Source organism: Aplidium turbinatum, chromosome 10, assembly GCF_918807975.1.
Source record: "Aplidium turbinatum chromosome 10, kaAplTurb1.1, whole genome shotgun sequence".
NCBI lineage: Eukaryota > Metazoa > Chordata > Ascidiacea > Aplousobranchia > Polyclinidae > Aplidium > Aplidium turbinatum.
Window position 1 is genome coordinate 20,392,674 of NC_137481.1, and position 72,089 is coordinate 20,464,762.

General features: G+C 38.6%; 3 protein-coding genes and 1 long non-coding RNA gene across 5 annotated transcripts in view; 3 read left to right on the forward strand and 1 right to left on the reverse strand.

Annotated features, from left to right (window-relative positions):
* The first annotated feature begins 3,487 nt into the window (after window positions 1-3,487).
* LOC145778421 (uncharacterized) lies at window positions 3,488-24,047 on the forward strand. Of its 2 annotated transcripts, XM_082589900.1 has the most exons (19): window positions 3,488-3,603; window positions 3,940-4,102; window positions 4,362-4,442; window positions 5,019-5,137; window positions 5,791-5,928; window positions 6,446-6,612; window positions 6,808-7,019; window positions 7,575-7,668; window positions 8,160-8,334; window positions 8,566-9,180; window positions 9,602-10,141; window positions 12,895-12,977; window positions 13,793-13,877; window positions 14,104-14,206; window positions 14,672-15,101; window positions 16,296-16,541; window positions 17,091-17,246; window positions 18,621-18,768; window positions 19,925-24,047. In XM_082589900.1, the coding sequence occupies exons 1-19, from the start codon at window positions 3,558-3,560 to the stop codon at window positions 20,065-20,067; spliced, it is 3,744 nt and encodes a 1,247-aa protein (XP_082446026.1). In that variant the 5' UTR covers window positions 3,488-3,557; the 3' UTR covers window positions 20,068-24,047. The 2 variants fall into 2 exon arrangements, with proteins under 2 accessions (XP_082446026.1, XP_082446027.1); XM_082589901.1 differs by lacking the exon at window positions 9,602-10,141.
* Window positions 24,048-24,513: 466 nt separating this feature from the next.
* LOC145777999 (uncharacterized) lies at window positions 24,514-35,563 on the reverse strand. Its single transcript, XM_082589380.1, has 9 exons — window positions 35,413-35,563; window positions 35,011-35,096; window positions 33,565-33,663; window positions 32,895-33,015; window positions 32,124-32,306; window positions 30,611-30,713; window positions 27,892-28,040; window positions 26,002-26,174; window positions 24,514-25,474 (listed from the first exon to the last, which is right to left on the reverse strand). The coding sequence occupies exons 1-9, from the start codon at window positions 35,474-35,476 to the stop codon at window positions 25,220-25,222; spliced, it is 1,233 nt and encodes a 410-aa protein (XP_082445506.1). The 5' UTR covers window positions 35,477-35,563; the 3' UTR covers window positions 24,514-25,219.
* On the forward strand, window positions 31,487-32,996 carry LOC145778002 (uncharacterized). The gene is made up of 3 exons (XR_014290402.1): window positions 31,487-31,705; window positions 32,020-32,314; window positions 32,897-32,996. It is a non-coding gene; the product is annotated as an uncharacterized LOC145778002 (long non-coding RNA).
* Window positions 35,564-66,133: 30,570 nt separating the features above from the next.
* The window catches only part of LOC145778001 (ribose-5-phosphate isomerase-like), a 7,504-nt gene continuing 1,548 nt past the window's right edge, over window positions 66,134-72,089 (forward strand). The window contains exons 1-5 of the mRNA XM_082589382.1: window positions 66,134-66,274; window positions 66,918-66,978; window positions 67,911-68,091; window positions 68,350-68,418; window positions 70,841-70,982. Coding sequence (XP_082445508.1) covers window positions 66,194-66,274; window positions 66,918-66,978; window positions 67,911-68,091; window positions 68,350-68,418; window positions 70,841-70,982 — 534 coding nt within the window. The 5' untranslated portion in view covers window positions 66,134-66,193. The remainder of the gene's footprint in view (window positions 66,275-66,917; window positions 66,979-67,910; window positions 68,092-68,349; window positions 68,419-70,840; window positions 70,983-72,089) is intronic.

Below are 72,089 nucleotides of genomic sequence, written 5' to 3' on the forward strand. Positions count from 1 at the left end.
AGTTTTGCGTCTTCAAGTATTCCAGTGACGACGCGACAACCTCATCCTCCGATACAGCATCTGATGATTCCGATTTATATATGATATCCGACTAGTTCTTTATCCATTTTATCCAACAGACTTTGTGTTGCTCGCACGCAGTATCCCAATTGTGCCGAAATTATGTTAGGATAAACATAAATCGAGCCAATCTTCTCGCAGGGAGCTATTAATTTGTTACCGGTACCTGTTTGAGCAATTAACGTTATTTTATGATGGTTCAACGTCGCTAGATGTCGAAAAACAAACGTAAATTTCTTATTGGGCATTGTTGTTACCCAGGCAGCATAATTCGTTATTTTTGCATTGATTTTGCGTCTGTAGACGTTGAATCGATGTAGAAATGATGGTTTTGCTGTCTGGGTGCGCAATATAACCCGCCGGAAAAATTGTAAATCGATTTGTGCTGACTCGAACGTTGAATCAACCCAAAATTAACTTACTTTTCCCCTGAGCTATTTTACGTGAATTAACGTAACAGCGTGCGTATTGCGTTGCTTGCTTTATCGCTACTTTAAGTATTATTACATCACAACAAATCAAACGATGCGGTCGTGATAGACTACTCTAGTATACTTTTCCCTTGTCGTTTCACATGTTTTGGTACAATTGTTTCGTAATAAACGTTCAGAGCAATTGCCGACGCAGTTTCAACTTTTGCCGTTTAGCCTCGGCAAAGTTCTTGCCAAGTAAAAATATGCTATAAAATATAATATTTTCGAAGACTGCGTGAGTGTTCACAGCACCTAAAATAGTCCGAGGTGAGGTCTTGGTGCGATGTTTCTGCTGATTAAACTCCGGCTGCGAGTAAATAACACAGGAAGAAATTTTGAACAAGTTTTGTTCTAATTAAGTGCTCATTTTGCGGCGGCATTTTTATTGCCGTAGCAGAATGGCCATTATGACGTTTACGGCGGCATTTACCACGGCAATTGCCGAGTGCCGCCGCTAATTTCGAGGACTGCAGTATTATATATAGTTCATATTTTTAAATACACTACCAGATATACACCAAATCTTTTATGATAATGTTCAAAATGTCAGACTACTAAATTTAGCACTGTTATGTTAGCTAATGACCAATCTGTTGTCAGCTCATTAGGCTACTTTTTTGAGTGAGGTATATGTATTTTTTGTGTGCAACAATATGTTATATTTTATTACTGAATAGATCATGGTCATACCAAGCATTTGTAACTTTCTTAACTGCAATGCACATTTAAGAAACTATTTTATTTGAATGTTCAACTGTTTTTTTTTTATTTCATTCGACTACCCAGTACCGTAGTTCTTGTTGTTTAATAAAGTGCACAGTGATGCGACAAGCAACCACCTACTGAATACAAATACTTTTCATGCAAATTAGTTATGACATTTAATGACAATGCTGAAATGCTGGGTCCCACATTTGAGGTTTTGGCAACTTTTGAAGCCCATAACATGGAAACATTATATCCAGTGAAACCGGCTACAGCTGAAGTTTGTTGAAGCTCAGATTTGTAACAATTAATGATTATTTACTGACGTTTAATCCGAGTAAGGTCTGCTATTCTTAATTCTGAACGTACACAATTCTGTAAAAACACAGGACTGAATGTGCAAAGCATCTTTAATTGTGTGAAGTCGCTTTTCTGTCAGTCACAGGTTAATAGGAAGGTGTTCTGTTTCACATGACAATGACTTGCCAAAACCAACATAAATTCAATTGATATCCTATTACTGCATCATTGTCTCCATGAATTGATGTTGTTTTTGCAGAACAGGTTTTCTTATGTTTTATTGTTGTAATGCAGCATGAACAAGTTACACAGAACACGGTGTTCATGAACTTGATGCTCATATCAAGTATAAAAAAAAATGAAGTATCTTCTGCCAGTTAACCTTATTCAGGAGTCAGTTAACCTTATTCAAACTGAAGATGATCTAGCTTCTAGCTGGTCGAAATCGATTTTTAGCTATATATGATTGAACTGACTCGTGTGAAAATACATTTCTTTGCATTCATATCAAGTACGGTATTCTTACATTTTATTTCTTGTATTTTTTTAAACTTTTTTCATATTGATAAAAGTTCGAGACTAATTGAATTATTGCATTGAAATCGCTTTTCACGTTTCTTTTTAGTTTGTTAAAAAATTGAAAAAAAGGGTATTTTGTCATATCGAGAAAAGTAACATTGCGCCTTTGCATCTGTGGTGACTCAAGTTTGTATGAAGCATAAACTATAAAGAGATACGTGAGGTATCAGTGTGTGTCGTGTGTAGGTAGAAGAATGCTGTAGTTCTTTCACGTCACCACCACCACCTTCTTTTGTCTTGCTTAGCTTGTAAAAGGTGGCAATCCCCATACGTTGAATTGTTGTTGCGGTGACACGTTTTTTTGGTGGCTTCATTACCATGTGCCGGCGCCGCTATGATTGATTTGAATTGCTACTTCTGGGTTTGTTTGCTAGTTATGTTTGAAGTTGTTATTGGAAGAAGGTGGGATTGGAACTGTGGCGTGTGTATGTTCCCTCTTTATAATTGACATTGTTTAATTTCGAAGGCGCTTTTGTCCAACTCACGACAAAGCTAGTTGCTAAAAGATAATAATGGAGTAGTTTCTCCCTTTTTGTTTTGAAGTTTGAGCACTCACAAAAGACCCTATGGTCGACTTAGGTCTACTTCCACAGTTAAGGCTTTCAAGACTTCTTTTTGTAAGATTGTGTTTTCGTATTGTCTGCTACAATAAAGTCATTTTTACTCGCTCACTTTACTTTTTTTTTTGTACGTTAAGAGCTGATTTTTCAACACACCTATGTATTGTCAATAGCAGCGACAATGAAAGCGAACTTCCATGCCTGTGGGAATGATTATTACTGGCTTGATGTTTGGGAACGACGCCTGAAAAGAATAGGTTTACATCGTAGATAATTAGGATGTTTAATAAAAGAAGTATATTGACATAATATTGAAGTAGTAAAAATGCATTGTCATGCTCATTTTATTACCAAGTCACAAACACAACATAATTGTGATATGACTCCCGATCCAATGTGTGATGTGGCTTAGACACTCACACGTTGAAACATCCTCACTAACTACCCCCTTGATCCTTCATGTGACGGCAACGACTTAAGAAACATTGCAAACAATGCCTTTATCTGGCTCCGACACTGGCATGACAAGCTATGAATGAATTGTAATATTAGATTTGCAACCAGAACTTTTATCGACCTCTTTACCGGTTTCCAAAAGTACACTTAGTTGTAAATTCGGTCCATGTGATCTTTGACTCGTTTCGTGTTAGAGCTTTCTTATTTCTCTTTAGATTTTTTGACCTTTTTTGTTAACGAATCGGACTGAAAGCTACTGTTCTTATTTCTTCAGTTGAAAATTAATGAGTTATGCGTAAAATTCGAACTTCGTTCTCACACAGAATTGCTGCTTAGCTTGTTTTAAACAAGACATTTGTTTTTGGTATTTTATTTTTAATTTCAACTGCTTCGTAATGTCAACATCGACGTAACATCTGCTGGAATGGAGAAAAAGGGGAAATCATCTGCCGCACCATATACTGAGGATGGTCAGTAGTTTTTCTAATATAATTTTACTACTTTCATTTTAAGGTCTCAATAATCTGAATTTTTTAGCAAATATGTAAACAGGTTGTATGGTATATATCCTCTATTAACCTGGCATTTCAATATACGTTTCAACAACACGTACAGTCGTACACCAAGCTTTATTTTTATTGTTTCCTTGTAGCGAAAACGGTATAATTGTCGTCGTCTACAGTTGCATTATGCTCAACTGCTGATCAATTTATAAGGAAAATTAGTGGAAATAGGGTACATTAATACCAATGCTCTGTCAAGTTCTAAGTATTGTTGAAAATTTTTCAACTGATCTTGCTTATCAGGTGTCCCGGAAGCGAAGTACACCCGCTTTGGAGAGCGTATCCGCCAAGCTATACCCGGACCCATGCAGTGCTCGGTGGGATGCGGCGGCAAAAATTGCAAATGGGAGAACCCGGCTAAATGGAGCGATGCTGATCAGGCTATCAAAGGAGTATTTTCTTCTTGGTATGTGATATAATATTTTAAATTTGCACATTGAGTGCTTTGCAAATAGCGAACATCGCAGTATTGGTGTTAGTACAAAAGCTATTACAAAAGATTGTGTAATTAAATTGTAAAAACTGCACGTAAACCAAGTTCCACCCTATATCCACTACCGGTTGGAAGTTACTCAATGTCTCACCGAACAATCACATTTTTACTATAATACACCCAATCATTTCTATATGGAGCATCCAACGAAATGATTGTTTTTTGTTTCTAGGGTACTAGAAGATGTTGTCGCCATGTCTCGTCCTTCCACTAAAATCATAAAGCAATACCAAATGATAGAGCAATTTAAAACGTGAGTCAAGCTTCGGTGGTTGTGTCACACTTTCAAAAATAAAATTCTTTTGCTTTATTTGTGGTGAATGCTACAGTGCCAAATGCATGGTGGTGTGTCATGGGGTTGTGTCACAATGTGGTCTACATTAGACAATACTTTTGCTTCGGCCGTGTGCTATTCTTCAGTACACAGTACGTTCAGGTCTTCTGATTACACATAATGGTTTACGCTGCAGGAAAATAAGTTTTCACTTTACAATGAAAAATTTATTAATCCGTCCTGCACAAATTTCAATCCACCATCATGGATTTGTTGTTTTGTGGTTGCCACTGCATTTCCAAGGAAATATGTTATTCGCTCCGTAGCATTCGAAAATAACTTTTTTAGTAGAAATGATGTTGGTGAAAAAGTGATTTAGTCATTTGAAGCGCGTGTTTGCCCTTTTCTTTCCAAGACGAAGTTTTATGGATCTATAATACTGTGCTTTTAATGACAGAAGATGTCACAATAAACTTCCAAGTTCACCAAATACACCGATGATTTTTATGCAAAAAAAATGTGAATCTTTTCATTCAATCAACGATTTTTACGTAGACACAACATTCGGTCCATTATCAATTTGCAAAGACCTGGTGAACACGCAAGCTGCGGTCCGCCATTGGACAAAGAAAGCTTATTTACGTACAAACCACAAGAGTTCATGGATAATGACAGTATGTAGAAACACTTGAGAGGGTTTCTAAGAATTTCTTTTCACTCGCTTGTAATAGTTTCATAATACACGCCTTAATCTTAACTTAGTATTTATATTGAAATTGCTATTTGTAACTTAGTTGTTCTAGCCAGTAAAATTTCTCTTTTTACATCGTTTTAACGACTTGCGACATCACAACGTTGTAAAAAGAGCAATTTTTCTGACAAGGGTGGTAAACAATGGATGCTTTTGTAATTCTCTATTCAATGAAAACAGCAAATTCATACTTTAAAGGCTTTAAACGTAATTTTGTAACTGAAAGAAGTGACGTAAGGTTAGGATTTGTACACCCACGAGCTTAAGAGTGGATGTTAGAAAATAGCTTTCGGTTCGACGTTTATTTTGCAGCTCATATAAGTTTAAGCGTTGAAATTGTGCAAAGAACAAACACAGGGGCTGTTTTAATTCTCCCAATGATTTCAAACCATGTCAACAAGCTGTGCTAAAAATGCGTTTTGCTCATAAAGAACTTTCAATCAATGCAATCATATCGAAACTCAATTTCAGTCCCATAACTTGTTACTTTTCATTACTTCTTTCACGTCGTGGTGGTTACTTGATCATTTTCTTCCATATCAGCTTTTTCATATTTGAAATCTTGTCACTTTTCAGTCTTTTTCTACAACTTTGGATGGAAGGATTATGGCGTGACGTCATTACACACGATACTTGACATGGTGAAGGTAATGAGTTTCGCTTTGGAAGAAGGAAGAGTGGCCGTGCATTGTCACGCTGGCTTGGGAAGGACAGGTGGGCGTTGTAGTGTGAAACCAACCACACATTCTCACTTTGAAGTTTATTTTGCTGAAACACAGCTAGGTTGCAAACTCTAAAATCAAACTGAAATGAACAACAGAGTAAAAGCAGCAAAGGAACGCAAGACAAACTTAAAGCAATTTGGCAACAAAACATTCAGCAAATACAAATGTTACTTAAAGCAACATCATGTCAGGTGTTTCATTGTTTTATTTTCCAATGTAATAAGTTGCTTTGCTTGACTGGGCTGTGTGTGTTTGCAATGTAACAAAGCTTAAACTTTTTAACTATATGTTGTCATTTCAATATTTTTTTTGCGTCGAAAGTCAGCATTTTAATGTAGTCCAGTAATTAGTTTTTGAAAAAATATATTTTCCTTCATGGTGTTTCGAAATCTTCAAGCGTAGTACATCACGAAATATGTTCTTAACCTAATTTCATAATCACAATCGATTGTTCAGTTTGAATAAGTAGCCGACGCTTGAGCTTTAATTTTTCGATGTTTTTGTAGGCGTCCTGATAGCTTGTTACCTGGTATATTCGGAACGTATGGACCCGGGCTCTGCTATCTTGCGAGTGAGAAAGAACCGCGGAAACTCGATTCAAACTCGTGGCCAGATCGCTTGCATCACAGAGTTCTATCAGTTTCTCCGCCCACTTCGAATTGTATTTCCTCAAGTACGATTTTTGTTCTGTATCGATTTTTGTTACAACTTGGCCACTGATTTCAAAGAATCGTAAACGCTTTTGTTAAAATATTAATGATCGGTTTTATTAAGAAAAAAATTCACCCTAAATGGGATTTTAAGTGTCGATTTGAGCCATTTCGTCTCTAAATAATTTTAATATTCGTCCATTAAACGTCATACTCAGGTTGTACCACATTCCAAACGTCTCACTCTGAAGCAGTTTTTAATTCGACAACGTCATATCTTACACGGTTTCGAATCTCGTGAGTTACGTCACACACCGAAGCTTGTACACGTCATTTGTCGTCGTCTATCTCAAATAGCGCAAAGTGACGTCATTATGACGAACCCAAGTCAAACACAAGAGGATGTTACAGTGGAACTGGCCTTAAAAAGGTAACTATAGGTCATTGCTGATTAAAGTGACTTTTAAATTAAGTTGTCTAAAAAAGATCATTAGAGGTCAATGGTCCAGTTAATTTTTGGAAATATGAATGATTAGCCACTAGCCAGTTTGTATGCGTAAAGGTTAATTGACTATCTGATAGCAACAATGGCAAATACAGTTTCAGAATTGTTAAAATAAAAACTTTTTTAAGCTTTCGGTTGTGAAAGACATAGTTTTAGTTGCATCTCTGAGCTGCGCGTTTATGTTCCAATTGAAACATTTGAGTTCTCTTATGCTTAAAAACTGTGTACTTTTGACTTATTATCAAAAGACAGAAGATCTGCTAGTAATACAGCATCAGTCTATTGCTCTATTCTTTTCAATAACTTGCTTTCAAGAACAACTAATCTGTTATTATCCATAATTAGCTAGCTACCAAAATCCTTCCGTTTTCATTGATTCAACGTCTACAGACTGTTCGTAATCAATCAACCAATGTAGCAAACTGATGAATTCAGAATAATACCGAGGTGTTGTCAACATTTTTTTTATATATTTCCTAGATCCAATACAGTTGCTGACATCAAAGAATCCCTCCCGGGTGCGTTTGTAAACGAAACCAAAGTCGAAACAACACACCAATGCGAGGCCGTACTGGTAGGTAGCTGTTAGCTCAAATTGGTACGGTATCTCTTTACATTCACACTTTTGTAACAACTGAATTAAACGAAGATGATAGTTATAGTTGAGTCGAATATATTTGCTTCTGGTTGGCCGATAAGAACCCATTTCCTTGACATTAATTTGAAATGGTAGGAAATGGAATCCCCGCGACACTTGTAGATCTTTATAATGCAATATATTTCATTACTCCAACCTTTAACTCGTGTAATACGAAATGTTGCTGATATAAACTTTTTTTTTTCATCATTGTAAGACATGAAACCCCCTTGACACTTCTCGATCTTTATAGTGCAGTATATTTTTTTATTCCAACCTTTAGCTTTAGCTCTCGTAATGCGAAATAAAAAGACCGAGAATGTCGGATCTTTTTTCATGCAAGAGGCAATCAGTGCTTAGAATCAAGTATGACAATGAAAGAAGAAGAACGCGAAATGTTTCTGATATAAAGATTTTGTTGTTGTCAGGAATTTTTAAGCAATTCTCCCACTGACGTGGAAGCGGTACTGTCACCAAGGGTGTTGCGCAAAGGCAGCGCCCGATCGGTTAGCTCCACCGACAATTATATCCGGCCCCAGTCGGCTGGCGATATACCGATAGAGCAAACCAACGGTGTATTTGTTCCGGTGTCTTCAGTTGCAGGTTTGTAATGCGTGTCAACCTGTTCTTAGCAAGTCTACAAAAGACATAGCGACGACGTACGTAAACAAATTTAAAGCAAATTTTTCTTTGTGTTCATTTTGAAAAATTACAAGGAAATTTTTGTTACGGTACATCAAATGTTTATTGTCAAGTTGGTTGGTTGTTGCGACTATTTTTCTGTTCCCTTCTCACATAACAAAATTTAACGCCTGGATATTTTCAACTCTTCAGACAGCAAACCTTCAACAGAAGAGAAAGTGAGTTGTGACGCCGCAAACACGTCAGCAAACAACAGTCTGATTATTTCAAATCAAAGTGAAGAGGAGAATCTTAAAAATTCTCACCCTTTAAAAGATTTGAACCATTCGTTCTCCTCCTCAAGTAATCTTCATGAAAGAGTGTCCGATGAAGAAGAGGAAGCTTGCAGGCGTGATGAGCAACTCGAGAGAGACGTGAACGAAATCTTAGGTTGCAACAACAACAACAATCACTCTATGATTGATGCGTCAACAAAGGGAATAACTGAACAGCATGCGCAGTCTGATTTGTCAGAAGATTCTATGAAGGTTACTTCAGTTTCGCAAAAAAGCGAGTATTTCGACGATGAAGCAGAAAGCATCCCAAAGGAAACTCCCAAAGTTACTCCTGCTGATGCAGACACTGAATCTACATCCCAGCCCTCCGCAACAATGCGAAAAATGAGGCACTCAGCCGGCCGATCCGAGACCATGCTACCCACCGGATTACCCACTAAAAACCCACGAAATAGTGCTAAAGCCAGACCATCGTCTTCTACAATACCTCCGGTTTCAACCCAACCCAATGAAGACGATGATACAGACACAGGTAAAAAAAACTTAAAAGTTCAAAGTAACTTCTTCTGTTGAATCTGCTGGAAATGTGCATGATGTATTTGCAGGCAATCGGTTTGCAGCTGTAATCCTCTCATGTTAATTTAACGCTTCTTAGCGTTTGCAGCGACCTTTATTTTGCTATAATTTTGCTCGAAGACCTACCACAGTTGATGTCTTGCGTGATGTGCCGCGAATGCTAGTTTTTGTTAGTCGGCCTGCCACTTTTAGTGTCTATTTAAAACCACTTTGCATGGGCTCTTGTCGATATCAGCTCTAATTCCTCTTAATTTGTTTTATATGTATTGCTAATTAGTTTTGTTCTAATAGCTCGAACTGTTTTAGTGTGAGCATGTTCTCACTGTAGATGTAGCTTGATTGTATATTGTACAATTCTTATTTTCTGCATGGCACAGAGAGTTTGAATTCTCCCAAAAACGATGACACGGTTTTCCCAATAAGTAATACATCCCCATCAGAAGATGATAATTGCATTGGAATTCTTCAAACTGACTGTTTCACAACACCCAACAAAGTAACGGAAACGGAAGCCGGATTCGTTGACATTAATCCCCCCGTCTCTATCGTCGACACCGATCGGGTGACCAAATCCAACATCGAGTCGTCATCGGACAATTCTGCAAGAATCAAGTCGTTGAAGACCCGGCCAATGTATACTTTGGATTACGATCCTGCCTGGCGAATCGAAGAGACTATCAGCGCAGACGAATGCTCCAATCACGTTGACGAACCATCATCCGAACCAGACCAATCCATCGAACCCAAAGTTATTGATTTGCTTTCAACCTCAACCTCAGCCGACAACACCTATCAAGCCGATAGTATTTCCTTGGAGAACACCCTGACAACTTTCACCGACACCAATCTTGTGCTGTCATCGATTGATGTCGAAGACGAATGTAAAGAACAAGCAAGTTTTGATGTAGGACGCCCAGGTAAGCTGACAAGCGATTAACTTCATTTCCCAATTGACTAGGCTATTCTTTTAATTTTAGCTTCATTGCTACAAGTGATGACCGGTTTTTCCAAATCACGAAATTGTTTCCGCTCAAAAGACAAATCAATAGATTTTAAGCTTGACAGTGGCATTGCAATGCTTCCTCCGTTTTACTACGCAATATTCGGGTCTGCTACTATTCGGTGAGTCCGATTCGGTGAGTTCCTAACCTCTAACCCCTAACCCCAAACCCCTAACCCTAAAACGGCAATGATAATTAGGCTACGGTACCCAATAATTAAAAAAAAAACTTGAAAAAATCCCCCGTTAAGGGATCGGACTCACCGAAACGGGCCATTCCGCAATATTCACTATTCACTTCCCAGACGATCACAAAAAACTGATACATTTTAAAGACAAGGGCTACTCTCACAATTACAGAACTGCTCAACCCGCTTTATAAAACCATTTCATGAATACCGCTGCGTCGTACTTTATATGGCGTTATGAATGCCCTCTGATTTTACCAGATAAGTTGTTTAATCCACCGCTTGAAATTAATTTGTGTTTGTCTTGCTGCATTTATACATTACATACTTTTTTTTTTCCAACCTAGTTTTAATATCTTCACAGTTGCATGCTACTTGTGTTGTTGATCTGCATGGCGCTAGACCTGCTGTCTCTCTGCGTTCTATTTTTGCATAGACAATTAGCTATAATCAGTTTCAATGAATATAGTTATATAATATATATAGTCTTTTGATAAAGACATTGTTATTCTTGTAGACCTTGTTTTGTGTTTTAACGAACAAATCTTCCAACCACCTTTGACAAGATTTGTTTGAGAGTTGAGCTTGGCTCTGGTATGTGATCTTGTAATGTGCTTGGGCTTGGCAACGGAGCCATAAATGGAAATCGGAAATCATAGCCTTGTGTTTCCAAAACGTTTTGAGAACGTGCCTGGCCTTTACTTGTAGGATTGTTCCTGCACCAGACTGAAAGGTAGAATAGGTTTCAATGTTTCTATCACAATCTGAGATGCACCTCCAGAATAACGTAACGTATCTCATTTGACGGTCATGAGATAACATATTTATGGTTACGGTCAACATGATTTTAATATTGTTAAAGGCAGCGAAAAGGTAACATGTATAGCACAAAAATTAATAAACTGTACATTGTACAAGTGTGATCAACTTTATCGTCTCTCAACTCGGGTACAACGTGTCGTAAGGATGTTCCAAAAAGGCCGTGCAAATGTGTTTTTATTAAACAAACTTTAAATAAACCTAAAAACCACCTCAAATACACGCTTCGAAACAACTTACTCAAAAAGGATGAAGATTTGATTACGAAATATTATGCATCTCGAACAATAAACAACGTTTTTGAATAACAATTCCCAGCCGTTCTGGATATCACGATTCATAATTTCAACACGAAACAAACGGTAGTTCTGCATTGAAAAGGTCGAGAACCACTTCAAAATTTCTGGACAAAGTTTTTGTATTTGGTTTTATAGTAGTGATATTTCAATCCAAAACCACCGGTCTGCTAGGTCAGTGAGTGGCGATAACGTCTACTTGGCACTCGAATAGACGTTGCTTCGACACCTGTGTAGGCCCTTGTAGGGCACGTAGGTGCATCTTGACAAGACACTGAATGACATGTTTGAGGTCGGACACACAGATCAGCTTCCTTGCTTTCTCAATCTTTCCCTACCACACTTACACCTCGCTACGATTAAAACAAAGAAAAAGTCATTGATTAACTTTAAAAGTATAGCGTCCAACAGCTGCTTTTCAAAGTTAAAAATCAATAGATCGATTGTTGAAATGAATTAGAGCAGATAGTCAAAAAATTAAGGCTTTGCAATGAACCTGATTGCATTGGGATTGTGTAAAAACGGCCGTTAAGATTCTTTGAAACTAAATCAGAAAGTAGTTCTCAGGTCTTCTGATTCTACAGAGCAGACTTAACACCAAAACAAGGAATCTTTTACAATCTCCGTCTTGCAGGCTTTTTGCGTTCGCTGTTCAGTGTAATACAGATCAACCCAAACGAACATATGACATATCACCATTGAAAGCAACTCATAGATGGATCAACGGCTTCAACGCTTCTTCAAATATCTTATGACGCCATTTTCTAGTTTTTTTTTTACTGCCATGTGACGCCAAGTATGAGCGACTGATATACTGACGCCATATGTTGCCAACCTATGTACTGCAAAATGACTGTTCTGCCATCTTCCAAATGTGTCATAGGATATTTGAACAGCCTTAAAGTGGCTGCCTAGTGGTCATGTTCAACTTTTAGATGTCTGTTTGTTTACAGCTGTTTTTTGTTCACTGAAAAAATAAGTCCATTCTTGCCACTTTTATTCATGAATAGTTCTACAGACACATCAGACATATTCAAACTTATTAAAACGCCGAAGAATTTTTTGTGTTTCAAGAAGAGCAAAATGGAAACTAGAAATGATTTGGTTGTATTGTTGGCGATGAAAAAGTTCTCGTATGCGCTAAGCCTACGTCACTTATAGTAGAGTATATAGGTGGTTATTTGTTTGCCTACTTTTGCCTTTCGCAATTGCACGCTCACCTCATCCATCATTCCTTGGGTGAAGGTGAACAAATTTTTTCAACATCCCTGGTTAACCGGGTGTCGAACCAGGTTCGTATGGTCAAAAAGCTAAGCGCTTTAGTACATGATTGGCGTGAGTTCGTAACTATTTGATTTATCAAACAGCAACCGATGATGACGATTTGGATGAGATTATCAACATTTGTGACGACGGGCAATCGTCACCGGATAACGATTCGGAATCGGAGGTAAAACTTTGTAATACATAAGTTACTAAAGGCAAAAATATGTTTTTATTACGAGTGCTGTCCGAGATGGTTTACTGGCAATGCAATACCAATCTGCGTTAGTGGTAGATTAGAAGCTTCACGTGCATTCTAGCTAACAAAATCCATTTTCAATCGAGTTTTGTATTTAAATTCAGAAACAAACAGTCGAACCACCCCTTCTTGAGGCCACATAACCTGGCCTTTTAAACGCGAATACATGAAGTGGTAATGGCTGTGGTCTTGCATCATAACGTGCAAGAGTAGCTTGAACAATTTTAAAAGAAACTGTCTTCACGGTGGCTTGCCTCACAACAAGGTCACTTTCGGTCTAAAGTTGCTCGCAAAGTTACACGAGGGTTGTGTAGCTGGCTATTGTTGCTTCACATTTCTTAAACAACTTTTGTTGCGTATTATTGAAATCTCGCTGGTCCTTGCCATTATCGTATCAACTACCCAACTAACAAAACTCGTTTTTTTACATTGGTTTAACTTTGAAATCAATGTGAAGTGGGTTTACCAGCTAAGTAGTTGTTTACCATCTTGTTAATTTTTAGGGTTTTTGTCCAATGTGTATGATTGCAGAATTGAACTGTTTGCTGAAGTGATCCTATTGAAAACGTTAAATCAATGTGACAAGTATCAATTGAGGTGTTAGTTTACCACTGGTGTTAAATAAATTATATGTAGCGTCACTGTCAACTGGCAATACATTTATAAACACGATAAACCGTTTTAAAGATCCCGTGATTTATTTGAATATTTATTCAACAATTATCTTGTTGTGACTGTACCAGGACATCGATACCGATCGGGCCGATAGCAGTGGTGGGAAGCTGTCGCATTCCATAGCATCTCGCGTCAGTTGGTCTCACATGAAAAGTAGGTCACTGCACTGTTATTAATAAGATTTTTTGTTATTGTAACAACATGTGAAATGAATTTCATAGAATCAGCAACTAGGCAGTTTTCTAGATTTTATTTTAAAACTTTAAAGTGAGTAGGCTACACAGATTTGCTGATGCAAAAATTATGAAGAAAAATTGTAGATTAAATAATTGGGACAACTTTCTCTTTAAAAGTTATACTAGTGTTTTTCTTTACAAAGTTAACGTTGAAGAGGAGCAGAAAACCGAAGAGGAACAGAGGCTTCTTTCTGCATCATCAAAGACGTCGAAACACAGTGGTCGACGAACACCATTGATGTACAGGTAGCCCACTATGGTGATCTTATGACTTTGTACTTTTCCGTATTGGTTATGCATTATTAAAGCTGAATGCGATTTTGGCCGAATCTTAATCGATTTAATTTTTTCATTTTTGGTTTTGGCAAGGAGATCATCCAAATCGACTTTCACAAAATTAAATTTGCTTCCATGATATACTGCGGATGTCACGAAACTATAACACAGAACGCTTTACTTGAGCTAACACTTGATTTAGTGATTTTTTGTTTCATTTTGAACCAGCTTTCCTGGCACGATGCGTAGCAGCTGCTGCTAACAGTGGTGAACATAATCTTTTAATGAATTAGATGATGTGTTTTCGTGCATACTTTATTTTGTGACGCGTTATATTGCTAAAATGAAATTGGTGGAGAAATGCAAATTACGTTTTTGCTATGTCATTGCGAAAATGAACTAGCAAAGCAACTGAAATACGCTCTTTTCTTGCAGAGCTGAAAAAAACATGACTTTGATTGACGGGGAAAGTACACTCCGGAAGAGCAACGGCCGATCTGTGGAAAACAGCAGCAGTAGTTCTGATGAGGACTTAGCCGAGGATGCAAGGCTGGAATATTCGTTTGACAGAATCGACGAGAAGAAAGGGGTGGATGAGCATCCGGACTCGGCTAGAGAAACCCAAACTCCTGGCGGTCTAATGAACCTCAAGCCTCCAGTGATCACTCGGATTAACGCCACGAAGAGTTTAAACGACTTAACAGCCGCGAGTCATAATGATGCTATGACATCGTTTAGCCGATGCAGCAGCTCGGGGGATATGAGGCACCCCAGCCCCCATGCCCAACCCGATAGAACAAACCCGACGAACGTAGGCCTGGCCATCGCTTACAAGTTGATCGACGATGAGTGGCTTTGGGAAAAAGTAAGCCTTTAACCGCAAACTGACTTTGTCTACGAATAGTTGTATTCAGCATTTGTCGTCACGATTTTGTGATCACGGAATGTTTTTTTAACTGGATTATTTTTGCAAAAACTGACGTTATAGACGAACTACCGCAAACTATTTCCAAAACTGTCTTTTGATTAAAGAAAGAGGTGTTGAAGAAAGAGATTGTTTGCAATGATGACCTCGGAATCATATTCTTTTGCAAGCTCTGATACGCTTGTAGCCTTACCGCTGTTGAATCAGCCAACAATTTCATATTTTTTCCAAAGAGGGAAATGTCTTCGTTTGTTTGGCATTTTGCTTCAGAGATCTCTTTCGACAACTGTACTGTGTAGCACTGCGGCTTCTAGTTTATACAGTACTGCACGTACAACTGTTGCTTTGAGTTGTTAGGTCAGCTGTAAAGCTGCTTTTTACACGTGATAGTTTTTAACGCGGAAAAAAGTTAATTCAGTTAATTAAAGTCCCTGCTGCGAACGACGTAGCAAAATAAAGGGAAGACATTCTGCAAGCAGCAGCGCTAACTGGATTAAAAGACTGACCGTTCGTGGTGAAGGTGATGGCTTAAAGTGACGTTATAAACGAACACAAGACGTCTGGGGACCAATAAAGGGTGCTGTTACATGCGAATTGACGTTATAGGCGATGCTGTTGTAGCCGAACTACAATGTACGTAAAAGATAGGAATTCTGCCGGGACCGAGCGAAATGTGACGCAATAGGCGAATTGACGTTATAAACGAAGCCGTTATAGGCGAATTCTACTGTAATTGTTTTTACGGCAGTAGAAATCATAATCAACGAAGAATTTTCAGCAGCATCTGCCTCTCTGCAAAAAATTTGCTACTCTTGTACGTACCAGGTTGACTGAATGCATTATTTTATCAATAAAGAAATGCGGCAAAACATAGAATTCATGTTAACGTTTTAGCCATCAAAGGAAAGCGATTTCTTCAACTGGTTGTTGACAATCCGTATAACGTAGGCTATTTATCGTTCAGATGTATCAGTTGTCAGAACCCTATCAACAACACTGTTTATCAAAACTGTGCCCGCTTTGACATATTTAATGAATTTTTAATGCTTTAAACAGCACCTCCATTCCATGAGTATTTTTATGTTTGACAGATTGTGAAACTTTGCTTTAACCGGATTAAACTTGTTTGTACAGGTTTATTCGTTGCAAGTCGAAGTCAACAACCATAAAGACGCGTGGACATCGGTTGCCGAAGTCACGGATGCCTACCTACTTGCCTCTCTCATGTGGTCATGGGTGGAACATTTGGCCGAACCAATCCTCACACCCAAGTTCTGCGACCAATTACTTTCCGTGATAAACAGGCCAGGAGACACAGCTTCGACTAATCCTGGTCACGTGGTTGCCAATTTTGAAAAGGCTTTAAGTAGCTTAGACCCGGTGAGCTTCTTTATCTATTTTCGCAATGTTTCAGATCGCAGAATCCGTTCTTTTTACATTGAAATAAGGTCTACAGACGTTGTATCAATGCAAACTGAACGGATTTTTCTTGCCGGCTGCTTCCTGGCCGAACTGTGAACCTTACAAGTGTGGGCCGTTCAAACACATGGAGCCACTTGACTAACTACAAGTACAGTTCGTTTTCATTAATGCAACGTTAATAAACGACGTAGCGATGTTTGCGTGCTTGATCTCATAAGTGAAGTGGTTTATTTACTTTCTTTGTTGTCAATTTATTTTTGTACCACTGTTGATGACTTGATGTAACTATTGGTGCGCATCTTTCAGCTCTCAAGAGATTATTTAGAACGTCCAGTTACTTGTACGCTTAACTGAAAGCATAAATTTTAAATACTGTTGAGAAATTATATAAATAGAATGAAAACTTTAAAATCTCACACGAACATGAAAAATGTCTTCTGGTCTAATGAGGACAAACAAAACGTTTATGACGTCAATGTTCTATTGCGCTACTTTTGTTTTGGTTAGGGCGTATCCACAACAACGCAATGTCTCCTTTCTTGTGTCCTATCCTTCCCTGCATTACCACGAAGAATCACCGAATCCATGGTACACCGCACGGTGGCAGCACTTACGCAAACTTTTGTATCCGCATCCGGGACTTCTGCTGTGAACTCTGACCTGGTAAGTTTGCAAATGACCAATTCAACATATGTTGGGGATTGAACAGCGTTTTTGAAGGATTGTTGTAACTTTCAAAAGAACGAGGAGTCTTTAAACATTTATACTTTAACTGCAACGGTCTAAATGACCGTTCTCTAACATTTGTTAATTCGCACTAAAACAAAATCTTGAAACAATGTGATTCACAATATTTTCGGTTGTCCCAGTTTACAAAAATTCTCATTTTTATATCGTTTCATTTCATTATTATTTTGTTTTGACGTCTAAGTCAGTTAAACATAGCAAGTACTGAATACTGAAAAGTTTGGGTGTTCATCAGGACAATTATCGTTTCTAGCACTAGTTGCAACGTTCATCTGATGAAATTGAAAGTAAAAGCAACAACAAACAGGATGGTTTATTGCTTCACTGACGTTAAAACAAGGAACAAATTTATCGTCACATTTAGTCCTTTTCACTTTTCCATAGCACAGTTTGATGTTTTTAAAATGACGTGTTAAATCTTTTATGATGTTTTGTTAGAATAATGAAACAGTTTTCTGCTTTCCACATGTTTTCATTTATATGCGGCTTCCTATTAATTATTGTTATATGCCGATAACATCAAACTGCACAACGGGGAACTGCGCCTGATGTCACCGCGTATCCACCACAACAACAGCTTCACATTATCGCAGTGGTTTTTGACGTTGCAGCGACCACAGCAAGCTAAATAGCAAAATTCGTCATTTTTGCGTTGATTTAACGTCTGTAGACGCTGAATCAATGTAAAAATGACGCACTTTGCTATTCGGGCAGCTTGTTTGTTTTTGCCTGTAACGATTTAGTTTGAACAATGAACTCAAGAAAAGCTCTCGAGTTACCGTCTCTTTCAGTCAGCAACAGCCGAGGTAGACTCGTAAACTGTCATCCAAGCTAATGTTTGATCAGGTTACGTTTTCATCCAGACAGCAAATCAAGCATTTTGTACATTTAATCAACGTCTGGAGACGTTGATTCAACTGTAAAAAAACGACTGGTTATGCTGTCTGGGCAATGATACCTACAAAGTTCCAAACATAATAAGCCTACGTTAAAATTTGCAGCTGAGCCTTTAAAATTGGCTGACACCGTTAAAGGCGACATCGTCACGACTATCGGCCGACACCCGACCACATGAATCTTTTTTTCCGGTTTTGTGATTATTTAATTCACCCTGGTGTAAGACTTAATAATTTAATCGTTTTTCATTCCTGAATTTGACATTTCAGCGTATGATGTAGCATCTTCATTTAAAGCCACAGACAAGTCTTCAAACGGCCGATGTTGCTCAATAACTCGTGTGGTTTCAACTTGCGATTTTTTAATGTTTCAAAATGCATCGAACAATTCCAGGAACAAGGTTTTCAAAATTACGCCAACGCCAAGTATGAGATGAACGGTCGCCACAGGTTCATCGAAGAAACCAAAGAAGATCCTCCACCGGCTCCGAAGCAAGTCTCTCGAACCTCCTCCACTGATTCGGAGAACAGTCAAGTTGAAGGTTTGTATATTTTGTAAGTGTTTGATTTTCGAGCGGTCACCCAAAGTTGTTGGTTTTTGGTCGCTTGTGAAAAAGCAAGTGCTACTTCTAGGCTTTTTCGTTTTTTGACATCTATCTTGCTATGTTATCCAGTCGCTATATCTTCAGTCTAACTGGCGAAATACGTTTTTGCAATAGAATGTCCCCATTCAAAGCAGGGTTAAAATATTTGCAGAGCACCGTTCTTCAAGTTTAATTTCTGATATTAAGCGTGTTTTCCATTCTGTCAAACTGCTTCCAAATCGCATTTGGAATGATAAAAATAACAGCAATATAAAAATTGTGAAACACGCTGTCTATCGCTGTCAATTCTTGCTACAAATCGGCTGCCGAGAAAGCAATATAAAAATAATAGCAAAATTTAAAAATTAATCGAAAATTTTTTTCAAGCCCTGGTTGCCTGAAGAGCATGTCACCACGCATGTGTTGCAGATTCGTTTCTATTTGAAGTCAATCTTCTCTGTATTGTAAGAATGGGTGTGTCCATCGCAAACAATGTGGGGCCACTTTTATTTCTTTTCCAAACACTACTTTATTTAGTTTTATAATTGCAGCTTTGTCAGCGGTTGTCATAACGCAAATGTGCTATTGAAAGCACACAACAAGAGTTGCCAATTATGGCTTATTCACGGTTGTATAACTGCCGGTGTCAGGATAGCTTTCGTCGTGTCGACGTAAGAATGATGTTATTCAACTAGGGTGGTTCATGTTTCAATTCGACTGACATTTCCTGCATTGTGGATCTTTCAACCTTTACGTAATTCGGAAGCTTGCCATTTCAAATAATTTTTTTATCACATTGACTCTACACAGAGTTAATTTTAGATGAATAGTTGTACTGAATAGCTGGCGGTTAGCCGGTTACGCGTGTGCCGTATTTCGACCTAGTCTTTTTGTTCGTTACGTTTTCTATCGTGAAATTTTGGAATCTAATTTTTTGACTGATTGTTTCTGGAGATGATGAGTTCCATTCTTGTTGTTTACAACTCTTCCGCAAAGTGCAGGCTAAATCATTGGCGGATCTAGCAAGTAGCCTTGGGGGGATTTCAACAAAACTCTTTTACGTAAACTTTTAAGTTACTCATGTGTGAACGTGTGCTGTTCGTTTTTGTTTCAGGTGCGACTGATTCCAACAGACGTCAAGTCGATCAAGACGAGTTGTTACGTCTCTCGGCAGGAAGTGTTCATTCTACCGCCTCTTCTGGCAGCAGCAACACCGGAAGTGTCATCATAGCGGCTCCAAGAATCGTCGTCAACTAACTACAGCTGCCAAGTTATTTTGCTAGCAAGGTGTTTTCGCATAACCTCTGTACAAGTTGCCGTGACCCGGTCAGGAAAAGTTGCCATTTTTACATTGTTTTAACGTCGCCAGACGGTGAAACTATACAAATTTGGATACTTCTTTACTGGATAGCTATCGCCTCAAACACACAGTTTCTTGAGGAAATGTTTTGCACTCTTTTTATGAAGTTTCATTTCCACAAGCAACAGTTCACTTTTCGAAACATTCATGGCAAATGCAGATCTTTAATGTCACAACAACGTTCACTTTATGACAAACGCTTCCACAGTCACCAGGTCAGAGAGTTCAGAGTGGTTTCCTGGTGACCGATCGATATTCATCTCATAATCGCCCTGTCTTCTCTTTTCTAAGCAACCTTGATATAGCCGCCTTTCAATCTCTTCCACTATTTGAACTTGGTCGCGGCTTGTTCGAGTGACCCACACAGCAAAATCCGTCATTTTTACGTCTGCAGACGTTGAATCTATGTAAAAATGACGGATTTTTCTGTCTGGAGATGTGAAATTGACTCGACAAGACGGTGTTGCCGGTTTGCTTCGCCTTTTCAATATCTTCCCGTTATGTTAGTTCTTTTTAGAAAAGTATTTTGTTGTGACGACCGTAGTTACACCCCAACATTTTATGTAAACTTGTTGATGACACATCAACCTTAAACAACGTTACTGCTGCGTCATAGAACATAATGTGCATGAGATTTGTTCGCTATTTTTCATCTAGACTTTTTATCCACTTTTTTCAAGTTCTTAATTGTTTATAAAATACGATGCCAAACCTTCGTTATCAGCAAAAATTCAATGCCGTATCAACGTTTATTTTACGTAATTTTACGCAAAATTGTCGTTGTTTTAACGATTTATTTGGTCCCATTCGACGCTTCCATACGGTCTTCCCTTAAAACAGCAGCCTCTTGTCGTTTGCATCGTTTCTGTAATCACTTGAGCGTTCTAGTTTCTTACGTTTATTTCATTCTTGCTCTGATATTTTCCCAGACAGCAAAATCCGTCAATTCTGCATTAATTCACCGTCTGCTGACGTTAAATCAATGGTAAAATGACGGATTTTGCAGTCTGGGTCGAGCAATGGCATCCTTGTCTCTTGCACGTTTCACATCCAATCTGAATTAATGTTTTATCAGTTGTGACTACATTGTGATTGCGACTTTTCATAAACGTCAAAATGTAGTCATAACTGTTATTTCACCACAGCGACACTAAAAAAAGTTTCAGGGCGCAAGAATTTTATACACCTTTTTGTATATTAAGAACAAGAAATAGTGTGTCGGATTGATTGAATCTTTATCTTCGTACTGGGAAAGCTTCTTGCAGAACTTAGTCCTGGCAGTTTCGCATTCTTGCAGAGGCTTTGAATCACTGACACAGGCTTAAGAGCAAAATGGTTGTAACGCCTCGTCAATCTACAGTATTAAAAAAATGTAAATATTAAACTCATCGGCACTGAAGATGAAGACAGTTTAGTTTCCGAAATGTTTGCTGAGTATGAGTTTAGTATCAACATTTTGGACTTTTTTATTAGACAATGTGAGAAACATTTCTTTTTTTCATCGTTTTGACGTTAAACAGACGACATGTCTTGCTTTTCAAACTTCGATTTGTTGCGGTCCTTTTCAACCAGCTTGCTTGTTTGATATCTATGCAACTTGACTACCACAGCAAGCTGCCCAGACAGCAAAATTTGTCATTTTACTTTGATTTGACGTCTGCAGACGTTAAACCGATGTGAAAATGACGAATTTTCCTGTCTTGGTTGCATAGGTAAAGTTACTTAACGATGAAAATATCTTGATATTTTTGAACGGTCTTACTGAATATCGTTCTGGACTTTTTCTCTTGTTCCATTATTTTAGTTTTCTACTCGTCGGGCACTGTTATCCACCCTTATTATGGGATGAGGTGTCTGGCGCTCAAAGATTATCATTTTAAGCTCTTGTTTTGCATCCTCAGGCTGCAAAATGCTTCATTTTTACATTGATCCAACGTCTGCAGACGTTGAAACAATGTAAAACCACTTATTTGCTGTGTGAATCTATGCCCTAGTGCCCAGCAAGCATCATGTTGTTTTTTTCATCGTTTCAACGTTACTAAATGTTGTTAAAACATCACAATTGCTAGCTGGGCTGTTGTAGAGCGGGGTATACCAGAACAGGCGCCATGTTCATCTCCGTATGAGTTACTTTAACTTCAAAGGATGACCTGTTTCACTTTAAATTTAATGTATTTATGTCCGAATCCTCTATCACCAAGTTTTCCAAGTAAAAAAACAATTTTTTTCAACTGACCATCAACAAAGGTGTGATTTGTTATTTTCATTTATTCAACGTTGTCACATGATGAAACAACCATAAAAAACAACAAACTTCTTTAACTTGTGATTGTCATCGTTTTTTTAGCAAAAGCGCTCAAAGAAAACATCGTTTTTTTTCATTCATATGTTCATTTGTTGTAACCTACACTTTTAACTCATTTCCCAGCCCCAAATCAGCTACCTTACACGTTGATTCAACGTCTGGAAACGTTGACTGATTTGTGGCTGGGTTCATGTCTGCACTTTTTGTATCGCAAGGAGCTGTATTTTGCACGGTTGCATCATATGTCGGTAATAGTTGCTCCCTAGACAGCAAATCAACCGTTTTTTACATTGATTCAACGTCTTCACACGTTGAATCCATGTAAAAAACGGTTGATTTGTTGTCTGGGCAGTTGAGATACGGTACCAGTATTTTTCTTCACTCCATCTGTGAACCTGCGTTTCTTTTGAAGATTGACATTTTGGTAGGTTTATGATGTTTTTCTTTGTTCTGTAAACGTCGATTTTCTTCATATCAACTTCAGATTGCTGACGGTATGGTCACGATTAGTTTATAAAACTTTGCAATTTTATGATGTTTTTTTTTACGTGTGCGGTAGTTGCTGATGTGATTGAAAGTGAAGGAGGTTGATCAATTGTGCAGTTTCAAATATCACATGAAAACTGAAAATACACTGTTTGCCCATTGCGGTAAATTACAAACCATCTACTAAATGTTCTTTTTGAATCGCTGATAAATGGTCTCGCAACCTGACTGGACATTGGACAATCATACCATTAGCCTTTATACGGCGTATGACCGTCGGTGACCAGTTTTATTTGAATGTACTCTACGATGTACTACTTGAATGTACTACTTTGAATGTACTACTACTACGATATTTGAATGTACTGTACTCTACACTGGTGACGACCTCCAATTGAGTCTTTGCTGCATGACCAATTTGGCCTGACAGGGTCTTCAATAGAAAAATAACCCAGCCATTTTAAATGACTTTTTATTTTTGTATTTTCAAGCTGTATGATTTATGACACTTTATGAGATGAAGAGTTATGTTTTGAAACTACCAATTCCACTTTTTGTGATTGCGTTTATGTCGAAAAGACTAAGTTGTTATGTCTGGATCTTTTGTACTTTTTCACCGTTTAAAAACCATCATTTCGCATGAGGTAGGCTACGCTACATTCGCTTGCTTGAATTCAAAGTTTTAACGTATTATTTCACCAATCCTTTATCATTATAGCCTACAGTAGCAAATTGTTTACTGCATCTTAGTGTGTATTTGCTTATGGTCTTAAATATAAGATTCCACTTAATAACTTAGGAAGATGTTGCCACCAAGCATACAAAATTGGTGTTGTTTTACACACGAAGATCTCAATTAAGGTGACTATGACTCAACATATTAATTTTTTGAATCAACGTAACAAAGAACAATATTATTGTACCAGCTGGATAAGATTGGGATCCAACCGGATTAAACTGGATCTCAACCTGAAATTTTGGTTTTAAAGTTGAACTGTTAGTTGTAGAATTACGATAGGAGCAAAATGATTTGAACGCTGTTGTCAGTCTTGAGTAAAAAGTACAGTGATCAAAATGCATCCAACTAAATGCATATTCAGAAAACCTTCCGCAAAGCTTTCCAGTTCAATGTGTATTGTGTAGCACTGAAGATCGCGACAATTTAGTTTCGAAACATTTGCTCTCCATAATTTTCTGCTTTGGGATCTTCATTTTACTCAGAAGGCAACAAATAACTGGCTAACGCTCCGAAAGTCATGTTTGGAGATTAAGCGCTTTGTTCTGCCCTCTTTAGGGCCAATAAACCTATATTTAGGGATGTACGAAACTCCGCTTTTTTGCCTGTCGTAACGGGAAGGGGCCATTCTTAATTTGACTAAATTTTTGCGCAGTTTCAAAACCACTTTGTCAGCACGATGTAGCCTGCGAAAGATGTAAAATGTTATAAATCAACTGATAGTGTGATGCATGAACATTCTGATGACCGGACGACTTGAAAGGTTTCGCACCCCTTCCTTTACAAGCTCAACAGGTTAGCCTACACTCGTGTGAGTACAAAATCAAGTTTTAACTTCTGCAAATGTCGAATCTATGTAGAACGGAAAATCTTTTCTAGCTGGTTTGCCGTCTTTCTGAAATAAGCCGAGGCAGTGTTGTTTGCGATGCTGACGTTCAAGCAGAGTGAAATTGGAGGGAGGAAAGCTGCACCAGAGAAAAATGCTTAGGCTATGGCCTGCTAAACTGGACAACGACATTTGCTTAAGCAAAGTAATTTTATTATTCAGCATCATAGCCAACAAAGGATAAAGCTTTAATTTTCAGAGATGTCAAAACTTTTGTTGTTGGTCTTGTAGGCTACAGTAGCAGGGAATCTATCTCGACCAATTCCTTGCTCATCTTAGAAATGCCGTTCTTTTTACATTAATTAAACGTGTGACGTTGAATCTACGGAAAAAAGACAGATTTTGCTGGGTGAAAATGATGTGGCTTGTGTGAAAAAATAAGTGACCGTACTAAGGTGCTGTATCAGGCTACATACCTGTATTTAGAAGTAAGTTCAACGCTACTAAAATGTAATTTATCACATTATCAATATTATAAGCCCATGGGGTAGAAAAAACTTTGTTATAGATTGCTTTGTGGCCAGAGGAATAGCCGGTTTAGTCCAGTAACAAATCACTGTGTGGCAAGCTGTAGTTTGTTCAGTCACAGGATACAGTTGCGATGCATTTCCTTTTAAACTAAACAAATTGGGAGGATCAAGGCAAGGGTGCCGGAGTAGGTTCATCAGTAAATATGTTTCCAAATACAACTTCCGTTGGTGTTGTAGTTACACCGAATGGTGAAGGAATATTGTCGCATGGATTTCTGCAAAGGTGGAAAATCAAATCTTCAATGAAGATCATGTCGGAAGGATCCTCTTCAAAAAAGAGTCTCTCCTGGCTTCCAGCTATCTCCAATAATTGACGTCTGTAATCTGGGTCCGTGTTGAGGTTCGACCCGATGGCATACGTCTGCATGATAAAGAACACAATGTCTTCCTTCAGGCTAGCCTATTTATTTGAACATACAGTTTCGGGAGAAACTGAACGTATCCTGACGTATCACTGACTCAGATTATTTTTTAAATTATTTTGTTACGTTGCGGTTGCATTTTATCTTATTTAGGATAAACCAAAGTTGGTTTCTCGGCAGTCGAGTGTAGCAAAAATTGACAACGATAGACACGTGTTTCGCCCATAAGGCTGGGCTCGTCAGTATCGCACCACTAACTCTTGCCACAAAGTTCTCAACCGCTGCTTTTGTCAGTCAATTAAATCCTCAATTGAAACTAAAGTTAGGTTACTTTCAATGCAGCATTAGGACAAGCTTGATTTACTAAGCCAATGTCAAAGGCATTTTCTACATTGTTAGACGTGCAAAAAAACTGGTTATTCCACTTTTTCTAAATTGGTCGCTATTTTGAAACGTTGCTCCCATTCTTTAACTATTAATTCTTCGTGTAATTATTTATTACATGTAATTTGTAAAAAAAACTCACCACAAATCCTCGTTCTCGTAAAGTATTTGATATTTCGAGAACGTCGTCTGATGACGTATTATCTGCCTGAAGGATGATCACATTTCGCACATTCAGACGATCCCCCCTTTGTGGTATGAAATAATTTTCCAACACGTACTCAAGTGCAGCACCAGCTTGTACAGGATCCTCATCTGCAAGTGAATTTTCAACGTCAATCGTGCTGTAAAGAGTTTAAGAAAATATTTATCTTCAAAAAAGTAATTTTGAGACATTTTTTTGTTTACCTTCAGTATTCTAAACCGAGAGTCTCTACCTTAAATTGCTTTGAGGGCCAAATTAATGTTTGTAACTTAACCCAAGGATCGCAATAAACAATAAAAAGTCAACAAAACAAAATAACACAGTAAGACCGCATTAAAAGAAAAAGGTTAGAAAAATAGCAACGAAGTTTAAAAGTTTTTAATTGTTTTTGTAAGAAATTTCGTTTTCTGTGTTATTTTTAATGTTAAATGACAACGTTAAAATGAGCAAAGGCGTGCATTTGACAAGCAAGCAGCAGGCTTCGGTCAACAAACAACACAACTGTTTTTAACAAATCTCTCATCACATAATTTCTAAGCCTCTGGGCATTACAACACGTGTTCCTTGATCTGTTAAACGTCTTGTAAACCGTAGGATAGCCTACTCATATAAGTGCGTTTTTCCAATAACATCAGTGATTGTTAGTTGGTATTGTAGTCTAATTATAATTTCTTGAAATTCTACCTTTACTTTATATGCAACAAATAATAAGTAAGCATGCATAAACGTTATGGCAGTCCACTTTTTGCACAAATAGATTGAATACATTCTGGCTGCATAAAATACTTGAAAATCTTGTTTTAACGTCTAGCAAGCCCAACTTCAGATTTATACAGCTTAGGCAATGTCTAGAAATTCATACGATACGAATTCTTATCAATTTTAATGCTGAATTAAAGCCATTACATGAAACGTCGGATTACTTCCCATTCCAATGCAAGAATTTTGCAGCATTTAGCGGGGTTTTCGCACAAAGTTATTTTTTAGATCAACGCCAGTTTACAGCCTGTAAACAATTAAGTTTCTTTCGATCGTCTAGACCAGGGCTACTCCACTGGCGGACCGCGGTCCGAATCCGGACCTTCTGAGTGTTGATGGTGGACCTTGAGCTTTTGGAAGAATAACCTCATTGCCACGTTTCAGGGCTTCTTTAAACATATTTCTACTGGGAAGAAGCATTTTTCACTATGATTATCCTAGTTTCTGGGGGGCTTCGACTTCCAGACTCCCCAACACTTTCTCAGAAATTCAATTAGAGTTACATTTTAGCTAAAAAAGTGATTTGGTACAGATAGTTTAACTTTCGTAGTTGCCTGGGAAATAATTTAATTATTTACCTGACCGCTAAAAATATTCAACTTGCCAAACTGGACCTTAGTTAACATTAGTTGAGTAACCCTGTTCTAGGGTCTAGGCTATTTTAATAACCTTCATATTTATTTTATTCAATTTCATTTAATCGGCCGACACATGCAATATGTTGACTTCTTTTTTCCTGAAGAATTTCTCGTTTATAAAATCCACCATTGTTCTCACCTGCTCTTCTATCAAAACTGATCAAAGGCCAAGCAAACCAATGAAGACAACCACAAACTTTTTATGCGAAGAATTTAATCTCTTACAGAACACAGGCCAAAAAAACTACGAGAAGTTGCTGAACATCGCTAATTATGGAGACTTTTTATTGAAGCTGTTTTGCACCCAACCGGTGTAAAATAATAAATAAATTATTATCATCATCGTAACTATTATCATCATTGTAATTATTATCATCATTGTAATTATTATCATAATTGTAATTATTATCATCATTGTAATTATTATAACCTGCAGTGTAGGGAAGAGTTGAAACTTTTTCCAAAAATCCGTCTAAATTTTCCATGAACTCAGGGAGGTATATGGCAAGATCACTGTGCACTTTGCTGCCGTAAGATAGCACTCCCACGCGCGAGCTGTCGTTACTCAAAGTAAACTGCCTGAAAATTTAAACCCCAACTTGTTGAAAATTTTACTGACAGATTCTTCAATTACAAATTTACAAGTCTACAAAAGAGGTTTCTGTTTACACTTTTTTAAATGTGGGATTGAAAAGTATTTTTACTGAGCAGGCCAAGGCCAGTTGAAAAGCTATATTGGGCCCAGTACCAATGACATTAACCTGTTAACAGGCTCCCAAAACAAAACACCACGAAACAATGCACAATAAAAAATACATAAACAACATTTTTTTAATCTTCCGGCCCACCGCAAAGGTCTCGGGCTCCTAGTTTTATTCTTATTTTAGCCTGGATTCAAATGTATCTCTTGGACTCCCTTGCCAATGCTACTACCGAGGCCTATGCTTACTGCCGCTTTACTAGGCCAGGGGTCACCAAACTACGGCCCGCGAACTGATTTCATCCGGCTAGCCACGTGCTGCAGAAATAACAGCTGCACTACAACTGTTAAGGAAAAAAGTTACCAAACTTTTTGTAAAGGACTGACGTTGCTGTTTATCATTAGGCCACCACAAATGGGGACAGCCTAGGCCAAATTTGGTAAGATATAGTGTTTTTTCAAGAGCACGATGCCCTGTAGTGTATCATAGCAGGGGATAACTTTTCCAGCAATCTTTTGATTTTCATCACAACTTTGCTATTCCATCGCTGACTTTGTTATTTATTGTGCTCAATTCAAGTCAATGGAGATTCTAAATAGTTGTAGCCTATACCTTTTCGCAATTTGCAGCCGGCCCGCAGCTGTTAATCTCGCAGCAATCCGGCCCTCAGAGCAGGCCCGTAGCCAGCCGGGGGCCAGGGGGGGCCTCGCCCCCCCTGAAAAAAATTTCGCCCCCCCCTGGCAGAATTCCAACATTCTCGAGCAACAGCTACAATTATAATGATTTTGCCCATCTTTCCCGTTGCAGAGCTCCAACCTAGGCCCAATTAACTACAATTATTGTTTTGTTTAGTTAACAGCTAAGATGATTAAACAATTTCGCCCCCTCCCCTTCTACCCTCTCCTTTGGCAACCTCAACATGTTCAATTCAACCAAGGCCAACACGTGTTAGGTTGGTAGAAAAATTGTCAGAAACTGTACAAAATAAAAATGTTTTGGGAAAGAATGATAATCTAACAAAGAGGGAATGGTTTTCCAGCAGGCCTACAAACCGGTACAAATTAGGCTATTTGATATCAGCTGTCGCTATCTCGGTAACATACCTAATTCTAAGGGTCAGTGATAAACCAAATTTGTGCAGTGATAAATCGTAAAATGTGCAGTGGTAAAGCAAGTGGTTTTTGAAGACAACGCATACAAAATAGGCCATGTGTGATTGTGTAATATGGACCATCTTGAGTCTGATGCAAATAAATAAATAAATAAAAATAAACCCGTAATCTTTTAAGCAGTGTTTATTTTTTCTCTTCAATCCAATCAGTGTAAATAAATTTTGTGTCTAGTTTTCTGATCTGTGAAGTGTTCAACCTTGGAGCAGATATTGCTACATTTGGATCTAGCACTGCCGTTTGTGAGTGTGGATTCTCAGTGTTAACAAGGGTTGACGCTCCCACTAGACGGAGCATGTTACAACCAAGACAGGTAAACTTGGTGCTTATGGCCTTTGAACATTCTGTATCGAAATCTATCGATTTAGACTTGTTTGTGAGACGGTTTGCATCCAAACATCCACGACTGCAATTGCAATAGACTAGCTCACGGGAATGTAATCATATATATAAAAATTCTCGGCACTAGCTTCTTCGAGCCAGTTAAAGTTTTTGCTCATAACAAGTACCGCTATTTATACAACAAGTCAACAATTGCTGTGTTATGTTGGTCATTGTCAGTGGCGTAGCCAAGGGGGGGGGGGGGGGTTGCGGGTTGCAACCCCCCCTTTGGCACGCGTGTGATGTCACGATATTGAGAATGATGCTTTTAGTCTCTTTATGTTTCTAAAACAAAGTTTGCCTAATTTTAAACGAAACTGCAAAGAGCGAGTTTTGCCATTACCAAACATTCAAATATCTCAGCCAGGAATTAGCAACAAGAAAACATAAAGACTTGTAGCTTTATTTCCGAAAAATGCCGAAGAAAACATGATCTTATCCTTTTGCTATGCCACCGGACAGCACCATTTTATAGGAATATTCATACCCACATTTTTGTTGAAAATGCTCTCAGAATGCACCAAATTCAAAGTAATTTTTCAAAATTTTCTGGGGGAGGCCCCCCAGACCCCCCGCCGTTGGGTGTCGCCATAAACGAAACACGCCGCCAACCCCCCCCCCCTTTCAATATTTCTGGCTACGCTACTGATCATTGTAATATGGTTGCCGTGATTTAAGTAGCGGATAAATAAGAGACCAGTGTTGGTCTTAACACTTATCTGATATATTGCAATTTTTGTGGATACCGGTATTTAAGAGGTTAAAATGCCAAAATCATTTAAATTTTTTCGGCCCCCCCTAACAAAAAGTTGGCCCCCCCTTGCTCTGCGGTCTGGCTACGGCCCTGCCTCAGAGAAAAAAGTTTAGTGACCCTTGGACTAGGCCAAAAGTAACTTACCCCACGATGGAAATCAGCTTGTTCTGGAATTCTTCCCATGCTTCAATATTGTTTGCTTGCCGCATAAATAAGATGTCGTTGTAAAGAAAATCTGGGCAAGATCCTACGAGAAATGATAGTTTTATTGAAACTGACATTTTGCAGATTAGTTTGCTACCGTATGATTGAAAGCTTGCATTTGCATGTTCAAATAATACACCCAGATAGATTTAATTGGAAGATTTGAAATGCCAACACTCAATAAAATAGAAATTTATACTGTATAAGTTTAAGGCAACTGAAGTTTCTTTACGGCATCTCCATTTTAAGTGCAACCATAATAGCTTAACAGACTATAGGCCCATGACTGATTTCTCAAAACCTATTTTGAAGATCTGTAAACTTTATAATCAGCGTAGTAGGTTAGGCAACGGTAAAATTTACAGCACTAGTAAAATTTTCTTAGTAGGTCTATAATTTCCACAATAAAAACTAAGCTGGTTTTTGACAAAAATTTTAAAGCGCATACTATATGTAGACCTACCATACGTCCCGGTTTGGCCGGGACAGTCCCGGCTTAAACGTCTGTCCCGGTGTCCCGTCCCGGTTAGCAAAATGTCTCGGAATTTTACTTTAGTGAAATTTTAAAATTAACTCCAACCTGATGCAAAATTATGAAATAATTCCGTCCCAAAAGGCTTAACTTTGCTTTAACTCGAGGCTTATTTTAATATCCTAATTTTTTTAGCTTATTAGGTTGAGTAAAATATCGCCCATAACTTGAGAAATCCTTTAGTTAGGGAATAATGAGTGACGTTTATTGCGTCATTATTCTATTGACTTCAATGAAACGATGGTTTCTGAATGCATCCCCCTATAAATATTTGATTTGTGAGTTAGTGTTAGTGTTATTTCTTTGTTCTCAGTGTTTGTTCTTGTATTTTACTTTAAATAAAGTAATAAAAAATTTTATTCAATCTAAGTAGAATACTATATTATGCAATATTAAAGCTTATAAATATAAACATGGAATAAAAATTTGCCAAGCTCAGGCTTTCGTCCAGTTATTTCATTCATAGTTTGAAGTTTATCCCGGATTATGCCCAAGAAATTATGGTAAGTCTAAGTCCATATTTGTTTGTTTTTGTTTTGTTTATCTTTATCCTGCGTTGCGGGAAAGCGGACTTGAGCGCTATGCATCGATCACACCTGACCCACGCTGCAGCCGACTGCTTGACCCACGCTGATCACAGCCTGGGTCAAGCAGTGCTGATCACGCTGATCACACCCATCGATCACAGCCTGACCCACGCTGCTGCTGCAATGTCTGTTTCCGGTTGTCTACTTTACTTATGATTTAAATTTGGTACTACCCATTACTCGAAATCGATCACTGGGTAGAGGCAATTATCGTAAAGTTTCTTGCCCAGAGAAACAACAGCAAGTGCGGGTGGCTGGAGTCGAACATGCAGGCTCTCAACTGCGAGCCCAACGCGCTAACCACTCGGCCACGGCTGCCGAGTGGTTAGCTTACTTGCACAACAAGGAAGAGGGGTGGACCATTCGCCATATTGAAGGCATTCACTTCGTTGATTCTCGAAAGGAAAAAGAAAGTATCCTGGAGTAGTACAGCGGTAGTCGCAAAGAGAGCTGGTCTCATTGTTTTTCGTGCAATCAACTTCGCCATTCAAAAGAGTCTCCCGAGGTGGACAATCGACTGAAACGGTAACACTGCAGATTTTCTCACTTGTAATTTCAATAGCCTAAACTTCAAATAAAATAGCTTGTGCCATCACCAGCTAACAGAAATAACACCTTTCTCAAAAGCTTTGAAAACGTTCACCCCGTTAGCTCAGTGGTTACGCGCCCGGCTCAAGATCACGCGGCGCTTGTTCGACTCTCGGGGTGTGCGGCTGTGCGCTTAAGCAACGCATGTCAGGACTACTCTCCATTCATCGGCACTTAGTGAATGGAATAATTCCCAAGCAACAACACTTCAACCATCGGAAGTTTCACTCTGTCAATCTCGGTGACCGGCCCTGCGTCAAGAGCCTCTACAAGTATGCGAAACTACTAGGAATAACCAACCAAGGCTTTGTCAGTCCGAGGATAAAGATTTAAAAACCTAACCAAACGTCGGGCAATATCTAGCTCGCTTTGTTCCACACAGGCAGGTAACCTGTAGTTGGTGATATTTCTAAAAATCATTGGACTTAAGTGATAGTTGTATTGAATTTAGCCTTACTTAGGTGAAAGTCTTTAGTTGTGATTAGACTTGTTTGCTTTGAGTTACAAAAATACTTACAGCTCATTCCACCGCAAGCATTTGAATTCAAATTGCAATCATCTCCATTACAGCAGCAAGTACAGGCTGAACTTTCTTGATCAGTGTTGCATTCTGTGATCCCATTCACATCTGGTATGACCTGCAACAAAATATGAATGAGTAATAAAAAATAGAATACGCAGAGAGAGAATGGTTAATGTTACTGACAGAAGTGGCTTAAGTTTGCTCCAGCATATCCCGCAGACCTAAATGCGAAAACGTTTTAAAAGTGTATATCTGGTGATTTTACTTCATTTCCAATATTTTTGTGCTTTTGTGCAATATTACTTGCAAGATCATCAAACTGAGACAATAAAAGCAAAGGCGATGAAAGCAGTAGCCTAATGCCTAGGCAGGGAAACAGACGCCTTTCTCACATTAGTTCAACTTCCATGAAAAAATCTGGCGCTGAAATCTAGGCTTTTTGCAAACTGACCCAATGACTCGAAAATTAGAAGCAACCTTTGCAATATTAAACTAAAGGACAATATTTAACTTGAAAATATTTAATCCACGTGCAGAAACTCCACAGTCCTTATGCAAAAGAGATGGTGATTATGTGATGTTAATTTCTTAGTTTGTCCAGATAAATTTCTTTTGTGTTATGTACTTACAATATAATTAAATATTAGATTATTCTTGAACAAACCTGAGCCCTGGCTTGAATTAGACAAGCTCCTGTTTGCTTGCAGCTCTTTGTAACCGCAAACTTTGGACCGCAGCGACGAACGAGAGTCTGACAGGCTTCCTACAAATACATGAATTTTTAGTAACGATTCAAGATTAAATATAAAACAGAAATGGCAAAGACAGATGAGTTATATTACACGGGTCACCAAACTATAATGGCTCACAAGCCACATGCGACTTTAAGTGGCTCTTTAAACTTTTAGAAAAATGATTTCAACTGAATAAGATAGAAATTGGAAGAATTGATAGGAAAAGTGTAAATGATTTTCAAGTTAAAATTACTAATTTATAAAATGTCAAGTTCAGTTTTTCTCCTCTTGAAAACCAATTTGGAGTTGATTTGATCATTGGGGATCACCAATTTTCAAATTCATTGATATCTTAAGCATTTGTAGTAAAAATAAAACTACTGAAATTGCACAAAAATTTTACTGTAAAAGTGGGCATAGGCCAACTCTGGACTACAATTGAGTCCTGGAAAGAAGAAATAATTTTTTTTAAACCGACAAAAACTAGCACCCGGCCCTCACTATGTTCAGCACAACATATTATTTCGAGGCATTTAATTTCGTGATTAAATTAAAACGTTGTGTAGTGTTGATGGCTCCTTCCGATTGGGATGTAAAGGGGAGTTTAACACGTCATGTCCAACGGAACTGCTCTGAACAGCTTTAATGTCCTAATGACGTCTGCAGACGTTGAATCAATGTAAAAATGATGAAATTTGCTGTCTAGAAACAGTCGAAAATCAAACATCTTACAGCGCAAATGGAGACTCACGGTATTTGCCTTATCTAGAAATACTTACCATTACGGTTGACGGGGGTCCAGGGGTACTTTTGGATTTAATTTAGATCTATGACGGGAATGATTTTTACGGGCACGGAGTCATTTCAAAGGGCCCGAAATCAAAAAAGCCATCGAGTATTTTTTGGATATAAGCCTAGCAGGCTACGTTTTCTCAGAGAGAAGTGCCTTGACTTGAGACCCGAGGATCTCAATAGTAGCCTATCCGGATCAAAATTATCCCCCTAACGGCTTTGATACTTCTATGTAGCCTATATACCCCGACACAGGCTGAGGCTGGAAACTGTAATTCTTAAATTTCTGATGAATGTTGTCAGTTTAAGAGTTTATTTTAATGCAATGAATGTATTACTTTAATTTTCATATTATAGTTTTTAAACTTCAATCTTATGACATTTGCTCAAGTATGACCCAAGTGTGGCTATCCTTATATGGCCACCTTATTAAAAGCTACGTATAGCTTAGTTTCTTTCTTCTTAGATGTTGTACCAACCTGTTGGTTTGTAACAAGCTTGACTCTTTCCAAATTGAAACAAAATGCATGATAACCTATAAACTTTGACTATTATTTTCTTGTTCTTATGCAAAACGTTATCACCTGGTTGGGTAAGCAAGTTTTCCAAGCTCCTCTAAACATGCAATGGAACATGGTTGGCTGGTTATCACAAGTCCAGCAACGTATGCCTGCGTTGAAATTTTACATAAAGAAGGTAATGGTGCAAGTCTAATTGTAGCGATTTTATTCTTCATATCATTGAAGGACTTTGCTCGCACTATGAACACAAGACAAACGTACTCTTTTTTAAAGAGGTTTCACTCCCTGGAAAACTGGTAGATTGAAATGTTTTATTATATTTTGGCTGACATTTGCTGCCAATAATAAGACAATAACTCTTTAAAAATTAAAATCAATTAAAAACAGTTTTGAAAAGAAGCGAATTTTAATATTCGAAGTTATCTAAAACAATGTAGGCTAAGTAAAATGAAGGTTGTTGCGTACCTGAACAGCCATTAAACACAAACACCAGAAGAAAGGCAGCTAGCAATGCTGAATAAATCCTCATTTTACAAAAAAACTCCACAAAACCCCAATCCTTACCGCAGAAACAACCTAACTTGTGCCTGGAAATTAACAAAGTAGGTATCGTATTTTTCGTCTAGTTGAAAAAACGCTTCTGAAGCTTGACAAACAAGTTCTTCCGTTACGAATATTTTTGTCCAACAAATGTCACTTGTTATTTAAACAGCAAATCTTACCCGCAGGCAAATCGACTTACGAAATTGGAAAATACATTTTTTTTTCTGTGAAGTTTTTTTTGTACGTAGGTAAGCTCAGACAAAGTTGCGAACATTTTATCGATTTTAATAGCCTTACAAAATAGGTTTTTTGATTTAGCCTACTTTATTTTGGCTGCTTCAGGGAATAGCATGCATCAAAGTGCGTTCAATCATCTCTGAACCAACAATTTACAAACAACAACACTTTCAATCTCTGCGACCGGGGCTATGTCAGTGATGTAAATCATCTACAAGTAGGCTATGCGAAACCGCCAAGATTACGTTTCCGCAAACTTCAGAACTGAATGACCCCTTTTCGACCGGAAGAGCCCCAGGTGAAAACGTGTTCCAAATCTAACGACACTCGTCAGAAAGTCAAGGATTACAGTTTGTTTCTCCAACCATAGCCTATGGCGTGGTATACAGTTCCAGAAATTCTGATAAATGTTGTGCTGTCGTATGCTCCAGGTAAAGGTGATTTCCATACTTGATCCAAGCATAGGGGAATGAGAAGATGAGGTTCTCTTTATAGTAAGCCTGTGGCACTAGCGAGAGTAGGATGGCCAGTTCCTTTTTCTCGGCGGTTTTTCCTTCAGCAACTATGCCCACCCAATTTATTACACCTCAAGTGGAGATGAGCAGTGTTTTTCAACAAGCAGCTGAAACCGGGAGTTGAACCAGGATTGCATGATTGGAAAGCAAACACCTTATTCATTGCGCCATCCCACTGCACGTATATGCTCTCTAACGTTACCAATAAGCTATAGTAATAACTAATAATGTTATGGTTTCATTTATTGTCGCTCTACAACAGCTAAGGTCTTTTATCGAGAGGGCTAATTTTTAATTTTATATCAGATTTACGATGTCATCACATTATTACCCGACTGTATTCTCGCTGGGTTATGCAAGAAAAAACACAGTCGGTAGGCCTACGGTTTTTAAACTCTTCTGTTCTGACTCGACCTAGAATCGATCTCGCAGATCTACCAGCACCAGATCCGAAGGCGATAGCCACTCGGTTACTGAGCTGGTAATAAGTTATAGAAAAGGTTGCCAAGGGTGGGAGGTATTTATTTAAGACTAAATTTCCCTTGAGCATTTGTGTCTTAAAAAAGTACTTCCTTTGTCAAGGCGTTGTCTTTGCCAAAGTTTTTGAAAATTCCACTGACCATTTCTTGTAGGTAGCCTAGATGCTGAGGTTGTTCAAATGTTGAATAACTTATGCATGTTATGAAAGCTTTGCTATCCAAAAATTATCAAAGAGTTTTGTAAACCTCGCATGATTTCAAATCATGTACTTGACAGCAGCGAGGTGAATGCTTGCATTCTCATTCACTACAACAATTTTAGTACGGTACATATTTGCCGGAGAGGGTGGCTAATTCTCACACCCGTTGGTCGACGTTGCCTTACATGCGAGAGTGGGAGCTCCCGATGTTGGGGTGCTCAGCAAAGGCAAGTAGACCCTTGTGTTCTACCAGAAACAACTTAGGTTTGTGGTACCGAAATACAGTAGAACAAAATCCCAAAAGCGTATTAAGCTGTTTCGTGCCACATATTTATTTACTATCATAAATGAACGGGTGTACCTACCAGTGGCGTATATTCAGGGTGTTCAAGGTGTGCACTGAACACCCCAAGAAATCCAGAAAAGAAGAAAACTTCCATCGGTTGTCGATGTTCTTTACTTTCATGATATTCTAACATCTTGCTGCATGCTGATTGCTTTCTTTTCAATTGCAAAACTCGTCCCCTTCTAATTTTAATACTCCAACGTTTGAGGTCATTGCCTTTAATTTTTTTCGGTCATTACCTTTAAGCTGGGTGTGCACTGACAGCTTTGCAAGTGCTATTTAAAATAAACAATTAAGAAAAATGACGTCACAAGGTAGCGAAAACAGCAATGGTTTTAGGTCAGCCAGGCTGTGCACTCGCTGATCTGCACACCTTGGCGCGTCATTGGGGGAATCCTAGGCAATAGCAAGTTTTAGCTTGTTGGATTAGAGTTTGAGGTGATCAGAGTTGGAAGCAAGATAAGATAAAATGTTTTTTATGCACCAAGTGCCAGTAAATTAGGACTAGCTTGTCTGAATCTGCAACAAAGCTTATGGCAACAGCCAATATCATTGATGCACCATTCTAAAACAACACATCTAATCGTTTTGTAATTAGAGTGTTTGTATGTTACTGGTATTGTACCTTATTGCTGAAACACCTTAATTATGTAGCAGGTGCCAGCTGACTCAAAGTCGCTTTCTGTGTCTCCTGGTTTGTCTCACATTAATTATTGCGTATGTTTGTTTCGTGTTGGTTGTACCACCGGTAAGGTATATAATATATATATTAAAATGTGAAGCCAATGAACAAAATGATACCGGTACTGATAATAAAAAAATTGGCTAGTGGCTAAAGCTGCGTTTAGACTACATCTGTTTTTACTACATGTTTGTTTTTAATTCGCTTGTACATTTCTCAAGGTGTTGCGACCGTGCCTAATCCTTGCATGAAGTAAATCATTTCCATCTCAAGCACACTTTAACTTTCGCGTTTTTTCAGACTCCTGCTATGTTATGGCAAGTAATATTGTTCGTTTTGATGGTCGGAAATAAAAACTGAACTGAAGTATGTGACTTTAGAAATGCAACTTAATGTTTGATATTATTAAGTCTTTCATTCAATAGGCGCTGTCAAATAAATATCTATTTTGTATTCTTCTCCATTCCGACAACATTATTTTTGTCAGTTCTGTTCATGTTCAGAATTTGTGCTGAAAATGCTCTCAGAACGCACCAAATTCAATGTTAATTTTAAAAATTTTCTGGGGGAGGCCCCCCAGACCCCCCGCTGTTACTTTGCCGTCACTGAACACCCTGTCAAAGTGGTCACGATACGCCACTGACTACCTACAAACATTCGGATTGGCCCACGAAGTAAGAAAAGGATCGACAAAGGGCACAAACTTGTTTATATAGCTTCAACAAGAGAAGATAAAAGACCAGAAACCTCTGAACCACACTGTCTGCAGTTAATTACCTTGTTAAGCATTTTATTTCTAATCATGAGAAAGAGTTTTAAAGTCATGTAATTTTGATTTTTTTTGTGGAGTTACATGTGCTTGAGAGGTTACTGATATTTTTGTTTTCATTTGTCATAATCCTGCTTATTTACCCTTGCGTAGGCTATTCATCCATACTCCAATCGTTGTCGAAATGCCCCCTGGTTGAAGAGGGGTAGAGTCTGTCATCTTTTTTAGGTTTAAATCTAAAATTTTGTTTTTTGCTGATAAGTACTGTATTCTACAAGAAAAAAATGCACTAAATTACATTTGCTATGTCGTTAACATCATCTTGTGGTAGTTTCAAATACCTTAGCATTATGTCTAGGATTATAAAACCAGGATTCCGGTTCGGCGACTTTATCACTTTTTAAGCGATGAAATCAATTTCAAATTAGATTGTACTTCAAATTGTTTTGCCAGAGTTTTGTACGGTTCGTAAAAAGTACTTATGTAACCTTGATTATCCAGTAAGTCTTCTTAACATATGCCAACATTTGTCGCAATTTACCCACTCACACCAGCAAGGCAGTTTGCTCCTATTTCCTGACTGCGTCTGGCTCTTATCAGAAGCAATCAGATACAATTTATCACTTTTTCACTTCAAGTTGTTCACGAGTCTTTTCAGTGATTTATAGTATAGACCACATTGTAAAAGTCAAATTTTGTTACTGTTGGCCTACCGGTACTTGACGTTAAGAATGCAAGAGTATCACTACTGCATAGGCTAACTATCATGAAAGAAATGTTGGCCATGATGCGATAAGTTGGAGGTGACATGTTATCGGAGTTACATTGTAGAATTTACTGACAACAAGCACTATCAATTAATGAATTTAAAAGAAGCTTAACCTACATCCGCTCTTAAACCGACCAGTTAAAAAAGATCTGCTCAAATATTCTTCTTGTCTTCTCACCATGGAAAATTATCCTACGTATTTGCATTTCCTAACGTTGGTTGAACCTTATAATAATCATCATCACGGATATTGTGAAGCGGCGGCGGTCGATTACCCTTGTGGCAAGAATTAGTGGTGCGATTCTGATGAGCCCAGCCTCATGGGCGAAACACGGCGTCTATCGCTGTAAATTTTTTTTTATAATCGGCTACCTAGAAACCATGGCCATCTAAAGATACGGCCTGATTTGTCACATTTTGCAGAAATTTTCAGATTTTGCTAACTTTGGGCGAATGTTTAAATAAATTTTTCTAAAAATTATATTTTTACACTTTCTTTACTGCTTTCCCCAGATGATAGAATAGGTTTTACAATCTTCAGATGTTGAAAAACAAAAAAAATTTGATTTCGAAGATTTTAGTCAGACTGTTAATTTTTCAAGAACAGTCTGATTCAGCGTTTTTCAACTTACTTTTTCTCATTTTCTACTGCTTCCCCAAAGCAACAAAAAGCTTTTATATCGTTAGGAGTTAGCAAAAAGCAAAAAAATATCAGAAAATGTCCCTCAAACACTAGCAGTAGCTCGTAGCTGTAATCAAAATCTGCAAAATGTGACAAATCAGGCCGCATCTCCAGATGGCTATGCTAGAAACATAATCAGGGTTATCGCAAATTAAAATATTTTTTGTCAACATATTTCATTTCGCTTCGATGGAAAGCTCTTCTGCATTCGCAGACCATCCACGGAGCCAAACTGCATTTGGGCACACTAGAATAGAAACATTGAGCAAATTTAAAAATATTTTTTTGAGTAAAACCAAAGAAATGTTTTAATAAACAGCAGGTTTTCAGCAAGCAATTACCATTTTTTGATATTGAATTATGTATGCCGACTTTCTACAATTGCAATCAACTTTGTTTTTGCTTCATGTCATATTAGTGAGAATACAGCGACAAGAGCCGGAAAATGTTACGTAATAGTCTTGTATTTAGCGATTCAAATGGTGACACAAAATAAAGCCATTTCTTATTGTTTATAATTGTTGATTTTATCCAAGACCGGATGTATGACGTAGACATCAAATCGAAGAAACAAAGAATCATTTTAAAACCGAAACAACGAAAAGTTCTCCTCGTTAGTGAAATTTTCTGCAAATATTTTTAGGGACAAAAATGATTTATTAATCTAAGAAAATTTTCAATAATCACGAAAGGTCACTAATGCGCCCAAAAAAAGGGTCATTTATTCAAAGCATCACTTTCGTCTTCCATTAGATCATCATAAGGGATCGTCGCATCAGAAAGACTGTCATCTGCTGCGAAAAATGTACTAAATATTAATATTCTTATTTTGCAAAAACAAAGCACAAAAATTTGTAAAACAATAGGTAAGATAATAACACTTAAGATCAAGTACAGAGCAGCTGTTCCTCGATTGTCAGAAAAATTAAGAACTGGGTAAACAGCAGAATTTACTCCAGTGAAATACAATATTAGAATATAAAAAACGTAAACAATGGCATAGCCAATTGCATAAAGAAAATCCAAATAATGACTCGAGAAAGCAACCATAAAGATTTCAAGAAAAGCTAATATGGAATTCACTGCATGCATGTAAAATGTTCTGGGATTGAGATTTTCTTTTCTCGTTTTATTTGAAGCAAGGAGTGTCCAATATAAAATACTGATTTCAAAACATGCAATTGTTGCCAAAGTGAACAAAATCCGATTGACGACGTAAAACCAAGGAAGTTTCTCTGAAAAATAAATTACAAATTTAACCTAAATGGTTCACATACTTCACTTTTTTGAACAAACTTTAATGTAAAACGTATGTTACATATTTACACCGTCATTAACTAATGGCGCCACGAGAAAAAGTAGTTCGTGCTTTTCACCAGATCGACTCGTTAGGCTACATCTTGATTGAACTTCTTATTGATCATTTCAGATAGCAATAAAGCATAGCCTAGGCCTACTCAAATCTGAAAGGAGATTAAAAGTCACCTTTAAGCATAACCATGCCATTTTGTGTTAACCTTTGGAATCAACTGTCACTCCACGTGGTCGATATTTTTCGCGCCACAGTAGCCTACACTGAAACATGGTGAAGAGCAGCCGATCTTCTGGTCTCATCGTCTAGTCACTCTAAGACATGCCGACCTTTAAGTCATTTTGGTGCAGATTAGATCTTCCGCTCCAAAATTCAACTTGCTCATTGAAGAGAAGCGGATTGATTATTGCGTGAGCAAAAAGTTGGAAGATTTTGAAGGCTATACAGGCTATATAGGCTATACAAAGGAGGGTTGTCGGACGATAACTGGTCACAGCGGTAAACCATAATCTCTTCGTGGGAAAATTGTAACATAAGATTCACGGATCTGTTCGTCTGGTACTGACCGAAAAAGAAACACTCTTCTGAAACGTCTATTCAAAAAGTGTATTTCTGTAAAATTAGCCCGCGGCTATCGAAAATGAGGTGCAACGCGATGCACCACTAAAAACCTGTCACTACAATCCAAACTACTTAGATAAAGACGGAATTTTCGTCCAGCTGACAAGCACTAAGCAAACAGTTAAATATGCTACCAACTTTCAAGCAACCATTTTACGAATGACCAGAATACATTGCAATATCTCAAACTCACGTACGCAGTTACTGTGACGTCATAGTGAAACATTGTGAAGTAATTCTCAACAGGTGTGATACAAGTCTTACGAACGATGGTGCAATCTTGGCTCATTTTTAGGAAAAATTCCATGACGTAATACGCTAAGATTCAGTAGACCTGAACGGTTTTTATATGACGTTTGATTTGGTAAACAATTGTCTGGAACAATAACTCTTTTGGACTCTCCGATGACTTTTGAAGCTTAAAGTTGCAATATTACCTACTAAAATTTTTTTCACATTTTTGATGTTTTTGAGGTGGTATGAGTCGAAAGAAACAAATCTACGTTTCTAGAACTGAAGAGCAAGACCAACGTTGCATAGCCCAGTAAGTGCAATACACAGTAGGCCTACTAACCTGCAAAAGCGCTAAGGTAAGCTACAAGTAAGAGGTCTGCATTGCAGTGATACTGCATTTGAACATTACAAGATGCGAATCACAGGGATTTAAAATCATGTGGTTAAAACACGTGCAACTGAAACTGTTCTGCCACACTAAAAGATAACAATTCGGAATCAGCAAAGTTTGCACAGAAGGCAAAGTAGAAGGAAAAAGAAAACGTGGTAGACACCAAAACGATGGCAAGACAACATCCAATCATGGACCGGACTCAACTTGTCGACACTGGACGAGTTGGCTAAAAATCGTCACTCTTGGAAGCAAATAACCCATGTTGATGCGCAATCTGCTGCAGGCGGAGATGACGACTGATGATGATGATGGTTAAAACATGTATGTTACCAAACCGGCCACGAGGCCTGTTTAATCGCGAATTTTGTAACTTATTGTCATTTTAGGCCTACCGTACACACAACATCCTACCTCCATTTTCAGGAGTCCTGATGTTGCGAACACACACCGTATGAACAGCCACAAGAAAAGCCACCAAAAAATAAAAATCCATTACGACTTCGGACCAGCTACTTAATTGTTGCCAGTATGTTGGATTTGTGTTGACGATATTGCCATAAATGAGCCAGGAAAACACGAATACAACCTTGAAAAGACGATAAGCGAAGAATATCCATACATTCTCAGTCCACTGCAACACATAACTTAGATGTTTATACGCAACAGGGAAAGTGTATCTCAAACATTTGTTTTAAGCGTAGGCCTACAGATCTGTAGGTAATGCACAGGCAGGGGCGTTGACAGGGAGGTCTAGGTGGCACTTTTGGACCCAGGCCCGGAATATTTAGAAGCCCGGATTTAAAAATTTTCCCACGACTTCAAACATTATCAAGATCTTAATATAATCAGATCAAAAGGAATTGCCATCAGCGGTTAAAACAGCCATTTCAGCCGTCAGATGGTAAAGTACCGGGCCCCCTTCTGGGTACCGGGCCCACTTCAGCTTTCTGGTGGTAAAGTAGCCACTACAGCCACCAAACAGTAAAATAAGAATTTATAGTCTAGTAGGCTATAGTAGGCTAAAATAAGAATTTAGTCTAGTATAGTGATTTCCCTAACCACAAATATTACCTGAAACACGAATTTCAAAATAAGCAGCAGGCTAATGTTTGTTTGAACTAAAAAGCTGGAATGGCACAGGTAAGAGGATGGCTATCCCTATTTCTGCACTAAAAGTTAGACCAAAACCGCTTTTCAGATTGCAGCAATCAGCAAATATTTGACCTAGGCCCAAAAACCTTTCCCAAATCAAATTGAAAACTTTCTGACTGTCTGCAGTGCTGTTACTTCTCTTCTGGTGAGCCTAGAATGATCAGTGAAACATCAATGGAATCGGGAAGTAATACTCTAGCGCCATGTGACAAATAAAAGTTCAAAAAAGCAACCGCTAGATAGAGATAGTAGCCTAAGTTTTGCGGTTCAAGAAATTTTAAGATTGCGGAAGATTGGTTAAATGACCATTGACCATGCTTAAACGACATCAATAAAAGTTTGTACACAGCCATGACATTGTCGATGTAGGGGCCCGAAAATAAATTGGTACCGAGCCCGAGAAATCCTGTCAACGGCCCTGTGCACAGGCCATGGCAAGTACAAGGAGGAGGCCGATTTAATTTTGACTTTGAACACTGAATGTCACATCCCTGCAAAACCAACATTAGGGGAAGGTGAGGTAAGTTGTGCCAGTAGGTAAGTTGAGCCACCTCCTGTAACTCGAAAAATAAAAATCGCATCAACTTTCTACTGCTATCTACCTGACCGTTTATCTTATATGGAGCTGTAGGCTACTGTAAATATTATAGGCCTTTGTCTTGTAGAAAGACAGAAAAACTGTTTTTAGTGATTTTGGGAAGTTTTTTGAACTTTTTGAAAAAAAAGATTTTTTGAGTTGTACAAATGTCTGTTGCATTCACCTGTATTGATATGTCTAACAGTAATCACTAATGTTAGCTTATTCAGAAACTATTAAAGTGAGGTTGCTAGCTCATATATGACTGGAGAAATTCCCGTTTAACTTTTAATGGCGGCCTTGAGGTAAGTTGAGCCAGTGATGTACAGGTAAGTTGAGCCGGTGGCTCAACTTACCTCACTTCAGCTGCCAGTGTTAAGTGATGATATATGTAGTCATTAGAGAGAGAGAGAGAGAGAAACCTTTTATTTTGTCTGTTGCGAGAAAAGTATACGGTACAAAATATAGACAATGCAAATAAAATAGCACCATAACTAGAATCTACAACAGACAGGAAGCAGCGAAAGACTATATTAGTCATCGAGTCAGCTGCTTCCCGTGTTTTTAATGTGACAAATGTCAAACATCGGCATTACGTTGAAACCAAGATATGCGTTAAAATAGGATAAGCTTAAGTTCCGTAAAAAATGAAAACAAAAAGTTGTTTACTGCTGCGACAGTCAAGTGAATTGCTGTGATTTTATTCAAATATCAAAAAATATCATGCCCTACAAAAGTAGTAAGTTATGAGAAAAAAAACAAACAAAAAACTATGCATAAACAACAACTTCTAACTGCTAGCATAAAAGACGAAACAGAAACACTAAAAGTAGGCCTAATCATAGTATATAACTTTAAACCTTAACAAAATCAGTCAGTTTATAGGCCGACTTGAATACAGTTAATAAGATGACAGCCGTTAATAAATAGTACTTAGCACTAGTTCGTGAGTAGTAGACCTAGGTCTACGTAGTATCAACAATGTTCAATCCGAAAAATTTGCGATAACACTCGTCAAAGTTGTGGCAATAAAAACAGTCACAGACAAAGTTTTTTCATATAATAAATTTTACATTTTTTTGTGAAAGTTTTTACACTCGTAGCCCCTACTACTTCAGAAGGTAAATCATTCCATATTTTTGGGCCTAAGAATTTCAAACTACCTTGGCCTTTTCTTGAGCTGACACTACGTAAGTGAAAGTTATTTTTTTGAGAAGCTCTAGTGCCATGGCAATGTACTTCAGTAATTTCCTTAAAGTAAGGTTCAAAATAGCTTGGCAATAGCATATTTTTAAATTTAAAGACAAATTTAGAAATTTCTAATTGATGCAAGTTAGTGATGGGAAGTATGTCGAGATCTTGGTACAGTAGTGAAAGTTTTGCTCTTCTGTTGCTAAAGGTTATTGTGCGAATGATTCGATTTTGCATTGTCGAAATTTTCTTGAGCAGTTTTTGTGTGCTTGAACCCCAACATAAAATGCCATATTGTATTATTGATCGTGCAAGAGCATAGTACAGTGTTAACATGCTTTGTTTGTTTGTGTAGTTTCTAATTTTATAAAATATTCCAGATATTTTTGCCAATCTCCCAGATAGATCTTCAATGTGATAATTCCAACTCAGTTTGTCATCAAGAAATATGCCAAGATATTTGATGTTGTTTGTTTTTTGAATTTTTGTGTTGTTTAAGACTACATTTAGTTTTGAAGTTGACCCTCCTTTTCGTTCAAGTAACATGTAAAATGTCTTGGAGTAGTTGATACATAATTTGTTTGCATTGAACCAATCAGTGATACGCTGCATCTCAATTTCAGTGTTTAAATAGATAACAATTAAATAAATAGTCAACAGTCATTAAATAGATAACAAAGTGTATTTTACTCTTTAATAGTCTAAATCTCTAGAAAAATAATTTGTCCATTGGTCTATTGAAGTTTGAACTTATTTGTAACCTGAAGCCTACTAGCAAAATGCAAGGGAAAACCCGACCTGTGCATTACATTGGTAAAATCGAATGCTTCAATGAAGATGGAGAAATTGAGGCCAACTTTTTAAGAAAAGTGCCTGGAGAGTCCGAGGAAAAGTTGTCCTTTGTCTTTAAAGCAGACGATGAGTGTGCTTTTCTTAAAGAGGATGTTGTTAAAGCTTCCTCACACGACCACTTGGAGAAACTTTCTGCCGTCAGCAGAAATTCCGGTTTCTATGCTCTCTTGATCAGTGGCATATGGAATAAGTTTAGATCTGACAGACAACGGAAATTGATTTAGAAAATTCACATTTGGAGGTTTATTTAATCAGGATTGTGTATTAATTCATCGTTTTATTTTCCTTTCTGCAGCTCAGTTAACACGATCTGCTAGTACTACATTGATTCAACGTCTGTTGACGTTTAATCAACGAAAGTGGCAGATTTGTCGGCTGGAAAGTGCGCAATTTCCAGTCGAACTGTCACAACAAAATAAATTTATCCTTTCACATGTTGTTCTTTCTTCCTGGTAGCAGCTATGTGAACTGCTACCCAACCTGTCTTCTTTCTTAATTTCGACTCAAGTTCCACATGTGTTGAGTGAAGATTACATATTGTCAACAAGAGACTGGATCAATTGTGAAGTGGAATAGTCACTGCACACTCTAATACGTCCGTCCGATAGATTTATCACATCGTACTTAAGAGCGCAGAAGAACTTGGTTTAAGTGTGGCACACTGGACGAACCACATGTAGAACACGGAGTGGCAAAATCACACCTCCACGCTCCGTGACTTCATACCCGACGCCGATCCCCGTCCACCAGGGATGTCCCTCGCAAGGCTTGCGTGGGTCAGGCTTAACCTCCTGCGAACTGGCGTCGGCCGCTTTCGTTCGGACATGCACAAGTGGGGCCTGGCTCCTTCATCAGAATGCGAGTGTGGTGCAATGGAACAGACCCCAGACCATGTCATCCACCACTGCCTAACCCACCGGCCTCCACACGGTGCGCATGGTCTGAGGGTCCTGGACAACGAGACTGCTGCGTGGCTGAAGATTTCCTGCCCTCCAATCTAGCCTGGAAAGATCGCTCATACGCCATCATCACATCGTAAAAGGCCGAACCACGTTTCGCTAAGCAGCGAAAGCACAACTTAGTGAATAGAGAAAAAATAATGAGAGGTTGTCGCTCAAGCATGACAGTGCATCGCAATGATGACGTCACCATTGCGTCACAGTCCATGTTACAATTCGGGACAAATAGCTAGACAATAATTTCGTGAACATATGAATTGCATAGCATTTTATATGTAGGCTATCATCGCTACAGCTTTTGTTATTGAACTTAAATGAGTGGCTCAACTTTCTTCACACCCCGGCTCAACTTACCACGTGGGGTAGGTAAGTTGAGCCAAAATGACATAATATTTAAAACATGTCTTTTTTCAATATGCTTATGAGTTATGAAAAAAAAAATTGTTAAATTAAAGCCAAAGCATCAACCATTATGCTGCCACTTTCACTTTTATTGTAAACCAAGCGGTTTTCTTAGTAGAAGCGTTTAAGTAAAAAAGTGGCTCAACTTACTTCATCCTCCCCTACGTTAAAAAAATGACAAATATTTTTCTATTTCCAGTGTTGCCAGACACTTTATGGATTTCCAGCATAGGAGCCAAAACCTAGTCCATGATTTGTATGGTAACAATAGCACAAAAGTAGCTCAAATCACACAAATTATACACAAAGAATATAATTATTAAATACTACTCAAACTATCAACTTATAGCCTACTAGCGATTTTGGCTAACACATCGACCTCCAGTTAGCCTATATTTGAAGCTCACGTTGGCATGGCTGTGTGTGTAGCCTATAAAACTTAAAAGGTCGCCGTTGTTTTTAATGTGTGAAAACGACTGGTTATTTCAGCTCATTTATCCACTTATTTAAACTGTTAGATTTGGTGGCTGTGCTAAATTCACTTTCATAGTGTGGTAGGCCTACATGTAGCCTATGCTTAAAATTAAAAGTACGGCAGGCCTACATCCCATCCTATGCATATCTTAAACCTTTGTGATAATAAAAATTTTATCTTCTTGTTGGATAGTAAGTTTATATTTAATATATTATATATAGTATATTTATATGCATATTTTATATCTTGTTGATTTCAATTAGCGTATGTGGTTACTGGTTATATGTAAACACTGCAAGACATATTAGCATATTCGACCTAGCCTACCTGTAGTCGCTGGAATGACTCTGCGGTATCTTCACTGAAACTTAAATGTTGTGAAATCGATTTCCAATTGCACTTACTATTTATCTTGGTTTTCATTTTGAAAATAACTTAGAGTTGTAGGCTATCTCTAAGCTTGCAGTGAAATGAATGAAACGTCTGAAACACGAAAGTACCGGTAGGTTCTTTCTTAGCTAACCATATGTTTGGCCTTACTGCTATCGGAAGTTATTATAGTGTAAGAGCAGTGCCGGTCTTAGGGTATTGCGGGCCCTGTGCAGAATATGTTTTGCGGGCCCCAAGGATAATGATCCAATTCAGTAACGTATTTAGAAATGGGACGGCCGGCAGACGAAGCCTAACGGCGTGCTCGCCGAAGGCGACACCCAACGGCGGGGGGTCTGGGGGGCCTCCCCCAGAAAAATTACTTTGAATTTAGTGCATTCTGAGAGCATGTTCAACAAAAATTTGGGTATGAATATTACTGTAAAATGGTGCTGTCCGGTGGCATAGCAAAAGAATAAGATCATGTTTTCTTGGGCATTTTTCAGAAATAAAGCTAAGTCTCTATGTTTTCTTGTTGCTAATTCCTGGCTGAGATATTTGAATGTTTGGCATTGGCAAAACTAGCTCTTTTAATGTAGTTTCGTTTAAAATTAGGCAAACTTTGTTTTAGAGACATTGTTACGGCCAATCTCTGTACAAATCAAACGTCATATAAAACCGTTCAAGTCTACTGAATATTACGTCATGGAAATTCCTAAAGCATGTGCCAAAATTGCACCATCGTTCATAAGACCTGTTTGGACTTGTTTGGGCCTGTTTAAACAGGAAATATTACATCAGCTTGAACACCTGTTGGAATGACTTCATAATTGTCTTTCATTTATTGCGTCACAGTTACTTTCTACGTGAATTTGAGATATTGATATCTATTCTGGTCATTCGTAAAATGATTGTTTGAAAGTTGGCCGCACATTTAACTGTTGGCTTAGTGCTTGCTAGCTGGACAAAGGTTCCGTCTTTTATCCAAGTAATTTGTATTGTAGTGACAGTTTTTAGGTGTACGGCGTTGCACCAGTCATTTCGATAGCCTCGGGCTAATTTTACTGGAATACACTTTTGAATAGACGTTTCGAAAGTGTGTTTATTTTTGGGTCATTGCATGCAGACGAACGGATTTGGGAATCTTACGTTACAATTTTCCCACGAAGAGATTATGGTTTACCGCTGTGACCATAAAAAATAAAAGACGAGTTCTTGTTAGCTGGTGGGCCAAGAAATTAAAGCAAAAAAATAAAAGACGATTCTCTGGCTAGTGTTTGTACGGAAGCACAGGCAGCATAAAAAAATAAAAGACGAAGTTGTTGGTTGGTAGGCTACAAAAGCAAAGAAATAATAAAAGAAGATCTTGTTGGTTGGTAGTCTAAAGAAGCAAAGAAAATTAAAGACATTTCTTCTCGGTAGGCAACTGAAGAACTTTAAGCTAAAAAGTAAAGACATTTCTTCTCAGTTTGGTACAGAAGAAAAAATAACTTTGACATTCATTGGCAAGAAAGAAGATTAAAGGCAATCCATCTGTGCTTGAAGATTCAAGTGGAAGAATCCAAGCAAGTTTTGTGGACGTTTGGACTTCACATACTCGTACAGCTACGGTATCGTGCATTTAAATTCTTTTTTGTATTTTTACGGTCTTGGCAGTTAAGTTTTTTATAACTACTGTAATTTGTGTGTTTGTGTAACTTAATTTTTTAATTGTTAAATTTAGCCCTAACATTTAATATGTCTACACTCGGTGGTGACAAGGACTCGACCGCCGTAGACTCGACTGAGTTTAAGCCTGATGATGTTCTTTGCGGTCGGGCAGGCCATTCTGGGGAGGGACCCATTAACGATGAGGCTAAGTCAGTTCGAGAGGCCCGGCATCTTAGACGGGATATTTTGACTCAAATTGGGGAACTTTCTGTAGCCCTAGGTTCTTTGAGTGATAAGCAGGAACTGTTAATTTTTCGATCTAACTTATCTACTTTAGAAGAGGAATTAAGGCATTTCCATGCTCTTTTGAGTAAAATTGTTAACTCTGCAATCTTGGCAGAACTTCGTGATAGGGTAGATCCCGAATTTAACTCGTTAAAAAATAACTTCGAACAAAAAGAAAGTGAGTTCTCAGATAGGTTGGATGCTGACATACATCCTGAGGATAGCGCCTCAAATGTAAGCACTAGGATGTCTGAGAGCTCGTCACGGATAGTTGCACAAATTAACCTACAGTTAAGACGAGAGGAGCTCCAGATCCAAGCTGAGGCCGAAGCAAGAGCTGCTGAGGCCATCGCAAGAGCAGAGGCCATACGAGCTGAGGCCGCACGAGCAGAGGCTGCCGCGAGAGCTGAGGCCGACGCGAGAGCTGCTGAGGCCGCACGAGCAGAGGCTGCCGCAAGAGTTGAGGCCGAAGCCGAAGCTAGAGCTGCTGAGTTCGCATTCAAAGACGCTCAGTTGAGGGCCGAACAACGTAAAGAGGCAGTTTTAGCTGAATATCGTTCTGAGTTGGGCTCCCGGCGTAGCTCTAGGAAGGGCTCTTCTAGGCATTCCAGAAGTGAACATCAATCGCAGTTTAATTTACCTAACCTTTTCCAGACGCCTGTTCAATCTGTAAGTGGACCAGTGCGATCCACACGTTTTCCAGCTGTTTCAGGAGGTCTCGGGGCCGCGGCTAAGGGTCTTCCGAAGGACCTAGTGCCAAGGCCTGCGAATTTTAGCCGAACTCTTCCCCCAGAGCGTACAGGTCACGGGGCCGCCATTAGCAGTAATGCTTTGCCCCCTTCAAAGTTTTCTGCGCCGCTAGTTGTTGATCGCCCAGCTACACGTAATTTGGGTGGTTGTGAGAGGCGTATCGTGTCTCCTGATTTTAACGTGTTTGAGGATCGTGATCGGGCTGTGCATGGGACTGAGCCCACTCAGCCCCTTAAGGGATATAGCTTGTCTTCTCCCGCTAAATCGAGTTCTCAACAGCAGGATTGCTTTTTTGAATACCAAAATAGTAGGACGTTCTTCGATAAGGCGGCCTTGATTGGTTACGATGGTAATAATATGCCATTTATTTTCTTTAAAAATCGTGTTATGGCCTTGATGGCAGCTTCGCCCTTTAAGGGAACTCGTTTGACTTTGTTACAAGCAGCTTGTGTTAGAACAGCTGCGCAAACGATTGCTAATTTGGTTTCCGACACTCCTGGCTTGTCAGAGGAAGACAGAATAGAAATGTCGTTAGCTCGCTTGTCCCAGCGTTTTGGAGTTCGTGGAGGTCTTTTTGCCGAACCAGAAATTAGAAAGTATCGCTATGGTAGCAAATTGAATTCGACCTCTTCCAGTGATCTGAAAGAGTTTAAAGATGAATTGTCGCAGTGTCTGCTTTACGCGCAAGCTTATGGTCAGCGTGACAAATTGGAAGGACGTTTTGTTTTGGATTTGGCTAAGCGACTCCCGTTTGACGCTAAGCAGCGTTATCTTGACTTTTTAGGTGATCAGTATGGTGGCACTGATGAGCCTACTTTTCAGAGTTTGTTTGAATTTGTAGTACGGGAGGAAACGCGTAAGTCGACTGATTTTAGCATTATGCTAATGGGCGATTCTGGTGAGTCGCAGCAATTTAAAAAGTTTGGCAAAGGAAAATTGCCTTCATGTCCGGTTAGGCAGACGTCCGTAAAACCCCATGATAATGTGATTTCAGGGAGTTCGCAGTACTCGACTGCTGTTGGCGCACCGCGCGGCGGTGTGGCCAGACGTAGTGACATACCGGCATGTTTTTGTTGTTCATCACGTGGTCAAGTGGAATATCATTTTTTGTCTAATTGTAAAGAATTTTTGCGCTTGACACCTAAAGATCGGAGAGATGTCATTGTGAAAGCTGGCAAATGCTTGAATTGTTTGCGCCAGCATATGGTTAGAGACTGTAATCATGCAAATAACTGTCGTAAGTGTGGACCTACCAACGATAGGAAACACTATTTTCTTCTGCATGATTTTTATGTGACGTCACGTGATTCTCTGGATTCGGTCGGTAAAGATGATGCTGGTGCTAGAGTTCCTGTGCGTAATGTTAAGATTGGAAATGTTAAAGCAGCCTTTAACCGCGTTACTGCTGCTCGTGTTTTGAATCCAATGACGGGCAAATCGAAGTTGGTGTATTGTCAGCATGATCCTGGTTCGCAGTTGACCTTTGTTTCGAGTGACTTGGTGTGCGAACTTGGTCTTAAACCGTATGATAAAGCGTCGTTTAAAATGGATACTCTGGCTGGTCAGAAACCTACTTGTGCTGACCTTGTTAAACTCAACATCCAGTCGTTAGAGACTGATGAACTGTTTTGTGATATAACCTCGGTGGTTAACCCAGCTTGGGCTGACGATGTTAAAACTTTACCCCATAAACAAGATTTAAGTGGTTTCCGTCATTTTCATGACGTGAATATGTTTCATTTGAATGATTGTAGTACTGTAGATGTACTGATTGGCAACGACAACGCTTATTTGATGTGTGCAAAAGAAGAGCGTGTTGGTGACAATCGTAGTGAACCGCATGCTTTGCTCACTCCTCTCGGTTGGTTGGCTTGTGGTGGTAAGTCACCCTTAGTTGAAAGCGTTGCTAAAGTGTGCAGAGTGCAGACGTCTTCAGAGTCGGATGTCATCTCTGGCTTTCAGCGTAAAATTGAGTCTCGCGATATGGAAATAGCAGACCTGAATAAAGTCATTCAGGATTTAACTTTGCAAAATGAAACCTGTGAATTGTCTCGCAATGATAATTTGGCTAGAGAACTTGTCGAACCGAATATTGAGTTGAAAGATGGTCGATTTGAGATACCTGTTCCGTTGAAGGAAGATATTGATCTACCTAACAATTTTGTGTTGGCGTCAGATAGAGCTGCTGCTTTAAGAAAGAAAGCTTTAAAACAACCTGAACTTCGTGATTTCCTTACTGACACCATGAAAGATCTTAAATCTAATGGCTATATTGAGCGCGCGGGTGAAGCAGGAAATGTCAAGGGATTTGAATGGTATTTACCATACTTTGTGACGTCACAATTAAAAAAGCGCATTGTTTACGATGGCAAGTCTGAATTTCGAGGAACTTGTGTAAATGATGTAATGTCTTCTTGCCCTGACTTGTCCGACTTGTTAAACCCTCTGGCAGATGTCTTGGCTAGATTTCGGCTTGAAAGATTTGGTTTCATGGCTGATGTGACCAAATACTTTTTTCACATTTTGGACTCTTCAATTCGTAAGCCCAATTTTATTGAACTGCTTACGTACACAGGCAGTGCCGTTCGGATCGTGAACGAACGCCCTTTGGTACCTTTGAGTGACGACCCTAGGGATTTTACTGTCATCACCCCTGCCTCACTTTTGACCCCATACTTAGACCCATACTGTGCTGTTGGGCAACCACATGATCGTGACCAATTAAGAAGGGATTATCGGTTCAATTTGTCACTTTCTCAGCAGTTTTGGAATAAATGGATCGATTTTTACTTGCCAGGTCTTCAGGGCCGGAAAAAATGGCTAAAAATGGCCGAGAATTTGGAGCCTGGTCAACTTGTAGTGGTAGGTTCTCTCCAAGACATTGGTAAACGTGGGAAGTATCAACTTGGGAGGGTGCATGAGGTAGTTCCACAAATTAGGAAAGGGAAGCCTGTGGTTCGTAGAGCCAAAGTTGCCGTCTGCAACTATGATGAGAGTACGGGGAAAGTGAAAGTAGACTACGTGTTGAGGGATATTTCGTGCCTCGCCCCCGTAAAGAACACCTAAGTGTTAGGGTTTGAGCCTGGTTTTGTCTGCGGTGGCCGATACTTGTCTGAGCCCAGAACAGTCGGTTATTATCGCAATAATTTATTGTATATAGCGTCATTTTAGCGTGTACCTATGGTACCAATTTCATGTATCGTCGCGTATTCTTATTGCTGTTCATTCTTTGCATGCCCTTTGTATTTGCGTATTAACTTAACGTGAGTGACTCAAACAATTTGTGTATCATGTGTTTTATTCATTGGCTCACGATTGTCCTTCAATTCTTTTTTAGTTATGCCATGTTAGACTGTCATAACTAGGGGCCGCTATGTTACGGCCAATCTCTGTACAAATCAAACGTCATATAAAACCGTTCAAGTCTACTGAATATTACGTCATGGAAATTCCTAAAGCATGTGCCAAAATTGCACCATCGTTCATAAGACCTGTTTGGACTTGTTTGGGCCTGTTTAAACAGGAAATATTACATCAGCTTGAACACCTGTTGGAATGACTTCATAATTGTCTTTCATTTATTGCGTCACAGTTACTTTCTACGTGAATTTGAGATATTGATATCTATTCTGGTCATTCGTAAAATGATTGTTTGAAAGTTGGCCGCACATTTAACTGTTGGCTTAGTGCTTGCTAGCTGGACAAAGGTTCCGTCTTTTATCCAAGTAATTTGTATTGTAGTGACAGTTTTTAGGTGTACGGCGTTGCACCAGTCATTTCGATAGCCTCGGGCTAATTTTACTGGAATACACTTTTGAATAGACGTTTCGAAAGTGTGTTTATTTTTGGGTCATTGCATGCAGACGAACGGATTTGGGAATCTTACGTTACAATTTTCCCACGAAGAGATTATGGTTTACCGCTGTGACCAGACATAGGTTGATCGCTTTTTTGCCAGATTATTACAATTTTATTATTGATTAATTTTGTCCTTGGTTGATCAAAAAACGATCTTATTCCGGTAAGCCACTAACTTTTATGCTTTAAAGTTAACCCAAAGTTTAGAAAATGTAAGTAGACGTCATACATCTCGACAGTGCCGGATTAAGGGGGGGGGCGGACTGGGCTGAAGCCTAGGGCCCCCACCTCAAAGAAAAAAATCTACTAATTTTTTTAGTTGCACAGCTGGAGATTACTGCTTTAATTCGTATCTCAAACAAGCAAGGGTGGCTCACCCAAATGTGCTGCGGTGCTGCAGCACCCCTGCCCAACCCCAGTTATTCAATTTTTCTTCTTTTTTTAAACAAAAAACATATTTATTTGATACTTTCATATCCGAAAATGGTACGGATTACGGGTTAAAGTTATGATAATGCTGCCAATATGAGTGGCAAGTATAACGGTCTTCAAGCTCTTCTGCGCGAGAAATGTAGTGTAGCTCATTATGTCCCTTGCACAGCACATTCACTTAATTTAATCGCCAGCTTAAATGTCCTGTAGAAACATGCCGTTCTGCCGCTGAGCTTTTTGAATTGTTGCAAAGCCTTTATTCATGGCTCGTCTCGTCTACTCATCGTTGGCAAGTCCATCGAAAATTCCTAGATGGTTTGCCTGTTTTGAAGACATTATCTGATACAAGATGGTCAGTTAGATATGATTCAGTTCTTCTTCTATCGAGTCTTCTAAAGTTCGTTGATACACCACAGATTGACACATTCTTCCGCAACGGAGTTATACACTGACAGGTCCCACCTACTGCACCGTGTTGAAAGCCGAGGGCAAACAAGAAGGTGATCCGCTGCATAGGCGTAGCCAAGGAGGGCGAAAGGGGCCATGCCCCCCCCCAAATTTTCCAAGTTTGGATTCCAAAAGTGAGCCCTTTGTTGAAAATTTAATAAAGTTTGTAGAAATTTATATCGTTTTCCAAGACATCTGGCTATTAACACCCCCAAGGACTTGTTTTAGACACACAGAAAGACACCAATAAATTTTGCAAATCGTAAATCGCGCAAAATTTACGCGATTTACGTTTCTTTGAACTAATTTATGGAAGCAATTTCAGAATGGCTTACTCTGTTGGGTTTTTGTGTAGTTATTGAGTTTTTGTGTAGCTGAGTTTTTAGTGTTCTCTAATTTTAGCCGCAGCTTTTGCCCGTTCGTGTGTAAGAGTTATCTTTAATAAGTTAATAGCTGTTTATCTGCTAACAAATTTCATACAAATATTACTCTAAAAGTGTTTTCAGAAAGCACTATAATCCATTATTTGAGTGTAATTTTTCAAAATTTTTCCGGGGGAGCATGCCCCCGGACCCCCCTACAATACGCGTGCCTTCGGCACGCTCTAACCCCCCTACCACTTTTATTGCTTCAACCCACCAGGATACGCCACTGCACATCAAGTGGCGATGGCTTTAAATCAAACACTTCGTTGTTCTCTTCAATTCATCAAATATTTGGCTCCCCCCAAAATTTTTTCTGGCTACGCCACTGGTCCGCTGTTTGGGGCTCGGTGCCACAGATACATGCAACTGGGCCCGTGTCGTAGCCCCACTCCAACATTCATTTTTAGCGAAAAATGTCACTTGATAAGGGCCCCCACTTTCAGCTCAGCCCAGGGCCCCATACACCCTTAATCCGGCCCTGCATCTCGATGAGTATCAGACAAAAAGCTTTAAGACAGTGAACTTACTTCATTTCTGATATATTCAAGTTTTGTATAATGAACCACTGTAATCAGCTATAAAAGTTCAGTGCAATTTTTCATAGCTGTGGATATTGCAGTGTTTCCATGGACTGTACGAGTTAGCTGCAGACTACTATGGATACTAAACAGTTGTAGGCCTAGAGCATTATAGATCCTATACCATACTAATTTCGTGTTGATTAGAAAGCACAAAACACTGAAAGCATAATTTTTAATATCGTGACATCACACACGTTCCAAGGGGGTGGGGGGGGGTGTAACTCCCAAACCCCCACTTGGCTACGCTACTGATCCAATTTGATTTAAGAACATCGGTTTACTTTTACTTGATTGCATAAATATGCATACAAAGCATGAATGAAAATACATCAAAAACACAATGCTCAACTTTCAAAAAATGTGTGCATATTGTTTTATAAGAATATTTAAGCATGAAATATAACAATGCAAAAGAAACAAACCCAACCAAGTGTACTTTTACTAAAACTGCTGGCTGCCAAACTCAAAGTAACCCTGCAACTGAAGATGGGCAATATTCTCTGTCAGAGTCAGTTTCTATACAGTGGCAGAGCAGCATTTAATTAAATTGTTGCCTCATTCCTGCAAATGCAAGTTAAAACATAATCAAGCAGGCTAGAAATGGATTCGTACATGAAACTAAGCCACAACAGGCAAGGCAACAAGGGAAAATTTTGAAGACGAGTGAAGGTGTTATTATTGAAGACATCATGCATCAAGTACGTAAACCATGCAATCATGCATCTTAATACTTTGCTGTGAAATACCTCATGTTATACAAACATATTGAAAAATAAATACAGCTACTCAATCCAAGGAAAAAAGCACATTGAGATGTATACCTCAATAAGTTAAATATGAAGTATAGCCTATAACATAAAAAAAAATGAAAACCACTGCACTTGCTATTTGCATGCCACATCTAGTAGCTCAGAGTAAAGACATGTTGTAAAACAATTTTAAGATTATGGTATAGGCTAAATAGCGCACACTAAGCATGCCTTGTAGTTCATTAGGGCTATATTATAGTAAATGATGTAAAATACATGATGCAAAAATGCTATGGCCAGGGCCGTTTGAGAAAATATTTATCTGGGATTTCTTATCATCAACACCAAATTTAAATGAATAGACATTTTGTACGCACACTAGCTCTTCGAGCAAAGACTTGGTGTTTAGGTCATTTGGGTAAAAATTAGCCAGCACATCACATTTAGAGGAAATCGAGCATTTCTGCTATTGATCTAACATCTTTGAAAGCAGCTGGAGTTTGAATAAGGCAAAGCTGAGCTCAGAATTTAGTAGAATTAATCTGTTACCACCAGTAGTGACATCATTTAAGATGTTGTCAAAGAAGTAGATTCACTGGTGTCATTCCTGCATTTACTGCAACTAGTATATTTTAAAAACTTAGAAATTGAAGAATGCTTTGTATAATTGCTCAACAACTCTTTTTTTAAATCCTTTTTTTCTTTGCTCCACTTTTACAATGCTTAGGTATAGCTAATGGATAAATCAGTAATGGTACTCTATTATTGAGTTCAACAACCTTTGCTGAGTACAAAAATTACATTGGTATATCATCAATTTTCTTCTTCTTGCTTATGAGGCAGCAATTCAGGTAACATCTCCCAATTGTTGCAACCAGAGCAGTGTCTTCATATATCATCAATCAATCACAGGATTATATTACTATTCAGTGAAAAAAATCCAAGCAATGAATAAGTGTACAATGTAGCCTACTGCACAAACTGTATCTAAATACAATAACAAGTATATTAAGATTTAAAAATTGTTTAGGTTGGGTACTACAGAGTAATCAACTTAAAACAATTTGAAAAGATCCGGGCCCCTTAAATGTTATTTTTCAACCCATGGAATAACAATGACATTTTAGTACTGTACTGGAAGTAACATGTATCTAAACACAGTTGCCACAAAATTGAAAATTTTGGTTTCTGTTGTCACTGAGCAATGTTAAACATTTGGTACATAGCGTTTTGAAAAAACCTGGGCCCCTCAATATTAGATTTTAAAAATTACATGCATAGGGCATAATAATAATAATAGTTTAATACTGGAAGTAACATGCATTTAAATTTTCACAAGAGTGAAGTTTCCTGAATTCATAGAATATTAAGTGATTTGATACATGGCGTTTTAAAAATCCGGGCCCTTTAAATGATTAGTTTTAAAACTACATATCATATATATGGCATAATAACAATGGTTTTGTATAGAAAGTAACATGTATGCTATTTAAATGCAATTGCCACAAAACGAAATTCTGTTGTCACACTGCAATGTTGACCATTTGGCACATGGTGAAATGTCGTGGGGGGCCTAAAAGCATGTTAAGGTGGCCCGACGCGACAATCTCAGCATTTGCCTCACCCTAAAGCTGCAACTGACTTTAAGGATACCGGTACTTGCTTGGGAATCAAATTGAATTTTTTCCATTGGACATGACAAAAATTACTGCATTTTCTGAGTAAATTGCGGGCCCCCTAATTTGCGGGCCCTGTGCGATCGCACGATTCGCACACCCCAAAGACCGGCACTGGTAAGAGGCATTTTGTTTCGAAAGTAAGCCCGCTAAACTGTACTAATGTAGGCTATATGGGTCAGTTACAGTTTTGAATACAGAAGCGTTGACACCAGGGGCGCCGGAAGCAGGGGGGCGGATGCCTCCCTGCGGATGCCCTCAATTTTTCTGCAGATGGAGGGGCAGGGGAGCAATGGTGCCCTTTTAAAGTGATGTAAGCTACTGCACATTTTTCAATATAACAATTTCTGCTATTCGCTTTTAGCCTAATTATAATCTTTCATTTTTGCCTCAAAATAATATTTACGGCACAAAATTTTGCAACACAGTACAGGCCTTAAAACTCGCTGTTTTTTCGGCAGCCATCGTGGCCTACCGGGAGCTCCTTCTTGGCGGCCAAATCTGCGTGCTTGGAGGCCAAAATAAAAATATCGATAGCACAAGTAAATCGAATTAAACTTGCAGCAATGCTAAAATGATCACTTATCGTTGTTGAAGTCTGGGACTGGGCGACGTCTTACAATAGAATCGTTGCACCACGCAATAACTGCTTTATCGGATTGTAATCCAGTAGCCTACTGCGGGACCATCTAACGACACTCACACGAGTGTCTCCAATGTAGCTGATTTTAAAGAAGTTCGCTACTCCCCTAGAATTCTTTTTAGCAACGAAAAGCAACGTTCGACAGGTGTTGACGATGAAGGCAAAGTAATAAAATGACTATTTTAATGATGTGAAGGACATTAGGCTACTAAAAAGAAGCATAATATTTGCAAAATATGATCAAAAAATGTTTCCCCTCGGATGTCAACTAACCCAGATCTCCTTTTTAAAAACGATTCAATGTCCGACAACATCGAATCAACATAAAAACGACAATATTGCCAGCCAATGCAAACTAGCACTTCGGATTAAGACTTTGTTAAAATAAACGTCGAGAATTACAAACAAGACTTACAGCGCTGGCGATCGCAGATTGATATATTCCATCAATAACAAATATTCCCGCACAATGTAACAGCGGCGATTATTACGCGCTGACCTAATTTTGCGTCACTTTTTGATACTACATATTTTCGACAGTTGATCCACGATCATTCTATTGCGAAATTAAATAATTGGCTAGAAGAGACCGGCGGCCAAACTTGGCCGATTGAGGAGGTAGCACCGGCGGTCATTCAAGCACTACTAAGCGGCCATGGCCGCAGGCTGCTTTAAGGCTGGACAGTAGGTTACACCATTATATAACATAGCATGATGCCCTTCTTTGTATAGGCTACCGGACACTTGTAGGCTATCACTACTCAATACATAGTGAGCTGATGGATTAGCATTATCGCTACGGTATATCTTATCTTAAAACTTGAAAAAAAATTTGGCCTTTTAGTAAACAAAAGTGCCCTTTTTTGTAATTTTGCCCCCCCCCCCCAGTCACAAATCGTTCCGGCGCCCCTGGTTGACACGTCTAGCGAGTGAATATCTGAATTTTGATCAAGAAAGGACCAATTCTTATGTTTTTTTCCTCAACCGTACTTTGTGAGCAGGGCTGTGAAGTCGGGCAAAAAATATACCATTCCGACTCTTCGATTCAGGGCCATTGAAAGGATAATTAGGGCCCGTTACCGATGAGATTCTCGGGTCCCAAATCAATACAGCAGTGGCCGAGTGGTTAGCGCGTTGGGCTCGCAGTCGAGAGCCTGCATGTTCGACTCCAGCCACCCGCACTTGCTGTTGTTTCTCTGGGCAAGAAACTTTACGATAATTGCCTCTACCCAGTGATCGATTTCGAGTAATGGGTAGTACCAAAATTAAGTCATAAGTAGAGTAGACAACCGGAAACAGACATTGCAGTCGGCTGCAGCGTGGGTCAGGTGTACGTCGGAAGGCGTACACCGATGCATAGCGCTCAAGTTCGCTTTCCCGCAATGCAGGATAAAGATAATAAAACAAACAAAACACTTACAAGAAAAATGCACTAAGCTACATCCTAAGAATACGCGGTGGCATAATAAAGTTTCCGAGTCCCTTGGAAAGTTTTCGGGCCCTGTAGTTATCTCGTGCCCTGGTCAAAAAGTACCCCTTGGACCCCCTGCCAACGCTACTGCCTCCATTTATAACCGGCCGACTCCAAATGAAGGGGAACAATCCCTCTTCTATACTACCGTTCGGAGTAACCGCAAAAATTCTGGACAACCTTTTGGTTAGAAATTGAAAAGCGATAAAACCTAATTATTTCAGTTTAAGAAACGTAGCCAACGAAACAAAAAATCATTCAAATTTTTTTTTAATTTTGTTATTTTGTATGCCTTGATGCATGTTAGAAAATTGATTACGGAACAATGGAAGAATGTCCCATCATCTAAATCTTTCTTTTCCACCTTTGACATTTTCTATCTTTCATCCAAAAATCTGCCTTCCATTTCACTCCATCTTCAATCCCATCCAATCTCCTGACAATAGGTCCGATCGGAGAGGAGTTTTGTGATTTCAGTGCAGGAATTTTAACAGTTGGGGTAATTCAGTGGCGTAGCTAGGGAATGTGCCGGATGTGCCGCCCGGGGCGGGTTTAGATTTTGCCGCCCCTTCAAGAAAAAGCATGTGAAAATGAAATGCGATTTTTTTATCAGATTATAATTAAAATCAAACATCGTAGTCTAAAAGTGCCTCCCCCACACGTGCCACCCGGGCGGTCGCCCTAGTTACGCCACTGGCAATTCAATTCAATCCAATATTTCTTTGTCGGAAAACAACAACAATGATGAAGTTACAAATAGTGAACGGAAACAAAACCAACAAAAGAAAAAGGTGGCAAAACCGCAGAAGTATAAAACGTGGATGCGATGCAGATTTAAAGGTTACGTAATACGTAGATGAAAAAAAATTAAGCACGGCTACCAAACCTAACAGTTTAAAATAGTTCTAATGCAACTGGAGGTGTGCCAGTTGATGAAGCCATGCGGGCAGGGCCGGATTTAGCTGGTGGGGCCCAGGGCACTTTTAGACCGGGGGCCTCGTGCAAAAAAAATTTTTCTCGCTGACGGGGCGAAAAACCACCTCTACGTCTACAGTAGCAATAATCCAGCACTGCACAGCATTTTGCAGAAACTTCAAAGGCTGAAAGAAAAAAAAATAACACAAAATCGCATTTTTTCCATGTCGGGAGTCCTTTCAAAAGGGGGGCCTAGAGCACTTGCACCCTCTGCCCATCCCTAAATCCGGGCCTGCATCGGGTAGGAAATCACGGAGTCGGGAGGTGTTGTTTTGCCACTCCATGTTCCATGTGTAGTTTGTCCAGTGTGCCGCACTTATTTCAAGATCTTCAACGTTGTTCAGAAGCTGTCGTGCGGCGGGCACAAATGGGCGTCTTGATTTCAGTCGCTGCTGTTCTCCAGGTAGGCGCTGGAATGTACTGTGGAGGAGGTAGTCGGGGTCCAGTGCGCGACGAGCAAGGGAAATCATGGCTCCTTTACGGCGAAGCTCAGCAGGTTGGATGCCTGCAAGAATGGGAAGGCAGTCCGTTGGAGTGGGACGCAGGCATCCCGTCACAGTGCGTAGTGCGTCATTGATGGCGGTGTCAATGTGGCGGGTGTGGGAGCTGCGGCACCACACTGGTGCGCAATAGGTAGCGGTAGAATGGACGAGGGCCAAGGTAGCTGTGCGAAGGGTTTTCGCATCAGCTCCCCAGCCGGAACCCGCCAGTCGCCTCAAAAGTGCAACGCGCGCAGATAGTTTTTTGCGCAGTGACTCCAGGTGTCGTCGGTACGTGAGTGACCTGTCCAGGGTTGCGCCGAGGTAGGTGGGTTCGGCGCAGTAGGGCAGGTGTTCGTCATCGGTGGTAATGTTGATCTCACGCTTTGCTTCCTTGTTGCTTAGATGGAAGGCCGCCAACACTGTCTTTGCCTTGAAAGCCTACTAGGATTAAAATTTTCATGTCAAAAATTAAAAAAATAACTATCTTCTTTACAAATTCACAATTAATCGACAGACAAAGGCTTGGCTGACTTATACAGTAGGGCCTAATGACTGACGAACAAACACAAAAGGTGGTAGCAATCTGTCATAATTATGCGGGAGTGTGGTCATGAGACAAGATAGTGATCGGACAACATTACATAAAATAAACGTAAGCTAATACAAATTCAACAAAAAAGATGCCCTTCCAGCGAATAATTGTTTGTTGAGCCTGGGGTTGTGCTGCATTATTTGGAGTGCCTGTAGGGACCCGAATGAATTTTCATAGTTTTTAGCTTTTTACAAAATGTAATTCTCACATAACATTTGCGTCTCTTAAAAAAGGCTCACTTGTTGTGCACTGAGATAATTTTGATGGATCATTTTTTACTCAAATAACCTTCCACCGGCAGCTTTCCTCAAGTGATTCTGTTTAATGGCAAGTCATCGCTTTCAATCTTCTCTGCTTTAACAAAACGTTATATTCGCAGTTCACCTCTGCGACGGAATCTCACCAGGAGTTCACCCTAGTTCGTAAACATTGTTGAAATTTGCCAATTTTAAATTACGTAGCTGCTTGCTTTTTCGTTTTTCTGAAAGTGGTTTAGGCCTATATACCTCTGCACAAAACAATTTTAACTCAGACTCATAAGATAACTTTTCAAATTCAAAATCTAAATTCAATTCGAACTCACGAATAAAAGAACTTGAGACTCATTGTGTTACCTTTGTACCATCGAAGCTTTGTTACGCCAGCAGCGGTTCTGCTGTCACAGGGATTATAAACCTTTAAATCAACAATAAAACCTTAAACCCCTGCATGCCTCATGAATTTTAGTTTCAAACTCTGATTGACAGTTGCGAATTATCTTGAATGAGTCACATTTATGACTTTAGTCACATTTAATACTACAGTCACATTTATGACTGTAGTATTTGTTCCAACATCAAATTTACATTAGATTCATTCAAGATAATTCGCAACTGTCAATCGGAGTTTGAAACTAAAATTCATGAGGCACTCCAAATAAAGCAGCACAACCCCAGGCTCAACAAACAATTGTTTGTTTATCTTTATCCTGCATTGTGGGAAAGCAGACTTGAGCGCTATGCATCGGTGTACGCCTTCCGACGTACACCTGACCCACGCTGCAGCCGACTGCAATGTCTGTTTCCGGTTGTCTACTCTATTTATGACTGAAATTTGGTACTACCCATTACTCGAAATCGATATTCGCTGGAGGGGCATCTTTTTTGTTGAATTTGTATTAGCTTACGTTTATTTTATGTAATGTTGTCCGCTCACTATCTTGTCTCATGACCACACTCCCGTATACAGTAATGCTAATTTAAAATTATGATACTTGGCAACACTCCACTCTGGAATGACAACAGGTTTGATTGGGAAAAACTTAGAACATCACACAACGAAAGAGAAAATTGAATTGAGTCCTGTCTTTGTCATGAGTTACCAAGGGGGGTGGGGGGGGGACTTATATACCAGTCCCAGGTATTCAAGTCCCCCCACCCCCTTTGGTAAATCATGACAAAGGCAGGACTCAATTTGATTTTCTCTTTCGCCTTAGTTGTGTGATGTTCTAGAAGTTACCGTTTGATTGCTTTGATTGGTAGGGGATGTGGGATGGGTTTGCTGGAGTCCAGGGCTCACATGCTTGGGTTGTTAAACTCAGATCTGGGTTTTTTGCTACCCATCTGGGTTTTTTAAGTTGTTTTTTTTTATAAAACGTTGGTATCTGTTTTTTTTCTGCATTTTTAACTTTTCTTCAATTGCTTTTGCATAAAATTATAGAAATTGCGAGCTGAATTAACCATTCTAAGTAGGCTACGGTAATCATTTTGCTACAAAATATTGCCTATCTAAAATAAATTTTGTCTGAGTTGAAAGCTATAGGTTAGTTCCCCCTACTGATCACAAATAAAGCATTCAGTTTCCAGTTTGAGCGCCGGTAATGACTTTCAATCAAGTTTAATTGCAGTTTTACCAGGTTTCTTTACTGAGTGAGTGTCACTAGTTTTGTGAAAGATTTGTTAATGAAAAAACAGGCCATAAAAAGAGGGAGGAAAACTGTCATGCCTGGAAACCTATAAGAAAATTGGTGAATGAATGGTGTATGCCATCAAAGTCTTATACCGTATAAAGGAACCGAAATGAAGACAAATCTTGTCTCATGCATAGGTCGACCCCTGTTTTTTTAGGTGAAAATCATTGGCAAAAATCTCAACCTATACTCGAGTATATACGATACGTGACAAGTGCAGAAAGTAATTGAAAAGAAATTATAAAGTCTTATTCAAATAGAACCTTTTGATGATCCCAATTCCCAACAGCCTGTTAAAGTTTTTTAGTGAGTACAGTTGTAGTTATATTGGATGTAGTTCGCTTTGCTTGGCTGATTGTCGAACACTGTTTTAAGAACACATTCTTAACAGGGATTCTTAATAGTATCCTACCTAATACCTATTGTTTAATTTGCTGGTTACCGTATATATTTAGATAATAAGCTACAGTGCCTTATTTCTTATACAATACTAAAAAAATTTGTAGTAGGCTAGCTATAAAAATGGCCTCATCCGGTGTTCGATCTGCTGTTGAGATGGCTAAGAGAGAAGCTGCAAGAACTGCAGTTGACCAATATGTTTTGGTATGAAACTTAATACTAAATTAGCTAAAATAAGCACCACATTAAAGGACTCTGTGTATTTCATTCATTTAGAAAGTGGCTATATACATATCTATAATTTTATGGTACTGTCCATACGCATGTGCTGTTGCATTAAAAAAATTGTATTATATTTAATGCAGTGCTCTTCAGTCTTTATGTCATTGTGAAACCCTTGATTTATGGTTGTGGAATGCACATTTTAGGAATTTGTTTTCGAATTGTTTAAATTTGTTACATCTTGGTTGCAATTGCAAGAAAAGGTTTAGCATTAAAGCTTCTTTTGTTCTGTTTTTTTTTTTAACTGTTCTAATCTACCAGTAGCGTAAGCACCCACTGGCAAAATGTCCCATGTTCTTAGATTAAATGCCTTTTGGACAGTTTATTTTTTAATACCGGTATTGATATATTTCATAGTTGTTACAAAGTTGCCCAGTTGGTAGGGTTAACAAATCCAGAAAATACTGTACATACCTGTTCCTCAACTTTAAGATTGCAATAATAACTGTATCATGTAGTGTGAGCTTTTGAGGTGTGAGGGTGGATGGTATTCTTGTAACATCAACAATGCATTACATCAGAAACATAAAATTTAAGTATATACGAATACATCTTGTAATTTCAGAATGGTCAAAGTATTGGCATTGGAAGTGGCTCAACGATAACCTACGCTGTAGAACGTCTAGGTAAGAACTAATTACATAGATGATGATATTTTTTCTGTTTGATCTTAATATACAATGTTGTAATATATGGTGTTCACCTTCAAGACTGCTTGTGGTTCATGAAAATAGTGTATTTTTATATAATTTTATATAAAGTTGTATCCATCGCAAGCATACCTTACTCACTGTGCTGTACAAAGCAGACAATGTCAATTGTCAATGCAGCCATATAAAAGTTAGCCGAGTGTATTTACTGCATTGTTGCACAATTAAAATTTATATTTATACAGCAACCATTTGATATCAGTATTTGCGACTACAAATCCAAATATGAGAGATTGTTGATATTTTTCTTGTTATATTGGTGGTGTTTTTATCATGCAGTCCACGTTTAAAATTCAGACTTTTTAAGACATAGCATTTTATTAGGTAGCCTATGGTGATTATGTGCCTTATCTGATGCAGCTATTGGCAATTATGGTCTTTCAAACCTCTTGGTCATTTAACATTCCAAAAATCCATATATGAATTTGGGTTTTGGCTGTTGTGTTTATGGCCCATTTATTCAGACTGTTTAAATAGCTTACGTTAACCTTAGTCGGCCTGTGCTTCTTTTACCTTGCACCATGTCTATTGTATGCTTTTTCTGATTCTTAAACCAATAATTTAGAAGAAATTAGACAATAGACACTGTGAAGTCGAATAGCTTGTTATTTTTGCCCACATGAAGTTTAAAAATATAATCCCCTATTTTAACTTATGTTTAAAAAAACATCAATCAAAATTGTGCAGCAAGTTTAACAGCAATGTGATAAAGCAGCAATAACTAATAGGCAAAGTTACTTCAAAATCAACACTGTTAGGAATTTAGAGTGGGGCACAATGTACAGTATGACACACTTTCCGAGGTTCAACCTTGCGTTTCCATTCATAACTTTTGATTTTAAATGCAGTTGAAAGAAAAAAAGCGGAAAACATAGTAATCAACTGTGTTCCCACCTCATTCCAAGCCAGAGAATTAATATTGAAATATGATTTGCCGCTCAGCGACTTGGACAGGCATCCAGTTTTAGACGTGGCAATCGATGGAGCAGATGAAGTAGACAAAGACTTTGTGCTAATCAAAGGTGGCGGGTAGGTGTACAACTACAGTATACATGTCTATCATAAAAAAATGTTCAAGGTATTGATTTACTTTTTGAAACATAAGGTCTTCTTGATTTTGAAGTTCCTTTTAGTGGACATCGGGGTCGACATATTTCTTTTACCAGCAACAAGTCCCCAACAAAGTCAACACGGATGCATGCTTTTAAAAATCACACTGGTTTATGTGTCTTTTCTTCAGTCAGAGTGTGCATTATTACTGTCAGTTGCATATGGAATTTTTTTCAGTGGGTGCCTCACGCAAGAAAAAATTGTTGCTGCTGCCGCAAAGACATTTGTTGTAATTGGAGATTACAGGTAAGCGGGAACGTTATCAGGTCAGCGCTATTGGAAAACTATTGCGCTTTATAAAGCAGCTCAATACGCAACTACTTGATATGATTAATCAGAAACGAAAATCGCCCAGACTTTGCAGAAAATGATAGTTCTGTTTTGTTGTCGCATACCCTGCAGTTTCGTGATTAATAAATAAATTACAATTTTGGTAGAGAGGTGACTTTCTTCAACCATAGACAGATAAAACCAAGCAACCACATGGCATTTAACATCATACATTAGAGTGAACATAAACTATAAAATCCATGCTCATAAAATCCTGCAATCCTCGCTTCAATACGCAGTTGTTTGCCGCAGGCGCTTCCTGTCTCCTAAACGTGTTTTCTTAATTTGTTGTATGATGCGCTTTTTGCCTCGCGCAATTAACCGCCATGTGATGTGCCTTTCTCCTCTGCTTTGCAGTTTCATTCTTGTGCAGTTCGTTTTCAATTCCTTGTGTAGATCAGTTATTTATTTTAAATATATTGTAGATTAAAATCAGTTATTTTCGTTACTTGAGAAGGACTAACTTGAGTATGGCCGAAAACGTTTTTAGTTTATGTTCACTTTAATGTGTTAAATGCCGTGTGGTTGCTCGGTTTTGTCTGTCTATAATAAATAAATTGTCAAAGGAGTGTTTCTATATATAAAACTACTGCAAATCTTGGAATTCTTGGTAATATATTACATTAATATAAATACAATTTTACTTTCTTCAACCATAGACAGATAAAACCGAGCAACCACATGGCATTTAACATCATACATTAAACTGAACATAAACTAAAAACGTTCGTGGTTTTATGTTTAACTTCCATGTATTATGTTAAATGCCGTGTGGTTGCTTGGTTTTATCTGTCTATGGTTACTATAAATATCCTGTAAATTACTATAAATAAAATAAATATCCTGCTTCCTCACTCCCACTTGGTTCTGAGCTTCAGAGACGGGAGTGGGTGACACTGAACCAATTAAGAACGGGAGTTGGCCGCTTCAGTGCTTGCTTGACACACTGGGGCATGAGGGACTCTGCTGCGTGTCAGTATAGTGCGACGGAGCAAACAGCCAACCACACCATGTTTGGGTCTCCCATCTCGGAATGGCCCGTTTCGGTGAGTCCGATTCGGTGAGTCCGATCCCTTAATGGGGGATTTTTTCAATTTTTTTTTTTAATTATCGGCTACCGTAGCCTAATTATCGTTGCCGTTTTAGGGTTAAGAATTAGGGGTTAGGGTTAGAGGTTAGGAACTCACCGAATCGGACTCACCGAATAGTAGCAGACCCCCTCCCATCTATTCCCCTCCCAATGGACTAACGAAAAGTTGGCTCTAAGTCCTTCCCTTTTTCTTACCACAAACTTTCTGCTTCATACGAACGACATTAAAATGCTGCCAAGTAGGGTCGCAAAATTCCCGGGAATTTTCAGAGCCGAAACTTTCCATGGAAATTTTGGGAATTAACGGGAATTTTCGGAAACATTCAAAACAATCTTAATTTGATGTTGAAACAGGAAAATAATGGCCTTATACTGTTTAGAATAAAAGTACTATGTGTAACTAAAATACTTAAGAACATACAAACACATGGTTTAGTTTAATAACTCCAAAAATGAATCATCACCAGCTGTTTTTTTACAAAGAAAAATAATACTGAGTCAGTTACAAAGTCGTTGTTCTAGTTGCTGCCGGTTAGCATCTCCTCCTGCTCGGCTTCTTCAGATGATGTACTAATGACTGTTCTGGCAGCGTCATTGACTTCAGAGTCAACTTCAACTTGAGTTGACTTGTCTTCACAGGGCTCAAACAATGCCAAGTTTGACCTGGCTGATACTAGTTTTTTCACCCTTTCATTTGCGAGCCTATTGCGGACCTTGGTGTGAGTGTTCCCAAATATGATCAGTATTTTTTTAAACATTGAAAAAGTATGCATAATCAGCATAATAAGCCTCATTCTTAATTAACACCAAATTAGTGTTTAGAATAATTAAAGAAAATAAGAAATGCTTAAGATAGGTTTTTGATATTTTTTTCTAATTGATGAAATATTTAACAAATTTTTTAAACATAATAAATGCCAAATGAAAATTCCCCAATATTCCCGGGTCCTTCAAAATTCCCAGAAAGTTTCCAAAATTCCCGGAAACTTTCCACCCCTTTACAACCCTACTGCCAAGGAGTGTTATGTTTTGGTGGCTTCGTGAACTGCAGCTTCTATATAACCAAAACACATGGTTAGAGTGCTAGCTTTTGTTGTACAATACAAGTTTGAAACGACGCACTGGCTTCATCTCGAATATAGAACATTGTGGCAGTCGAACTACTTATTCTTTGCAAATTGAAATATCTCATCGCCAGTAGCTAAGAATTTACTTGCATAACGTTATTTATCGGGTATTATTATATAGAAAAGATTCCACCAACCTCGGAGACCAATGGAAGAAAGGAGTACCAATAGAAGTCTTACCAATGGCGTACGTTCCTATCACGCGGCTTATTGAATCAAAGTATGGAGGAACTGCTGAGCTAAGAATGGCTCAGCGCAAAGCTGTGAGTAATCTGTTTTGTAGTAACCATTTTTGTAGTTTTGGAGTAACCATACAGTGTTTTACGTTTTGCATTGTATTGCTTTCGATTGTTTCACAATAAACTGCAATGAAGTAATAAGTAATGTATAGGATTTCTTGATCATATTAGATTGATTATTAAATTCAATCAAGAAAATGAAATATCTTCTGGCAGGTGTCAAATATTACAAAAATAAATTTTACGGAAGATGATCTAGCTGCTAGCAGATCGAAATTGATTTTTGGCTATTTATGATTGATGTGTGAAAATAAACCGTTTATATTATAGGCATTAGGCAATGTAGTGTAGCTTAGGCTTTTGCGATCATACAATATTTGATTCATTCTGATTTGCTCCAGTTCGTGAAGTGCCTGATTTTATGAACCAAAGAACGATAAGATCAAGCAAGGATGGTTTAACTTTCGGGATGCGCTGTCAGGCAGCGCATATCAAGAACAGTCCTCCATTTAGCAACATTCAAGCGGTAACTTCACTCTTTCAATTCTCGGGCCTACATCAGTAGTTCAAAGCTTCTACAATCTACAAGTATGCCAGCATAGAATTTTGAAATACACTTGATCAGTACGAGGTCAACCTCAGCACAGCTGCTCAGAAGCGTTTTTAAAAACTTTTGTACTAGTCGCTTTACAATAGGGTAGCCTATTAAAAACAGAGAGAGACTGTTCACCAGGCATTTGATAATAAAAGTAATTTGCGTTCTTCTGGTGACTATTTACTAGGTTACCTCCTGATGTTAAAGATGATAACTAGCTTTTGTATTTCCGACGTTTCGTCAGTCAGCACGACTGACTTTATCAAGGTGGCTAAAACAGGTTAACACATCCTGTTCAGCAACGATGGCACAACACAAAAACATACTGATAAAATGAATAAAGTCAAGCAGCAAGAATCAGAATTAAAACACGCAACAAGATACCTAGAGGTTAAACTGAATGCAGTGAATGCCTAAAACCAGTAGGCTACTTTCCAACAGCTAAATTTATCTATCTATTGGGCCACCGTCAAGAAACGTTGAAAAGACATCAGACAAGACAGAAAACAAGGGGATTAGCAATAACAATGATAGAG

Excerpts from the sequence above, each read along its gene's own strand:
- LOC145778421 (XM_082589900.1), top strand. The coding sequence starts at position 3,558 with ATGGAGAAAAAGGGGAAATCATCTGCCGCACCATATACTGAGGATG. Across the intron at positions 12,978-13,792 it reads ATAACGATTCGGAATCGGAG|GACATCGATACCGATCGGGC; the intron begins GTAAAACTTTGT and ends TGACTGTACCAG. Across the intron at positions 14,207-14,671 it reads CGAACACCATTGATGTACAG|AGCTGAAAAAAACATGACTT; the intron begins GTAGCCCACTAT and ends CTTTTCTTGCAG.
- LOC145777999 (XM_082589380.1), bottom strand. The coding sequence starts at position 35,476 with ATGAGGATTTATTCAGCATTGCTAGCTGCCTTTCTTCTGGTGTTTGTG. Across the intron at positions 28,041-30,610 it reads AAGCTGATTTCCATCGTGGG|GCAGTTTACTTTGAGTAACG; the intron begins GTAAGTTACTTT and ends TTAAATTTTCAG. Across the intron at positions 25,475-26,001 it reads TACGAGAACGAGGATTTGTG|ACGTATGCCATCGGGTCGAA; the intron begins GTGAGTTTTTTT and ends TTTATCATGCAG.